At 41.4% G+C, this 72089-nt stretch overlaps 2 protein-coding genes across 4 annotated transcripts in view; one reads left to right on the top strand and one right to left on the bottom strand.

Moving 5' to 3' along the window:
* LOC118928531 (nuclear envelope pore membrane protein POM 121-like) overlaps nt 1–9401 on the bottom strand; it is a 12311-nt gene extending 2910 nt beyond the window's left edge. Inside the window, exons 1-5 of the mRNA XM_057486956.1 lie at nt 9164–9401; nt 7562–7768; nt 7102–7242; nt 5387–5467; nt 900–1226 (exon numbers count right to left, since the gene is read on the bottom strand). Of these exons, the coding sequence (XP_057342939.1) occupies nt 1172–1226; nt 5387–5467; nt 7102–7242; nt 7562–7768; nt 9164–9372 (693 nt within the window). The 5' untranslated portion in view covers nt 9373–9401 and the 3' untranslated portion in view covers nt 900–1171. The remainder of the gene's footprint in view (nt 1–899; nt 1227–5386; nt 5468–7101; nt 7243–7561; nt 7769–9163) is intronic.
* A 3639-nt stretch (nt 9402–13040) lies between these two features.
* On the top strand, nt 13041–47996 carry ERCC4 (ERCC excision repair 4, endonuclease catalytic subunit). Of its 3 annotated transcripts, XM_036917856.2 has the most exons (11): nt 13041–13396; nt 14436–14616; nt 27375–27570; nt 28503–28710; nt 30681–30861; nt 31762–31890; nt 32733–32843; nt 34749–35343; nt 37089–37181; nt 43933–44045; nt 45395–47996. In XM_036917856.2, the coding sequence occupies exons 1-11, from the start codon at nt 13190–13192 to the stop codon at nt 46126–46128; spliced, it is 2748 nt and encodes a 915-aa protein (XP_036773751.2). In that variant the 5' UTR covers nt 13041–13189; the 3' UTR covers nt 46129–47996. The 3 variants fall into 3 exon arrangements, with proteins under 3 accessions (XP_036773751.2, XP_036773752.2, XP_036773753.2); XM_036917857.2 differs by lacking the exon at nt 31762–31890; XM_036917858.2 differs by lacking the exons at nt 13041–13396; nt 14436–14616 and adding an exon at nt 15057–15289.
* Nucleotides 47997–72089: the final 24093 nt, after the last annotated feature.

Below are 72089 nucleotides of genomic sequence, written 5' to 3'. Positions count from 1 at the left end.
ACAATGGAATATAATTCAGCCATAAGAAGAAAAAAAATCCCACCATTTGCAACAACATGGATGGAGCTAGAGGGTATTATGCTCAGTGAAATAAGCCAGGTGGAGAAAGACAAGTACCAAATGATTTCACTCATCTCTGGAGTATAAGAGCAAAGGAAAAAGTGAAGGAATAAAACAGCAGCAGAATCACAGAACCCAAGAATGCACTAACAGTCGCCAAAGGAAAAGGGACTGAGGAGGATGGGTGGGAAGGGACGGATGAGAGCAGGGAAAAACAAAGCGGGCATTATGATTGGCACTTATAATGTGCGGGGACACGGGGAGGGCTAGGCTACACAGAGAAGACAAGTAGTGATTTTACAGCATCTTACTATGCTGATGGACAGTGACTGTAATGGGGTATGTGTGCGGTAGATGGTGAAGGAGATGAAGTAAACATAATGTTCTTCAGGTAATTGGAGATTGATACCAAAAAAAAAAATTTTTTTAAGGCTGTGAATATTATCTCCCTTTCTGCATGTCCCCTAATGTCATTTTATCCCACGTTTCTTTCTAAACCTCTAGGCGCACTTGCTCTTCTCTGCTCATGAAAACATAAGCTCGTCTCTGCCTTTGGGCCTTTGCTCCTGTGCCTACAAAGTTCTTATACTAAGCTGCTGTCCCTGCTCCCAACTCTGGAACTGCGGCCATGGCCTCCGTTTTCTAGTCTCTGAAAGGCTGCCGCTGTCTACATAAATAGCTCTTGCGGTCATGAGTTACACTGCTACCTGATGGTGTTTACGGATAACCTCTGTGAAACACCTAAATCTTCACCACAGTGTACAGCTCCAAAAGCAGAGACTGTGTCAGCACTTAAAACAGTGCCTTGCACTGCAGACCGAGCCCATGCCAAATCTCACCTGCAATCTCAGACGTGTCCTGAGGTGTGCTGGCCACGTGGAAGGTAGAGGGTGTGCTCTGGCCAACTCCACCCAGGGATTTCGGATTCAACCCTCCCCAGAAAGGGTTCTTGAGACCAGTTCTCCCACTACGTCCTGACCCAACGCCGAATGTCCCAGTGGTGGAGCTGCTGTGTGGGGCAGCCATGCTCATCTGAAAGCCACCACTGCCAGTGGGACCTGCTGACACCCTGGATGTGAAGGGCGAAGAGGTGGTGCCGCCAAGGACTGAGCTACTGGTCCTGCTGCTGGTGGTCAGGGTCATACCTCCAAAGGCCAAGGTGATGGCTGCAAGAAAGGAGGAAACATGGATCATTGTCGAACCTCATACACAAAGGTAAATTCGAAATGGATCAAAGATCTGAATGTAAGTCTTGAAACCATAAAACTCTTAGATGAAAACAAGCAAAAATCTCTTGGACATAAACATCAGCGACTTCTTCATGAATGTATCTCCCCAGGCAAGGGAAACAAAAACAAAAATGAAAAGTGGGACTATATCAAGCTTTAAAGCTTCTGTCCAGTAAAGAACACCATCAACAGAACAAAAGGACATCCTACAGTAAGGGAGAATATATTCATAAATGACAGAACTGATAATGGGTTGACAACCAAAATATATAAAGAGTTAACACAGCTCAACAAACAAAACCCAAATAATCCAATTAATAAATGGGTGGTGGAGCTGAACAGACAGGTCTCCAAAGAAAAATTTCATATGGCCAATAGACATATGAGAAGATGCACCACATCGTTTGTCATCAGAGAAATGCAAATTAAAACCAGAATGCTATATCACCTCACACCAGTAAGGATCGCCGACATCCAAAACACAAACAACAACAAATGTTCACGAGGATGTGGACATAGGGGAACCACCTATGGTGTTCATGGGAATGTAAAATAGTTCAACCATTCTGGAAAGCAATATGGAAGTTCCTCAAAAAGCTCAAAATAGAAATACCATTTGACCCAGGAATTCCACTCCTAGGAATTTAATCTAGGAATACAGTAGCACAGTTTGAAAAAGACATATGCACCCCCATGTTTATTGCAGCACTATTTTGTGGGGAGCAGGCTATGCCCTTCCCCCACTTGCTGATGTGGCGGGATTGGAGAACAAAGCACATCCTGTTTACGCATTCCATGAGCAACTGAAGGAGCCCTGCTGTGCCTACATTTGCCTGGCTACCACTGACGTCAATACTGTGCTTAATTGTCTATTGGATAATGCTATTTCCTGGAATAGTGTCTTCTTTGCTGTATAAATACTCTGGACTCGAATAAAGCTTTGCTGGCGATGTGCAGGAGCGTCAGCCCTCCCAGCGCTTTCAGTTTTTCTTTGTTTCCTTCGCCCCCCTTCCGCACTTCAGGATCTGCTTGACTCAGCGAAGCTGGACCCCGTCACTATTTACAACAGCCAAGAAATGGAAACAACCTACATGTCCATCAGTAGATTAATGGATTAAAAAGACGTGATGCAGATGCACAATGGAATATAATTCAGCCATAAGAAGAAAAACAAATCCTACCATTTGCAACAACATGGATGGAGCTAGAGGGTACTATGCTCAGTGAAATAAGCCAAGTGGAGAAACACAAGTACCAAATGATTTCACTCATCTCTAGAGTATAAGAACAAAGAAAAACTGAAGGAACAAAACAGGAGCAGAATCACAGAACCCGAAAATGAACTAACAGTTACCAAAGGGAAAGGGACTGAGGAGGATGGGTTGGAAGGGAGGGATAAGGCTTGGGAAAAAGAAACGGTGCCTTATGATTGGCATGTATAATTTGGTGGGGATGCACAGGAAGGTCTGAGCAACAAAGAGAGGACAAGTAGTGATTCTACAGTACCTCACTGCACTGATGGAGAGGGACTGTAATGGGGTATGGGAGGCATTTGATGAAGGGGGAAGCCTAGTAAACATAATGTTCTGCATGTGATTGTAGACTGATACCAAAAAAAGATACATTTTTTTATTTTTTATTTTTTTTAGCTCTAATGGTATGTTTTATTTATTTATTTATTATTTATTTATTTATTTATTTATTATTTATTATTGATTGATTGATTGATTGATTGATTGATTGATTGATTGAAGGGTAGTTGACAACAGTATTACATTACATTAGTTTAAGGTGCACAACACAGCGATTCAACATCCAAATACATGATAATTCCAGGTACCAGCCACCACCACACCAAGCTGCCACAACATCTTGACCACACTCCCCATGCTACACATTACATCCCGGTCACTTATTTACTTTACAATTGGAAGTGTGTTTATATATACATACATATATATATATATATATATATATATATATTTGTGAGGGCATCTCTCACATTCACCGATCAAATAGTTGTTAACAACAATAAATCTCTGCATAGGGGGGTCAATACTCGATGCACAATCATTAATCCACCCCAAGCCTAATTTTCGTCAGTCTCCAAACTTCTGATGCATAACGAACAAATTCTTACATGGAGTACAAATTCTTACATAGTGAATAAGTTACATGGTGAACAGTGCAAGGGCAGTCATCACAGAAGCTTTCGGTTTTGTTCATGCATTATGAATTATACACAGTCAGTTCAAATATGAATATTCATTTGATTTTTAAACTTGATTTATATGTGGATACCACATTTCTCTATTATTATTATTTTTAATAAAATGCTGAAGTGGTAGGTAGATACGAGATAAAGGTAGAAAACAGAGTTTAGTGTTGTAAGAGAGCAAATGTAGATGATCAGATGTGTGCCTGTAGACTATGTGTTAATCCGAGCTAGACAAGGGCAATAAATATCCATGTATGCAGAAGATTTCTCTCAGAACATGAGGGGGAAGGTTCTAAGCCTCACCTCTGCTGCTCCCCATTTTCTCACCAGATGGCCCCCTGCGACTGTGCCTGTCTTAGGCTGTTCCTCCCTTGAGGAATCTTACCCGTCTCTGGCTAACCAGTCACCTTCCGGGGCCATACAGGGAAATGTTAAGTTGGTAAGTGAGATAGAAGCCTTATTGTTTGAAAAGGTTAGCTTTTTACTTCTTTGCATATTTATGCCTTGTAGCTTCTATGCCCAGCATTTGTCTTGAGGTATCTTTACCACTTGGAAGAATTATGATACTCGGTAAATTTGATATGAGGCATGAATTCAATTTAAGGGTTGTAATTAGGAAGGAAGAAGAAAAGCTATAGAAGTAGCAGGCAGAAGAAAACCTGGGAAGATTGATTATTTCTTTGACATATCTTCTTGTAGAGTAACTTCAGCATGTATAGGTTTTAAACTACTAAATTGCACACGCACATTAACATAAAGGGAGTATAGTTACATAACCAAAGCATACCTGTAATGACCAGCCATCTCCAGTGAAACCAAGAAAACTAGTTAGTCACTTTAGGCATTTGTGAAAACTTATCTATGATATGGTGGATATTGTCCAACTGAACTTGAACAGTCTGAGAGAAATCAGACAAATTAAAACAACCCATTCCTGGGGACTGTTCACATCCCATATGTTCTTTTAACAGTAAATAGTCTGTAGTCGTAAGATTTTGGAGCGCTACAATTTGCACTTCTCCTAATTCTTGGTTGAGTTCCAACAGTATAGATCCAGTCAAATTTGTTGTTTTACTGTATGCACAGGCCAGCTTAGATATCTCCTTCTTCATTCCCATAGCAAGTCCAGGAACTGGTGGGATGAGTGCATCTACACCTGTAGCAGCACGTGGATGTTTGTTGCCTCCCTCACTTCTTTACACCCCTTAGGTTTTTCTCCTCTGGGCTAGTGCTTATGTACCTTTAGAACCCCCTCACCCACTACCACCCCGTGACATCATGAGTTGCTTCACTCTCTCGCAGTGAATTTCGGTTTGTGTCTGCCTCCTCTTGCAGGGCAGCACAGCCAACCAGCAGCACTGCATGGACAGCAGGACTAAGGCATTCAGGACCGCCACCGACCGGCCTCCTCCTAGTCTTTGTTCTGCTATCAGCCCAGAGTAGGAGCATGTTAAGCTTTTTTGGCAGCCATATCATCGTGCTGACTCAATTTAAAAATGTAACTTAGTCCAAGCCTTTTCACACACATTTCCAACCTCTTTCCCTCCCAGCCAATTCTTCCTCAAATATAATTAAGCTAAAAGGCAGAAATCTCACATTTTTCTTAAATTTCGTACTGCTGCATTCTATCCATTGCACAAACCTTGTGATCTTTTTGTTACATACTTGGTTATTCAGTGTATCTACAAACCCTCTTAGCCTTAGCATATTTTATGCATATTAAAGAAAAATAGTAAAAGAGAATTAGATAAAATAGTTATTGTGGCAAGTTACTCAAAATGTTCCTCTCTGACTTCAAAGAGGAAAACTTACAGGTCAATAAGTCTGATAATGACCCTTTCCCAAACAGGAAACCTCACCCAGATGGATTCTCACTTACTCAGGCACAAAAGCAGCAGGGACTCCGTTGGCCACCTCGGGCTTAAAAGCTGAATGGCCACTCCCACTGCTGTCATGGCACCTGTGACAAATCACAAACCCTCAGTTAGATGATACGACCTCTCCTTTAAAGCATACTCTCATATTCCTGGGATCTTATACTCTTTCTACAGAACATAGGTTCATGCTAGACAAGAAAAGGTTGCCTCAGATCTCAAAGATTCAGGAAGGTCAATTTATTCTAGGACTGTCCTAATCTAATAAGAAAAGTATAAAAATGCATCAAGACCTTTTGAACTATTCCGGTGTACTGATTATTTGCTAACTTCTCACCAAAGCACTGCAATCACAAATTTAATATCCTACCATCTGTAAACTAAAGACAAAAAAACACTTTAGCGACCCACCCTCACACATCCCCCAGTGCTCTCACTTAGTTCAGTCTGTAAGAGAAGAACTTCACAGGTCACAGATAAGGGCCTGCGCATGGTGCACATAATCACTGCTTATTCCAATTATGGGAAAGACAACACAGAGCCTTCAGTTATAGGCTCACTGGGGTCTAGACAAATTACCAACCTGGAGAACATGAGAAACCTGTTTTGACCATAAGAATAGTTATTTTCTCTCTGACTCCCAACACACCATCTCCCTCTGCCACTCCTGCTTAGTTGGCTGACATGAGCTCAGACTGCTCACTTGTAAAGCATATCCCTAGTATTCTTTACCTGATCTTCCAACGTTACTTCCAATCAATCTTCCAATGAACACACTTGCATTTATTAGTATTTCCTTACCTAATGTTGCCATCTACAGTATCAAAGATGGCCAGCTGTGAACCTGCAGGTTATGGCTAACCTGGTGTAACTGATGAGGACAATGGTTCTATTTCTCAAATGTAGGGCCCACTGTCTCCTCAGAGCATGTTTCCTTGACCACCTTATATACAGAGCTCCCCCTCTGTCATGACGCTTTTATAGCACTGCTTTTTAAAAATCTTTATATACTTACAATCTATAATTACCCTGTTTCATTGATTACCCAAGTCCCAGGAGGCCTTTGCTTTCCCACTGCTCTATCCACAGTACCTGGAGTAGGCTCTGGCACATGGTGGGTCTTGGAATCTGTTGAATTACAAGACAATTCTTAACTGACTCCTTGGAAAGCCACAAGCAGTTCTGCAGCTTTCTCAGCACCTACAACTTCCTCTCTTTCCATCGAGGAAACAGACTGCTTCCTCTATTTTTGTTACATTTTCAAAAACCAAATGATGAAACTGGTTTTATTCTCATTACTCATAAAGCTACCATACTCCAGTCTTCACTGTTCTTTGCTAAGTATTTCCTTCGGCACAAACATGACACCTAAGCTGATGGTCACCCAAATAACTGGCCACCACAAGGGTAAGACTTTCAGCATTCTCTCAAAATAAAATTTAACACATTTATATCAAAAGTATGAAGCTGATGTGGCCAGTAACTGTTGGCTTTTCTCTAGTACTTATAGAAAAGGTATATTACAAAATGTATGTAACCTGTGCCTAATGAAAGGCATAGCATTAAAGCTCTTGTTACCAAGCTCTTCCATGAAAGCCGAAGAAGGGGACCTGCCATTCACACACAGGAGGTGGCCTCTGATTCTTTTGGGGAGTGATCTCTCAACAAATCCCAGGAGCCCGTGTGGGAGGCACGTTGAGTACTCTGCAGGGCATGTTACCTTCTTTTGTCCTCCTGACCAGCAGCAGATATTTGGTCTTCCTCCTCCTCCACTGTCCTTTTCTTCCTCTTCCAAAGTTCGAGGGCAAGCAGAACAGCCTCCTTTGACCACGGGTCTGGGGCCTTAGGGATCTGCGCTGCTCTGTAACAGAAAACAGGATTCTAGCATTAAGATATTCTGATCATCATGCTACACAGCATGAACTTCAGGCGCTGGAAATCAGAAGCTATCCAACAAGCAAAGGGGTACTTTATACACTCACACAAATGACCCTTAGCTGTTAAGGTACAGTCTTGGGAAAAACTCAGAAAATAAAAAACTGCTCAGTAACTGGAACTTGAGATTTCTCCCTCACATAAGGAGCTTCTTCCTTTCCTTTGAGTTAGTTATTCTCTCAGATGAACAACTGCAGGAGAATAAAGTGGACACACTGGGAGTCTTTTCCTCCAGCAATGCTTACATTGGAAAACGAGCCAGGTTGCTCCCGGGAGGAGCGATCCTCACTGTCGAAGGCCTGCACACCACTCTGGAATTACCACAAGACAGCACACGCTTCCTGTGACCGCCATTCCGGCACAGCGTGGGAAGAACACAGGAATACTGGGCCTGCTGGATTGGGTATCGTCTTGGACGTGTTATGCCAAAGTGGTGTGAAGTCCCACAGACCCTGTGGAGAATGGGAGACACATTATGGAATCAAAGCAGCTTAGAAGAATGACAGAAAGTTTAAATTCCTTAAGAACCATGTGGGTTCAGTTATTTTCCAGAGAGCTTAAGCCTCTAAGCAACACAAAACACAACATTTTTATGGCAACTTTACCCATTCCACCTAAGGGCAGAAAGGGCAGGTACTTGACAGCTGTCCCTGCAATGGATTCAACAACTTTGAGGGGGAAATTGAAAAACTGCCCACACAAGTAAAACTACAGTGGAAGAAAAGTGTGTGTAAGGACGTGCAGGGACAAATTTTACAAGAATCCTTCAAATTCTTATGCTATGTCATCAGAAATATACACCCAAAGTCAAACATTTTAAAAACCTGAATGTTCACCTTTTCAAACAAATGTACTTATCAAGCAAGGATCTAGTGTTGTCACCGAAGTTTTGAATTTTGTTGTTATCACTCAACTGGGACTAAACGAAAACACAAGTATTTTTAATCTAATCATCTTTATCAGCCAAGTTATATCCATCCAGGACGTTTCCTGGGTAAACCTCTTTGAGTTTGGCTGATACAATTTATTGGTCCAAAGATAAAAAAGTAACAAAACCTTTTAGAGTACTATACAGACAGAAGGTAGTCTCACCTGAAGCAGGGGTATTTTAAGTGATTTACCAAGTATTCTGCTAAACCCATACTGTATTAAAGTTCAGAGCTTTAAGAACTGAAAGAAGGATTTGCAACAACGTGGATGGGGCTAGAGGGTATTATGCTCAGTGAAATATGCCAGGCAGAGAAACACAAGTATCAAATGATTTCACTCATCTGTGGAGCATAAGAACAGAGAAAAAACTGAAGGCACAAAGCAGCAGCAGACTCACAGAACCCGAGAATGGACTGACAGATACCAAAGGGAAAGGGACTGGGAAGGGTGGGTGGGAAGGCAGGGATAAGGGGGAATAAGGGGCATTAGGATCAACATACATGGTGTAGAGGGGTGGGCACGGGGAGGGCAGTATAGCCACAGAGAAGACAAGTAGTGACTCTATAGCATCTCCCTACGCTGATGGACAGAGACTGTAATGGAGTATGAGGGGGGGACTTGATAATGGAGGGAGTCTAGTAACCACAACGTTGCTCATGTAACTGTACACTAATGATACCCCAAAAAATTGAAAATTAAATATTAAAGGAATAGAAAAATGACCCAAAAAAAAGAACTGAAAGAAGGGAACAGTTCTGGCAGCACATCTCATAGTAGAGGCTAAAGGAAGACAGGACACGGTGGACGCGCACCAAGGTATTTGAAGAGGTAAAAACGGCACAAAGCCCCCTGAGGACTTAAGAAAAAAAAACTTTCAAAGTCAAGTCCTCCGTCTGGGGAGGGTCAGCGTGTCTTACCGGCGGGAAGGCCTCCGACGGGATCCGAGGAAACGAGTGGGGACTGAGGGCTGAATGGGATCACGGCGGGCTGAGGGGGCCGGCGGGGCGGGGCTTGTGGGGCGCGCGCGTCTTGCGAGGAAAGCCGGGCTCGCGGGTGGGCGCCGGCTCCTGGCTTCCGGATCGGGGGCGGGCTGCGGGGGGTGGAGCTTGCTCAAAACTCCTCCCATTTGAAGCGACGAGGGAGCTCTGACCGGCGGGCGAGCGGCTTCCACGGCTCTCTCCTCCAGACTGCCTGCCTGCCCTAGCGCGCCGGGTCTAGAGGTGGGCGTGCATTGTGCGCTGGCGGCGCGCGCTCCCGTTGCCGGGAGACGGCGGGCGAATGGCAGGCAGCTAGGGACTCCCGGCTCAGCGCCACCCCCACGCTGCGGCGGCCCCTCAGCCACCTCGACCAGCGCGGCCGCCCCGGGCACCAGGTACTCAGCACGAGACCCGCTGGCGAGACGGCGAAAAAGAAACAGGAAAAGGAAAAGAAAAGCATTTAAGTCTTTCATAAAAGTCAATTGGTATAATGTGAACTTTTTTTTTCTTTTTTATTCAGGTATCATTGATATACACTGCTCTGAAAGTTTCACAAGAGAAACAATGTGGTTACTACATTCACCCATATTATCGTGTCCCCCCCCGCCCCGTACCCCATTGCCGCCGCTGGCAATCAGCTTCGCACGATGCCACAGAGTTCCTACTTGTCTTCTCTGAGCTACATTGTTTCCCCGTGACCCCCCACACACCATGTGCACCAATCATAATATCCCTGAATCCTCTTCTCCCTCCCACGCCCCTCCCCTTTGGTAACCTCTAGTCGCTTCTTGGAGTCTGTGAGTCGGCTGCTGTTTTGTTCCTTCAGATTTGCTTTGTTGTTATACTCCACAAAGGAGGGAAATCATTTGGTACTTGTCTTTCTCCACCTGGCTTATTTCACTGCCCATAATACCCTCTAGCTCCATACATGTTGTTGCAAATGGTAGGATATGTTTTCTCCTTATGGCTGAATAGTGTAACATTTTGTATATGTACCACCTCTTCTTTGTCCATTCATCTACTGATGGACACTGGCTGTCGTAAATAGTGCTGCAATAAACATAGGGGTGCATATGTCTTTTTGAACTGGGATCTTGTTTTCTTTTGGTGAATTCCTAGGAGATGAATTCCAGGGTCAAATGGTATTTCTATTTTAAGTTTTTTGAGGAACCTCCATACTGCTTTCCACAATGGTTGAACTAGTTTACATTCCCACTAGCAGTGTAAGAGGGTTCCCCTTTCTCCACAACCTCGCCAACATGTGTTTTTTGTCTTTTGGATGGTGGCGTCCTAACTGGTGTGAGGTGATATCTCATTGTGGTTTTAATTTGCATTTCTCTGATGATTAACCATGTGGAGGATCTTTTCATGGGCCTGTTGGCCATCTGAGTTTCTTCTTTGGAGAAGTGTCTGTTTGGACCCTGTGCCCATCTTTTAATTGGATTATTTGCTTTTTGTTTGTTGAGGTGCATGAGCTCTTTATGTATTTTGGATGTCAACCCCTTGTTGGATATGTCATTTATGAATATATCCTCCCATATTTTAGGATGCCTTTTTGTTCTATTGATGGTGTCCTTTGCTGTACAGAAGATTTTCAGCTTGATATAGTTCCATTTGTTCATTTTTGCTTTTCTTTCCCTTGCCTGGAGAGATACGTTCATGAAGAAGTTGCTCATGTTTATGTCCAAGAGGTTTTTGCCTGTGTTTTTTTCTAAGAATTTTATGGTTTCATCACTTACATTCAGGTCTTTGATCCATTTCGAGTTTACTTTTGTGTGTGGGGTTAGACAGTGATCCAGTTTCCTTCTCTTACATGTAGCCGTTCAGTTTTGCCAACACCACCTGTTGAAGAGGCTGTCATTTCCCCATTGTATGTCCATGGCTCCTTTATCATATATTAATTGACCATATATGTTTGGGTCAATGTCTGGAGACTCTATTCTGTTTCACTGGTCTGTGGCTCTGTTCTTGTGCCAGTACCAAATTGTCTTGATTACTGTGGCTTTGTAGTAGAGCTTGAAGTTGGGGAGGGAGATCCCCCCCCCACTTTATTCTTCCTTCTCAGGATTGCTTTGGCTATTCGGGGTCTTTGTTCCAGTTTGTTGAAGAATGCTATTGGTAATTTGATAGGGATTGCGTTGAATCTGTAGATTGCTTTGGGAAGGATGGTCATTTTGACAATATTAATTCTTCCTAGCCATGAGCATGGGATGAGTTTCCATTTGTTAGTGTCCTCTTTAATTTTTCTTAAGAGTGTCTTGTAGTTTTCAGGGCATAGGTTTTTCACTTCCTTGGTTAAGTTTATTCCTAGGTATTTTATTCTTTTTGATGCAATTGTGAATGGAATTGTTTTCCTGATTTCCTTCACCCATTTTTTTTATTGGGTCATTTGTTTTTTGGGTGTTGAGGCATATGAATTCTTCATATATTTTGGATGTTAACCATTTATCAGATGAGTCATTTACAAATATATTCTCCCCTACTGTAGGATAAGGCCTTTCATTTATTTTTATTATTTTTTTATTTTTATTTTGCTATTAATGTACAATTACATGAGCAATATTATGGTTACTAGACTCTCCCTATTATCAAGTCCCCACCACATACCCTATTACAGTCACTGTCCATCAGTGTAGTAAGATGCTATAGAATCACTACTTGTCTTCTCTGTGTTATACTGCCTTCCCCGTATCCTCCCACCCCACTACATTATGTGTACTAATTGTACTGCCTCTTTTTCCCCCTTATCCCTCCCTTCCCAACCATGTGGCACTGTGAATATAATGAACAGCCTTATAAATGTTTGATCTCTTTATCCCAGTAATTATGCACTTCTAAAGTGTGTCTTAGGGACATGGTTGAATCTATGTACAAAGATATTCAGTGAAGTATCATTTATAATACTTGGAGTGGGGGATGGAAACAAAATAGATGTCTTAGTAAAGGGTTAGGTAAACAAGTACGGTACAAACTCAGTACAGAAATGTCATCAGCCATAGAAAAGGATTTTGTATAATAATATTATATACCCTGTCTAGAGTTTTGTCAAATGTTAGTGACAAACTCAGGACTTAAGTCAAGGTTATTTATTATCTCCTAACATAAAGGCTCTGTGCCGTGAGAGTGTGTGTATATGGGGAAAAAAGACTAAAAGTACAGATTTCATGATGTTACAGTGGTTATTTCTGTGTAATGGAATAACAAGAGATTTTTATTTTAACTTATTTTTATTTCCTACGTTCTAACAATGAAGATTGGGTGTTAGATTGACAAGCGTTTCTAAGTGGTGCGGACCAGGTACTGGGAAATGGCTCTTCAAGGGAAAAGGGAATGCGGCTGCTGCGGCGACACCTGGTGGCGACTTTTTAGAATAGTGTACTGTATTCCAGACCTTGAGAGAAACAAGAGACTGAAAGTACTAAACTACTTTGCTTATTAAAAAAAATTTAAAGGTAAGAATCAAATATCACCCTAGACTACAGGTACTACTAATTCTAGGCTCACCTGGAAGATTGACAACTAGCTTTTCCGTTGTCAAGTTCGTAGGATTAAGCTCCTTGGATTTAATTCTCCTCTCCTTGCATTTTGGCAGCTTTCGTTTTAGGTCTAGGACTAGGCGGCCCGAATCTCAGCCCCAAGCCACCAGGTAAGGTGGGATCTCTAAAGGCTCGAGGGGGCAGCCTGAGGCCGGGAGGGGACACCTGTCTGAGGCGCCAGCACCTCCCAGGGACTCGAAGCATTGGTTCGTCTCGGCCTCTGCTCTTCCGCTGTGCCCGGCTAGCCCCAGTCCTCTCGGGCTCGGCTGACGCTTGTCTCAGGCTCGGCTCTCTTCGGCTGAGCTCGGCCACTTCTCGGCTCTCTTCGGCTTCCTTCGACCGACTCTCGTCTCGGCTTCCTCCTGCCGGCTCTCTTCCTCGGGCTCGGCTCTCTTCGGCTAAACTCGGCCGCGGCACCGGAAGGGCGCCAATGGAGCCGGGCCTACCGGCTCGCCCGACGGCCATGGCACCACTGCTGGAGTATGAGCGGCAGCTAGTGCTGGAGCTGCTCGACACGGACGGCCTGGTCGTGTGCGCCCGCGGGCTCGGCGCGGACCGACTCCTCTACCACTTCCTCCGGCTGCACTGCCACCCGGCATGCCTGGTGCTGGTGCTCAACACGCAGCCGGCCGAGGAGGTGCGGCGGCCGACGCGGCGGTGAGGGGACCCCGGCTGCGTCGGGGCCTCCTGAGCGTACGCGAGGCCTCTGAGGGCGAGGCCGGGCCTGACGCGGGCAGGAGGGCGTTGAATGGGGGTCCCTGAGGCAGATGCGGGTCCCTGACAGGGCGCGAGGACACAGATGGGGTAGGAGGGTCCCGAAGAGGATGCAGGTCCCTGACGCTGAGAGGGGCGGAGGAGGCCTGGGAGGGTCAGGGGAGTCATTTGAGGAGGGGAACCGAGAGACTGGGAGGTCCCAGAAAGGGATGGGGGTGTCTGGAGGTGGGTGTGGGTAGGAATAACGAGGGAATCCCAGAGCCGGATATTCAGGGCTTACTGGGGTCAGAGGGATAGGGTCTGTGAAACGGAACGGTGATGGGGATGGAGGAACCTGTGGGGGGTAATGGGGACGTGTGAAAGGAGCCGCAGAGGCTGGGGCGAGCCCTCCAGGTAAGAGGAGGGACTGAGGGGGTCACCCGGGCTGTGGGAAGAGGGGCACGGGGTCAGAATTGAAGGGAGCTGGAAGCTGAGGATATTGGGGTGGGATACCTGGGGGTAAGGAGGATGGAGCCGCTGAGGACGGAAAGGGGATACACTGGCATTATGAAATCCCCTCTAGGTTGGGTGGAGACAGAGAACTAATAGACTAAACCCTGCCTGGGAAAAGGATTCCTTATTAACTTCTCTCACAGTACTATCTTGCCTGCAAAACCTGGCTTGGGTGGGAAGTGTTTTCTAGGTAGCAGAAGTCCAGGGTTTAAAAAAAGTATTTTTTGTTGTTAAAATGCTAGTAAAATCTCAAGGGCAATGATGTCCTTAGTGCAAACCCAAAAACAAAACACTAGTCAAATGTAGAGTGATTGGTTGATCACCATGAAAGAGGAACTTAACTTGTGAATTTATTATTAAGTTTGTTATCTCTGAGAAAGGGCAGCCTATCATTTTAAATGCAAATAATGCCCCCTAATAAAAGCTGCCCTGTTTTAAACAGCTGACTAATCAAGTTTGATTTGATTTAGGAATATTTTATCAATCAGCTGAAGATAGAAGGAGTTGAACACCTTCCGCGCCGTGTAACAAATGAAATCCCAAGTAACAGTCGCTATGAGGTTTACACACAAGGCGGTGTGATATTTGCAACCAGTCGGATACTTGTGGTTGATTTCTTGACTGATAGAATTCCTTCAGATTTAATTACTGGTAAGAAACCTTATTATTTGTATATAAATCTGCACTTTTGGGGTGTCTGTCCCCTCTGCTACTGTAAACTAGAATCTTCTTGTGGGTAGCACTAGACGTTTTTGCTCAACCGTGTGTGTCCAAGGCATTAATACAATATCAGACACATTTTAGATGCTCAATAAATATTTGTGGCCTGAATAAGTAACTAAATGTGAGATTGACTTTTATTTGTTTTCTCAGCTCATATCCAGTAAACACTTAGTAGTTGGCTGGCCTTTGCTTTTCGAACCTGATCAGACTTGAAGCGTTTATTAAATATTCTTTGTATATTTCCTAAAATATTTGGTTTTCCGCTTTAAAGACTGTTTTTTCCCTTCATTTGAAATTAAACCACATAGCTGCTTAGTTATTTTGAGAAGAATGGTTTAATCTTAGCTAGAATTCAGATAGAACGTGAATTATTTTTCATTATTATTTGTCCTTTCAGAAACCTTTAATGATTTAACTAAAATTAATGTAGGGGCCTTGCTTCTGTGACCTCAAGTTACCTTGTGCTTCTCCCTAGTGATAGCGCTTCAAAACACTACAGTGTATTTGCTGTTTATTTGTTCATCTCACTTATGAGATAATAAGCTTCGTAAGTACAAGGAACAATTTACTCATCCCGGACGAAGTAGCTGGTCCATAGCAGGTACTACACACATATCTGTTGGATGAATGATTCATGGCTATCCTGGGATCTTTGGTGAACCTCTGGAGGGCAGAGAGAAAATGAAATTCTTAATCATACTTTCCACAGTATCTATCTTCTTGCCCGAGACTTAGATGACCCTGAAGAAATAGTTAATAAGCAAATGTATGAATGAATGCTTTATACGGTTCATAGTAAACTGATGAAGGAAAAGTTTCATTATACTTTCATAACATCAATAATTGTTACAAGCTATGGCGCAAGCATGTGGTCAGACTTACCTGGCTCTGACTGGTAATGCTACTGCTGACAGGCAAGTTACCTACTTGTGTGAGCCTCCGTTTTTCTCATTTATTTTTTTATTTTTTTTTATTTTTTATTTTTTTATTTTATTTTATTTTTTAAATAATTATTTTTTATTGAAGGGTAGTTGACGCACAGTATTACATTACATTAGTTTCAAGTGTACAACACAGTGGTAAAACATTTATATACATAACTCTAGGTTCCAGCTATCACCCTACCAAGCTGTTACAATATCTTGACTATATTCCTTATGCTATACATTACATCCCGGTTACTTATTTATTTTACCATTGGAAGTCTGTCCTTTTTTTTTTTTTTTTTTTTTTTTTTGTGAGGGCATCTCTCATATTTATTGATCAAATGGTTGTTAACGACAATAAAATTCTGTATAGGGGAGTCAATGCTCAATGCACAATCATTAATCCACCCCAAGCCTAATTTTCATCAGTCTCCAATCTTCTGAGGCATAACAAACAAGTTCTTACATGTAGAACAAATTCTTACATAATGAATAAGTTACATAGTGAACAGTACGAGGGCAGTCATCACAGAAACTTTCTGTTTTGCTCATGCATTATGAACTATAAACAGTCAGTTCAAATATGAATACTCATTTGGTTTTTATACTTGATTTATATGTGGATATCACATTTCTTTTTTTTTTTTTTTTTTTTTTTTAAATAATTATTTTTTATTGAAGGGTAGTTGACGCACAGTATTACATTACATTAGTTTCAAGTGTACAACACAGTGGTAGAACATTTATATACATAATTCTGGGTTCCAGCTATCACCCTACCAAGCTGTTACAATATCTTGACTATATTCCTTATGCTATACATTACATCCCAGTTACTTATTTATTTTACCATTGGAAGTCTGTCCTATTTTTTTTTTTTTTTTTTTTTTTTTGTGAGGGCATCTCTCATATTTATTGATCAAATGGTTGTTAACGACAATAAAATTCTGTATAGGGGAGTCAATGCTCAATGCACAATCATTAATCCACCCCAAGCCTAATTTTCATCAGTCTCCAATCTTCTGAGGCATAACAAACAAGTTCTTACATGTAGAACAAATTCTTACATAATGAGTAAGTTACATAGTGAACAGTACAAGGGCAGTCATCACAGAAACTTTCAGTTTTGCTCATGCATTATGAACTCTAAACAGTCAGATCAAATATGAATACTCATTTGGTTTTTATACTTGATTTATATGTGGATACCACATTTCTCTCTTTATTATTATTATTTTTAATAAAATGCTGAAGTGGTAGGTAAATACAAGATAAAGGTAGAAAACATAGTTTAGTGTTGTAAGAGAGCAAATGTAGATGATCAGGTGTGTGCCTGTAGACTATGTGTTAATCCAAGCTAGACCAGGGCAATAAAACATCCACGTATGCAGAAGATTTCTCTCAGAACAGGGGGGATGAGGTTCTAAGCCTCACCTCTGTTGATCCCCAATTTCTCACCTGATGGCCCCCCTGTGACTGTGCCTGTCTTAGGTTGTTCCTCCCTTGAGGAATCTTACCCGTCTCTGGCTAACCAGTCATCTTCCGGGGCCATACAGGGAAATGTGAAGTTGGTAAGTGAGAGGGAAGCCTTATTGTTTGAAAAGGTTAGCTTTTTACTTCTTTGCATATTTATGCCCTGTGGCTTCTATGCCCAGCATTTGTCTTGAGGTATCTTTACCACTTGGAAGAATTATGATACTCGGTAAATTTGATATGAGGCACGAATTCTATTTAAGGGTTGTAATTAGGAAGGAAGAAGAAAAGCTATAGAAGTAGCAGGCGAAAGAAAACATGGGAAGATTGATTATTTCTTTGACATATCTTCTTGTAGAGTACTTCAGCATGTATAGGTTTTAAGCTACTACTTAAAAAAACACACATTAACATAATAGGAGTATAGTTACATAACCAAAGCATATCTGTAATTACCAGCCATCTCCAGTGAAACCAAGAAAACCAGTTAGGCACCTTAGGCATTTGTGAAAACTTATCTATGATATGGTGGATATTGTCCAACTGAACTTGAACCGTCTGAGAGAAATCAGACAAATTAAAACAACCCATTCCTGGGGAATGTTCACCTCCCTTATGTTCTTTTAACAGTAAATAGTCTGTAGTTGTAAGATTTTGGAGCACTACAATTTGCACTTCTCCTAATTCTTGGTTGAGTTCCAACAGTATAGATCCAGTCCAATTTGTTGTTTTACTGTATGCACAGGCCAGCTTAGATATCTCCTTCCTCATTCCCATGGCAAGTCCAGGAACTGGTGGGATGAGTGCATCTACAGCTGTAGCAGTGCGTGGATCTTTGTTGGGGTTTTTTGATGATCATCTTCTGGCATGAGTCTTCCAGAGAGTGCAGATGTTGGAAGTTCTTTTTCATATCGTATCTTAGTTCATTTTCGGGGTAGCCCAATTAGGCTTTGATCCTCTGTATAAACACAAACAGACCCTTTGCCTACACTTTTATATGCCCTTTATACCCTTGTGTAGAACTTGTTGGAGGTTATCACACAGGAACTGCCCTTTTTTTTTTTGCTTTGTTTTCGGTATCACTAATCTACACTTACATGACGAATGTTATGTTTACTAGGCTCTTCCCTATACCATGTCTCCCCTATAAACCCCTTTACAGTCACTGTCCATCAGCATAGCAAAATGTTGTAGAATCACTACTTGCCTTCTCTGTGTTGTACAGCCCTCCCTTTTCTCCTACCCCCCCATGCATGTTAATCTTAATACCCCCCTACTTCTCCCCCCCTTATCCCTCCCTACCCACCCATCCTCCCCAGTCCCTTTCCCTTTGGTACCTGTTAGTCCATTCTTGAGTTCTGTGATTCTGCTCCTGTTTTGTTCCTTCAGTTTTTCCTTTGTTCTTATATTCCACAGATAAGTGAAATCATTTGGTATTTCTCTTTCTCCGCTTGGCTTGTTTCACTGAGCATAATACCCTCCAGCTCCATCCATGTTGCTGCAAATGATTGGATTTGCCCTTTTCTTATGGCTGAGTAGTATTCCATTGTGTATATGTACCACATCTTCTTTATCCATTCATCTATTGATGGACATTTAGGTTGCTTCCAATTCTTGGCTATTGTAAATAGTGCTGCAATAAACATAGGGGTGCATCTGTCTTTCTCAAACTTGATTGCTGCGTTCTTAGGGTAAATTCCTAGGAGTGGAATTCCTGGTTCAAATGGTAAGTCTGTTTTGAGCATTTTGATGTACCTCCATACTGCTTTCCACAATGGTTGGACTAACTTACATTCCCACCAGCAGTGTAGGAGGGTACCCCTTTCTCCACAGCCTCGCCAACATTTGTTGTTGTTTGTCTTTTGGATGGCAGCCATCCTTACTGGTGTGAGGTGATACCTCATTGTAGTTTTAATTTGCATTTCTCTGATAATTAGCGATGTGGAGCATCTTTTCATGTTTCTGTTGGCCATCTGTATTTCTTTTTTGGAGAACTGTCTGTTCAGTTCCTCTGCCCATTTTTTAATTGGGTTATTTGTTTTTTGTTTGTTGAGGTGTGTGAGCTCTTTATATATTCTGGACGTCAAGCCTTTATCGGATGTGTCATTTTCAAATATATTCTCCCATGCTGTAGGGATCCTTCTTGTTCTATTGATGGTGTCTTTTGCTGTACAGAAGCTTTTCAGCTTAATATAGTCCCAATTACTCATTTTTGCTGTTGTTTTCCTTGCCCGGGGAGATATGTTCAAGAAGAGGTCACTCATGTTTATGTCTAAGAGGTTTTTGCCTATGTTTTCTTCCAAGAGTTTAATCATTTCATGGCTTACATTCAGGCCTTTGATCCATTTTGAATTTACTTTTGTGTATGGGGTTAGACAGTGATCCAGTTTCATTCTCCTACATGTAGCTGTCCAGTTTTGCCAGCACCACCTGTTGAAGAGACTGTCATTTCGCCATTGTATGTCCATGGCTCCTTTATCAAATATTAATTGGCCATATATGTCTCGGTTAATGTCTGGATTCTCTAGTCTGTTCCATTGGTCTGTGGCTCTGCTCTTGTGCCAGTACCAAATTGTCTTGATTACTATGGCTTTATAGTAGAGCTTGAAGTTGGGGAGTGAGATCCCCCCTACTTTATTTTTCTTTCTCAGGATTGCTTTGGCTATTCGGGGTCTTTGGTGTTTCCGTATGAATTTTTGAATTATTTGTTCCAGTTCATTGAAGAATGTTGCTGGTAGTTTCATAGAGATTGCATCAAATCTGTATATTGCTTTGGGCAGGATGGCCATTTTGATGATATTAATTCTTCCTAGCCACGAGCATGGGATGAGTTTCCATCTGTTAGTGTCCCCTTTAATTTCTCTTAAGAGTGACTTGTAGTTTTCAGAGTATAAGTCTTTCACTTCTTTGGTTAGGTTTATTCCTAGGTATTTTATTTTTTTTGATGCATTTGTGAATGGAGTTGTTTTCCTGATTTCTCTTTCTGTTGGTTCTTTGTTAGTATACAGGAAAGCCACAGATTGCTGTGTGTTGATTTTGTATCCTGCAACTTTGCTGTATTCCGATATCAGTTCTAGTAGTTTTGGGGTGGAGTCTTTAGGGTTTTTTATGTACAGTATCATGTCATCTGCAAATAGTGACAGTTTAACTTCTTCTTTACCAATCTGGATTCCTTGTATTTCTTTATTTTGTCTGATTGCCGTGGCTAGGACCTCCAGTACTATGTTAAATAACAGTGGAGAGAGTGGGCATCCCTGTCTAGTTCCCGATCTCAGAGGAAATGCTTTCAGCTTCTCGCTGTTCAATATAATGTTGGCTGTGGGTTTATCATAGATGGCCTTTATTATGTTGAGGTACTTGCCCTCTATTCCCATTTTGCTGAGAGTTTTTAACATGAATGGATGTTGAACTTTGTCAAATGCTTTTTCAGCATCTATGGAGATGACCATGTGGTTTTTGTCTTTCTTTTTGTTGATGTGGTGGATGATGTTGATGGACTTTCGAATGTTGTACCATCCTTGCATCCCTGGGATGAATCCCACTTGGTCATGGTGTATGATCCTTTTGATGTATTTTTGAATTCGGTTTGCTAATATTTTGTTGAGTATTTTTGCATCTACGTTCATCAGGGATATTGGTCTGTAGTTTTCTTTTTTGGTGGGGTCTTTGCCTGGTTTTGGTATTAGGGTGATGTTAGCTTCATAGAATGAGTTTGGGAGTATCCCCTCCTCTATTTTTTGGAAAACTTTAAGGAGAATGGGTATTATGTCTTCCCTGTATGTCTGATAAAATTCCGAGGTAAATCCATCTGGCCCGGGGGTTTTGTTCTTAGGTAGTTTTTTGATTACCGCTTCAATTTCGTTGCTGGTAATTGGTCTGTTTAGATTTTCTGTTTCTTCCTGGGTCAATCTTGGAAGGTTATATTTTTCTAGGAAGTTGTCCATTTCTCCTAGGTTTCCCAGCTTGTTAGCATATAGGTTTTCATAGTATTCTCCAATAATTCTTTGCATTTCCGTGGGGTCCGTCGTGATTTTTCCTTTCTCATTTCTGATACTGTTGATTTGTGTTGACTCTCTTTTCTTCTTAATAAGTCTGGCTAGAGGCTTATCTATTTTGTTTATTTTCTCGAAGAACCAGCTCTTGGTTTCATTGATTTTTCTATTGTTTTATTCTTCTCAATTTTATTTATTTCTTCTCTGATCTTTATTATGTCCCTCCTTCTGCTGACCTTAGGCCTCATTTGTTCTTCTTTTTCCAATTTCGATAATTGTGACATTAGACCATTCATTTGGGATTGCTCTTCCTTTTTTAAATATGCTTGGATTGCTATATACTTTCCTCTTAAGACTGCTTTTGCTGTGTCCCACAGAAGTTGGGGCTTAGTGTTGTTGTTGTCATTTGTTTCCATATATTGCTGGATCTCCATTTTGATTTGGTCATTGATCCATTGATTATTTAGGAGCGTGTTGTTAAGCCTCCATGTGTTTGTGAGCCTCTTTGCTTTCTTTGTACAGTTTATTTCTAGTTTTATGCCTTTGTGGTCTGAAAAGTTGGTTGCTAGGATTTCAATCTTTTGGAATTTTCTGAGGCTCTTTTTGTGGCCTAGTATGTGGTCTATTCTGGAGAATGTTCCATGTGCACTTGAGAAGAATGTATATCCCGCTGCTTTTGGATGTAGAGTTCTATAGATGTCTATTAGGTCCATCTGCTCTACTGTGTTGTTCAGTGCTTCCGTGTCCTTACTTATTTTCTGCCCAGTGGATCTATCCTTTGGGGTGAGTGGTGTGTTGAAGTCTCCTAGAATGAATGCATTGCAGTCTATATCCCCCTGTAGTTCTGTTAGTATTTGTTTCACATATGCTGGTGCTCCTGTGTTGGGTGCATATATATTTAGAATGGTTATATCCTCTTGTTTGACTGAGCCCTTTATCATTATGTAGTGTCCTTCTTTATCTCTTGTTACTTTCTTTGTTTTGAAGTCTATTTTGTCTAATATTAGTACTGCAACCCCTGCTTTCTTCTCACTGTTGTTTGCCTGAAATATGTTTTTCCATCCCTTGACTTTTAGTCTGTACATGTCTTTGGGTTTGAGGTGAGTTTCTTGTAAGCAGCATATAGATGGGTCTTGCTTTTTTATCCATTCTGTTACTCTGTGTCTTTTGATTGGTGCATTCAACCCATTAACATTTAGGGTGACTATTGAAAGATATGTACTTATTGCCATTGCAGGCTTTAAATTCGTGGTTACCAAAGGTTCAAGGTTAGCCTCTTTAGTATCTTACTGCCTAACTTAGCTCGCTTATTGAGCTGTTATATACACTGTCTGGAGATTCTTTTCTTCTCTCCCTTCTTGTTCCTCCTCCTCGATTCTTCATATGTTGGGTGTTTTGTGCTGTGCTCTTTCTAGGAGTGCTCCCATCTAGAGCAGTCCCTGTAAGATGTTCTGTAGAGGTGGTTTGTGGAAAGCAAATTCCCTCAGCTTTTGTTTGTCTGGGAATTGTTTAATCCCACCGTCATATTTGAATGATAGTCGTGCTGGATACAGTATCCTTGGTTCAAGGCCCTTCTGTTTCATTGTATTAAATATATCATGCCATTCTCTTCTGGCCTGTAGGGTTTCTGTTGAGAAATCTGACGTTAGCCTGATGGGTTTCCCTTTATAGGTGACCTTTTTCTCTCTAGCTGCCTTTAACACTCTTTCCTTGTCCTTGATCTTTTCCATTTTAATTATTATGTGTCTTGGTGTTGCCCTTCTTGGATCCTTTCTGTTGGGGGTTCTGTGTATTTCCGTGGTCTGTTCGATTACTTCCTCCCCCAGTGTGGGGAAGTTTTCAGCAATTATTTCTTCTAAGATACTTTCCATCTCTTTTCCTCTCTCTTCTTCTTCTGGGACCCCTATAATACGGATATTGTTCCTTTTGGATTGGTCACACAGTTCTCTTAATATTGTTTCATTCCTGGGGATCCTTTTGTCTCTCTCTATGTCAGCTTCTATGCGTTCCTGTTCTCTGATTTCAATTCCTTCAATGGCCTCTTGCATTCTATCCATTCTGCTTATAAACCCTTCCAGAGTTTGTTTCATTTCTGCGATCTCCTTTCTGGCATCTGTGATCTCCTTCCGGACTTCATCCCATTTCTCTTGTGTATTTCTCTGCATCTCTGTCAGCATGTTTATGATTCTTATTTTGAATTCTTTTTCAGGAAGACTGGTTAGGTCTGTCTCCTTCTCTGGTGTTGTCTCTGTGATCTTTGCCTGTAGCTTTGCCTTTTCATGGTGATAGGAATAGTCTGCAGAACTGGGACGAGTGATGGCTGGAAGGACTTCCTTTCTTGTTGGTTTGTGGCACTCCTCTCCTGGGAGAACAGCGACCTCTAGTGGCTTGTGCTGGGCAGCTGCGCGCAGACAGGGTTTCTGCTTCCTGCCCGGCTGCTATGGAGTTAATCTCCGCTGTTGCTGTGGGCGTGGCCTGGCTCAGGCAGCTACTCCAAAATGGTGGAGTCGCGTTGGAGCAGGAGCTGCTGGGAGGCTATTTATCTCTCTAAGGGGCCTCCCTGCTCCCTGCAGCCCAGGGGTTAGGGTGCCCAGAGATCCCGGATTCCCTACCTCTGGATTAAGTGACCCGCCCTGCCCCTTTAAGACTTCCAAAAAGCACCCGCCAAAACAAAACAATGACCACCAAAAAAAAAAAAGAAAAAAAAAATTTTTTTAATTAAAAAAAAAAAAAAAAGTTTTTAATTAAAAAAAAAAAAAGGTGGTTGTTCGTTTTTCTTTATTCTCCGGTGCCAGCCTCAGGCCTCTGCTCACCGGTCTTTCTGCCCTGTTTCCCTAGTATTGGGGTCCCTATCCCTTTAAGACTTCCAAAAAGCGCTCGCCAAAACAAAACAGCAAAAAAGCAAAAAAAAAATGGTCACGCGCTTTTCTTATGTCCTCTGGCGCCCAGCCTCCAGTGCCCGCTCACTGTTCTTGCTGCCCTGTTTTCCTAGTATCGAGCGCCCTGCACTCTGGCCCGGATGGCTGGGGCTGGGTGTTCGGCAGTCCTGGGCTCCGTCTCCCTCCCTCTCTGCCTGCTCTTCTCCCGCCGGGAGCTGGGGGGAGGGGCGCTCGGCTCCCGCTGCCGGGGCTTGTATCTTACCCCCTTCGCGAGGCGCTGGGTTCTCTCGGGTGCGGATGTGGTCTGGATATTGTCCTGTGTCCTCTGGTCTTTATTCTAGGAAGGGTTGTCTTTGTTATATTTTCATAGATATATGTGGTTTTGGGAGGAGATTTCCGCTGCTCTACTCACGCTGCCATCTTCCGCCCCCGCTTCCGTTTTTCTCATTTCTTAAATTGAGAGATTGAGTTGCTCCTTAGAGTTATCATGAGGACTAAGAGAGATAAAATAAGTCAATTGCTTAGAATGGTGCCTGATACATAATATACAATTCATAAATAATAGCAAAAAATGTATTGTCTTTTTGTAACTAGAAATCTTAATATGTCGTAAATTCTTTTGCTGTTTGCTGCTTTCTTATAAGCTGTTTTTAAATTGGTATAATGAAAAAAAAGTGTTGAAACTACCACTAGATGTCAGTATTACTCAGATTTACAGGAACAGTTCAACCTAATGAGGCAGAGAGCAGTTTGAATCAAAGCAATGTCCATAGCTTATGGGTAGTTCCTGATTAAAAATGCCAAATTCCATGCCCATTTCTGATTAGTTCCAACCAGTAATGAAGCTGGAGCTGCCACTGCTGCTCAGATGAGTAGAATGCAAATGAATGCCAAAAACGAATTCCTTCAAATTCTCCACCCCCTGGGATCATGTCCCAGGAGCTCATTTGTGCTTTCACCTCAGCTTTTACAGACCAAAGAGCGGTCCCTAAAGCATGCATCATTTGGGAAGTGCTGTATGTCCCCAGCCATAACTTGCCGCTGTTACTACCCATTTATCACCACCCCACCCCACCCTAGGGGCACCTGTCAACCACATCTCCTAAACAGTGTGAGAGAACTGTGTAAGTATTTACCCAGATTGTACTTTGAAAAGAATGGGGACAGGACAATGCTTTCCCTCCTAAAACAGCTCCTTACAGCTCCAAACAGAACTCAGAACACACTTTCCACAGGACACTTTAAAAAAGTAACTCATGTTAGATTTGTGCCCACTGTGCCATAATTCAGCTTTGCATTCATTCAACAAACATTTAGTTCACCATGTGTCCCATGTTTGGCAGGAATGTGGTAGGTGCTGAAGACAAAGATAAATTGCACAGTGTGGTTGAACTCTTTTAGGGCTGTCCCTGAGTTTGAGCTCACCTTCATGGCGAACTAAATGTGTGACCCTGGGCAAGTTTCTTAATTTCCATGTGACTCAGTTTACTCATCTGTCAATTGACAACAGTAATAGTACCTCCCTTCTGAGGTTGTTGTGATGGTGAGATGAGATAATGCATATCAGATTCTTAGCATCATGCATGGCACATAACAAACATTTGTGTGATTTCTGCTTGTTAGATTGCTCTTGTCCCCAAGCAGTTTAGTGGAGCAGATAGATGGAAAGAAGGAATTACAATATGAAATAGGAGCTGTGATCGGTGCATAAAAATTTAAGTATGCTTTTGTGGGACTCTTGACTTGCCTCCAGAAATATAACCTGCTTGTGGTGTCTTCATTTTTATATTTGAAAGGGCAGGTCCTGGCTTGTCAGATGCACATGATTTGGAACCTCTGGTTTCCCATTACTTGCTGAATGACCTTGATCAAGTTGTTTGCTCAAGTTGTCCTTCCGTGGTCACATAATAATACCTACCCTATAGAATCATTGTGAGGGTTAAATAAAATAAAAAACTGTAAAAGTACTCAAACCCAGTGCCTGGGATATAATATTCTCTTCTTCCTCCTTCTGGGTTCTGAAAGAATGACAACCTTTTAGAGCACATTTCCTTAAATTAAGGGTCTCCTTTTCTTTAAAAGTCCATTTTTATTATTTTTAACTTCATGTAATATTTCAATGCAGGCCAGCAAATGTGGCCCAGTACAATACTTGGAAAAGCCCACTTACTGGGTAGAGAATCTTTTCTGAGTAGTAAATTAGCTATATACATGGGTAATTCAAAATCCTTTATCTACAAATTCCTAAGTAACACTCTTAATTTTTACTGTATTTGGAAACCAGTTTGCTTAGATAGAATAAATGTTAACTCCATCCTCTCAATCCAAACTTTAAACACCAAAATGTAGAATCTGCATTGAGTTTATTGAACTACTAGAAGGGATCATAAATTACTATTAGTGTCATTTTCCAAACCCTAGGAATGATGAGAACTAGAACAAAAACACGTGAGCACATTATACACACACGTAAAAGGTAACTGGCTTGATTTAAGTCCAGAAGACAGAATCGTCATAAATAATTGCACTTCTGATCCAGAAATGATTTTTATGCACTTGTATATCATCACATGTCTCTCCCTAATTTACCACTAATCACACTGCACCAAAATGGCACATACATATACATTATGTAGACATTTTATAGATAGATGATAGGTAGATCGATAATCTGGTCCAGGGCTTTCATTTTATAACTAAGGAAACATGCATAACGGTGTTTGTTCTTGTGATTCAAAGGTGTCACTATCATACCATCTCCAAAAAAAACCAGATTAATTAAATATAATATATCATTAAAGGTTTGTATTTTCAGTAGACTAATTTATCTCTCAATCGAATATACTCTGCTTCTGATAACTGAATTATTCTAGTAGGCAACACAGATGTTGCCCGGACTTCTGAAATGCAGCTCTTTTGTGTAGCCCACAGCTGATTCAGATATAAAAGGAAAATCAGTGACCCACTTTGCTTTCAGAAACTATCCTCCACCATGCCAGACACTCACCACCCCAGGGCCTTTGCTCTTTGTTGTTTCCTCAGCCTGGAGCCCTCTTGGCCCGCAGGTCACGTTCTCGACTTCACCTAAGCCTCTACTCAGATGTGAGGCCCCCTGTCTAAAGTTGCAGCCCACCATCATACTCACACATACTCCCTCTTTTCCTCTGGTTAATTTTTCTGCTTAGCACCTATCACCTTGTATACTACCAAATATTGTATATACTTCTTTATATTGCTTATCATAAATGCCATGAGGACAGGGGTTTGCATCTGTTTTGTCCATGGCTGTGTCCCCAGCCTAGAACAGTGCCTGCCCAAGCTTATGCAGGTGCTGAAGAAAAATGGGACGAGTAAGTGAATGAACACGAGCGGGAAAATTCCATCTCTGTGAAATAAATGATAACTTCCTCCCTCAGGCATCTTGGTGTACAGAGCTCACAGAATCATTGAGTCCTGTCAAGAAGCATTCATCTTGCGCCTGTTCCGCCAGAAAAACAAACGTGGCTTCATTAAAGCTTTCACAGACAATGCTGTTGCCTTTGACACTGGTTTTTGTCACGTGGAAAGAGTGATGAGAAATCTCTTCGTAAGGAAGTTGTATCTGTGGCCCAGGTAAACAGCATTACGTGGCAGACATCTTTGAGTGCATCTGCTATAATTCAGTTTTGCACTTCAGTGAACGTAATGTAAAATTGTACTGATTGTGCTTGGCATGTGGTAGTCAGGCTCATAACAAGTGTATGGGTGCCACACTTATCTTTGGTGTACACTCCAAAGATAAGTGTATGGGTGCCCCAGTTGTGATTCTTTTAAAGTAGAGAGAGATTTGATAGTCTTTTTCTGGTATCCCATCAAATATCTCCAAGGGCAGCCACTTTATTCCTTCTTGTACATTTAGTGGAACCCTCAGGGCTTGAGAGACACATACAAAACAGTGGCCAGTGAACTACAGATTTATGGGCTAAGACTTCCACTTCCACTTGGAAAACAATGCAATAAAACAAAGATCTTGAAGAAGTTTTATATAACTTTTATAGGAAAAAAGCCATAGGTTTCAACTTTTGAACATTTTGCCGCCTATGCTAATGTGTGTTTTGGTTACACTGTATCTTATTTAAGGGTGATTGTGATCTTTTTTCTTTCTTGATGATACCTTTTTTCAGGGATCAACGAACTTTTCCCATAAAAAGCCAAATAGTAAATATTTTGGGCTTTGCAGTCTCTGCCGTCTGTCACAATTACTCAAGTCTGCTGTTAGAGCGTGAAAGCAGCCATAGACAATACATAAACAATGAGGGCAGCTGTGTTCTCATAAGATGATAAAAACAGGCACTGGGTTTGACCCAGATCATCGTCTGCAGACCCCTGCCTTATTTGAATAATACTTCCATTCACTGAGATTCAAAGTATTCCTGAAAACACTGCCATTTGGCTTTCCATTTTGTTTCTTAATTGCATTTACAAAGAAACCATTGGAGTTTTAAACCAGAAATATGCAGCTCTTGAAACTCTAGAAAATATTCCAAAAACGTTTGTCTTTTTAGGTTCCATGTAGCAGTAAACTCATTTTTAGAACAGCACAAACCTGAAGTCGTAGAAATTCATGTCTCTATGACACCAGCCATGCTTGCTATACAGACTGCCATACTGGACATCTTAAATGCATGTTTGAAAGAACTGAAGTGCCATAACCCATCACTTGAAGTTGAAGATTTATCTTTAGAAAATGCTATTGGAAAACCCTTTGACAAGGTATTCTGTTTCTTTTCCCTTTTAAGCATAGCTTATCCTGTTAAAACTGTAGAGAATGCAAGTTAATTTAGTACTGCCATATTCTTAATAGGAATTTGCTGTTATTTTAAAATTAAATTGGATGTGATTTAAAATATAGCTTCTTTGGTTTAGTGGAAAGTAATAATTTATAGTGATATACATGGATTGGCATATCAGCACAACTCTAATTTGCAGTTATACAGTGATTATCTCTCATTTTAAGTATAATGAAGAAAAAGATAAATACCTTTTTGCTCGAAACAACATTTGGGTATCTACAGATAGAAGAGTTTTACGTAAGTGTGTTCATAATTTATGATCTCTTGTTTGGAGTAAAAATAATTTGGATGAGTTTTCATTACTGAGGAATGTGACACTTGCTCTGTCTTAAAATTACATTCTGAATTGAGAAAATGGTAAGACTTTAGTTCAAGGAATTTTTATTCTAACTGATTTTTTCATCATAGATTAATATTAATACAGACACATAAATGTCTAAGATTGAATTATATAGATCCTGAAAATGCTGACTTTTTAAAAGTTCCAGGCAACTTACTTTAGATATTTTGGTAGAACAAGTTCCTGCCTTTTAAACTCTGAATCGATCTCTTTGTTGCTGGAAAAGGAAAAATTTAACTCCTCATTTCTCTCATTCCTCCAAAAATTATTTTACTGTGGAATAATAATATAAAAAACTAATTTCATGTGTTTTGTTCCTCTACTCTTAAAGCTTAGGGCATAGTGAAACCAAAAAAAACCCCACATCTTCACATTCTTTTAATAGACTGTATATTCCCAGAAAAAACAAAATGTAGCCTAGTATGTTTTGCACTAAATTTCTGTTTATCATCCCCTGGCTAATAAACATCAAAATTAATTTTAGTAACCAAATCTAAGTACAACTTGGATCTTGTTAGAAAATTTAATTTTTCTAGACGATTTTATAAAACAAGCATGCAAATATTGTATGTTCCAGTATATCTAAGACAGCCTTGGTATCTGCCTATTGTCCTGGAGTAATCATTAATAGTATCATTTCATTTTCACAAGAGTTGTGTTTTGGGCAATAAATCTTCTAAGTATTACTCCTGCTCAGTATTAAATTTGTTAGATAAGATGCCATGTAGTGATACTGCTTCCATATTATGTTGTGTATTATCTTTTTTAATTACAGAATAAGTTTGTGAAGGACAGGAAATGTGTGTGTGTGCGTGTGTGTGTATGTGTGTTTATACCCACATAACCCACATAGTATATACCAAAAGCTGTTCTGTGTTTTAGGCAGCTTTTTAGGATCTTAAAAAATATTTAAACTTAGCCCACTGTTAATTTAACAAATATCTTCCCATCCATGAAGCACAGTGGTAAAAAAATTAACAAATATTTTATGCCACCAAATTAAGATACATTGTTGTTTAATTTGATACATTGTTGTTTAATTTGATACCACATTGTTTCCCTGGTTTATGCCTTCAGCTTCATCATCTGTCTGACTGGATCCCACATCTTTATCTATCCAGGATAAGATCTCAGCCCACCTTGGCAGAAATTGAGTGTTTCTGAGCTACCTGCTTTGACTTTTCATAAAACAAACAATTGATTATCTGATGTTTATCGGGTCTTTTCTCTCCTGACCGATAAAGTAAATGTAGATAATTATGAATTGACTATCTGATCATAAAGATTTTAGTGATAAGATACACTCTGTTTCATTTTTGAAAAATTAAGCATATTATTAGAATCTTAGGAACTGAAATTTTCTGTCCACCTCCTTGGGAGATAATGTTTTGGATTTTTTGTATGTGTGTGACAAAAATATACGTGAACATAAAATGTACTATTTTAACCATTTTTAGGTACACAGGGATAATGTTTATTGAAACTATAGTGTTAATAATAGCTATATAGAACATTATTTTTAGCAATATTAAATTTTACCCTTATTTTAGACAATCCGCCATTATCTGGATCCTTTGTGGCACCAGCTTGGAGCCAAGACTAAATCCTTGGTTCAGGATTTGAAGATACTACGAACTTTGCTGCAGTATCTTTCTCAGTATGATTGTATCACATTTCTTAAACTTCTGGAATCTCTGAGAGCAACAGAAAAGGCTTTTGGTCAGAATTCAGGTGGGAGATAAAAATGCTAATATTATTTAGGAACTGACTTGAATACAGTGCTGGGTTTTGTTGGGGAATTGGGTGTGGGGAGTACTGTATTCAACTGCATGGTATACTAAGATTTCAAATTAAGTTTTATGTTCGTAGCTCAAGGATGTAGGTTTTATTGATAGCTAATGTTTCCACCTACTTAATGTCTGTTCTGTATAATAATAAATATTCATATCTATTCCAGGCAATTTTATTTCTAGAAAAGACTGCATATATTACAAGCAGTCCCCAACTTAGAAATAGGTGTGTTCTGGAAGTTTAGTTGTTAAGAACTTAAAATTCATTTTCTCCAAAGAAACAGCCAGAGAGTGTGGGCCATTAGCTAGAGTGCTAAAGACTGAAGAGGAGAGATTGGAAGAGAAACATACAAATACAACTGGCCACCATCTTGTTTTCCTACCAGGCACATTTACCCGCACTGTTTTCTGTCACTGGTTAGATCATTGATTTTCAAAGTGTGGTCCATGAGCCCCTGGGGCCAAGATTTAATACAATTAATAATTTTTACTGCTTCATCAGGGACATTCGTGAGTAATAAACTGCAAACACTTAGAACTAAAGAATACATTGACTGCTAGCACACTTTGGTTTTAGTGCCATGATTGTATTTAGGCACTAGCAGTGTTACCCACTAACACTTTTTGCACCATCTTTGGAAATGGCAATGCAGTGGGAAAAAGTCAAATAATGAGTTAGTACTATTGTAAGAATGGTTTTGAGGTTACAGACCCCCTGAAAACATCCTGGGGGCCCCCAGGTATCCATAGGCCACACTTTGATATATGTAAGTCATGTGACCATCAGAGATTCTTTAAAATGAATCATAAATTGAAAGCTTTTCAAAACTTTTCATACTAGGTTGGCTATTTCTGGACTCCAGCACCTCGATGTTTCTAAATGCTCGAGCAAGGGTTTATCATGTTCCAGATGCCAAAATGAGCAGGAAAGAAAAAATGTCTGAAAAAATGGAGTTTAAAGAAGGGCAGGGTATGTTGTAGGCTTGTCTTTAAATGTGTCTTTTATTTCAGTGATTGGTTGGAAGTACTTAACAAGTTAATGTGTTATTTTAAGTCTCCTTTAGCCATCAGAAAATGTATGCCTGTATGGTAAATGTATGTTGTATGTAATTATGTTAAAAGTATTAACGTGACAGGTCTTAGAATCTATTGCTGGGGATTCTGGATAACAAAGGCCAAGTATCAATAAGAGCATTCTTACTTCTACTTAAGAACTAGATTGATTTTTTTTTAACTTTAGAGTAATTGCCACTTCTGTCACTTAAAGTCTTAATGGAATGTTTTAACATCCCTCCTGGCTTTTAAAAGACATAAATATACTAGAATGAGACAAATATGGATTTTATTCCAACACTCATCTAGTAGATATAATAAATATTATTTTTTAAGGTATAGGAGAGGGCAAATGCTTACTTTCTGCTTAGTTCAAAGTTCTAGTTCAAAAGTTAAATATTTTAGGGATGTATTTGAGTACTTTACTAACAGAAATAAAAGTTTGTTGTCTACTTCTATTGCATGCTGTATAGCAGCTTATACATAGTGTCACAGTTGACAGTTAACACAGAATAATCTAGTATTAGTGACCATGCATATAACTTGCTATTGAGGCATTATGAAACCTGTATTAATGTTTGTTTAAAGATCATAACTAGACAATTTTCAGGAAAATAGATTGTCTTTCATTATGAAGGCCCCACAAAGGAAAGGGCTAAGAGAATGATGCTTGCGTTATCTGTTGTTTTGAAAGCCTTTGGAATATTTCGGGGATAAATATTATCATATAGAATGAGGCTGTCTCTTATTTCTATATAGAAACAAAAAAGGAACTCGTCCTAGAAAGCAACCCAAAGTGGGAAGCGCTAACTGAAGTACTGAAAGAAATTGAGGCAGAAAACAAGGAGAGTGAAGCCCTTGGTGGTCCAGGTAAGAAAAAAGGAGGTAATGAGGTAACACTTTCAAAATTGAGCAAATGAGTCTCTTTGATTGGTCCTTAAAAATAGCTATTACTTTGTTATAAAATGTAGCAGAATAAATGCCAAATGAACAGTGAAATCCTAGCGGCAACCTCCTTCCTGGTCATTTGATGTGACTTTCTCCAGGTTGAATCACTGGATATTCATGAAAGCAGGGTTTTTTTTTTTACTGGTTGGGTTCTGAGGATTTCTATTTAATGATGCTGCTAATCTCCACTTATATATTCACCAGGCTTTAAACCTGGACTCCCCAAGGAGAGAGCTAATAAGCTTGTTCTATGTTCTCAGCAAGCATCGCTTCAAAAAAGTCTCAACTGTTCCCCAGTTTTAGGGCTTCTCTTTTCAACATGAATATAATAGTAGACTAGCACAGTAGACCAAACGTGAACTAAATTTTAAAAATAAAATCAGATAGAAAATAAAAGTAGATTTAAAAAGTTATCTGGGAGGGATAAGGGTGGGGAAAAAGAAAGGGGGTATTACGATTAGCATGTATAATGTGGGGGGAGCATGGGGAGGGCTGTGCAACACAGAGAAGACAAGTAGTGATTCTACAACATCTTACTATGCTGATGGACAGTGACTGTAATGGGGTTTGTGGGGGGGACTTGGTGAAGGGGGGATCCTAGTAAACATAATGTTCTTCATGTAATTGTAGATTAATGATAACAATAACAACAACAAAAAAGTTATCTTTTAAGACTTTGAACTCCTGCAGAGCAATAAAAGCAAGTACACAATCCTTTATTAGTAAATATGCTGCTGCTATTATCCCAAAAGTTAGGGTGCTATGATATATGACCCAAAGTCATATATGCTCAATGTAGGAAAAGTGAAAAGCATGAAGAAAAAAAGGGGAGAAATTATGTCTGGGAGCCATTTGGGTTCATTCCTTCCAGGTTTTCTTTTATGTATTTTTAAATTTCATATTGTTAAAGTCATAGTGTAGATATAATTTCCAAATGTAGAATTAATAAGTGAAGTGATAAAGTTCTTGAGACATATTGCCACATTGATTTATAGAAAAATTTTGTCAATTTTTATTTCTTCTAGAAGTTTGAGAGCTTATCTATTTTTCATTTAGCTAACAGTGACTGGAAATCTATGTGTATGTGTATATAAATATATATGTATAACAATTTTATTAATTTAGAGAAAAATCTTATCTTTTCTTAAATTTTGATATTTGGTGGTCTTAATATCTTTTCAAATGACTTTCCTCTTTTGTGAATTATCTTTGTTTCCCTTGCCAATTTAAGCTATATCCTGTGTTTGTGTTGGCATTTGCATTATATATATCAAAGATATTACCCTTTATCATAGTTGTTGCAGAAAGTTATTTTTGTCTTTAGCATTTTTCAATGCAGTTTTTATTATAATGGAGTTAATCTTAGACTATAAATATCAATCTTCTTTGAGATTTCTTTTGTTGCTTTTAAGCCTAGAAATTCACCTCCATCCAGAGAGATGGAGAATAGCCACCCTTTTATTTTTTTTAATGATTAATATTTAATGTTTGCCTTTGTAATCCTTTTGGAATTTATTTTGGTGCATAAAGTACTCTGGAAAATTATCAGTTAAGAAGAGCTTCCTTAAAGCCTCCATTATACCATGGCTTCATAAGGCTCTAAATATTTCTGGCTTCAACTTTACTCAGAAGCTTTAACTAATCCTGCCAGAGAGGTGACAGCAGTGGATAGGCATCTGAGACTCCTTCAACAAATTTCAAATGTCCTATTTTGTCAGCACCGAGGGGTAAGATGTGTCTTCCTTGTGGGAGATGGGAAAAGGGGGCACACGGGGAGTAGGGGAACGTATGAGGTAATAGTAACATAGCATCATTTTCTAACTTTAGGTCAAGTACTTATTTGTGCGAGTGATGACCGCACGTGTTCCCAGCTGAGGGAGTATGTCGCTGTTGGAGCCGAGGCCTTCCTGTTGAAACTGTACAGGAAGACCTTTGAGAAGGACAGCAGCGCTGAGGAAGCATGGGTGAAATTTAGAAAGGAGGACAGTTCGAAGAGAGTTGTGAAATCCAACAAACGACTCAAAGACCCCCAAAACAAAAGGGCTCCTGCCAAAGAAAGGCCTCTCAGAAAGAAAAAACGAAGGTTAACTTTAACTCAGATGATGGGAAAACCTGAAGAACTAGAGGAAGAAGAGAATGTCAAGGAAGGATATCCTAGAAACCTAAGCAGCAGCCCAGAAAGCTCCTTGGAAGAAATTAAGCATGAAGAATTTGATTTAAACTTGTCATCTGATGCCGCTTATGGAATCCTGAAAGACCCCCTCACTATAATCCATCCACTTCTGGGCTGTAGTGACCCCTATGCTCTGACAAGGGTTCTCCACGAAGTGGAGCCAAGATATGTGGTTCTGTATGACGCAGAACTAACGTTCGTTCGTCAGCTTGAAATTTACAGGGCAAGCAGGCCTGGGAAACCTCTGAGGCAAGTTATAGCAGATATGGCAAGGTTTCTCAAAGGCTTCAAACTCACAGTTCTTTAGGCTTTAATACGGAAACTATACCTATTGGTATATGGGTTTTCTTATCTTTAGCATTCCATTGTTACCATGTTGGTTGAGTTTGTGAAACTGTTTTGCATTCTCTTCAATCAGGGAAGTTTGCAGAGGAAGGCAGTCAGCTGTTGTAGTGGGACAGCAGATGAGATGAAGGGGACTCTGGTGTTCTCATGACCTGCTGCTCTCCTGTTCTGTACCGTGTTCTTCACATGTTCATGTGGCTCACGGGGTGCTGTATCTGAACAAGTCTAGGAAATTTATAATATGCTAACTTCTTCCAAAAATTAATAGAATTATGACTCAAAGAATTTCAGTCTTCTAAAATGCCTTTCTTGTAAATTTTAAAAGTGACTCTAAGTTATAACCATATAAAACTCAAATCTTTGGGGAAGTACTGTACCAAGTTGTCTTGAGTTTCAAGAAGTATCAGATGAAAAATCTACAGAAATACCAGATCAGAAAACAATGCCTCCCAAAGAATATAGTGTTCTGGCTCTCCAATTATCTGAGGGAAATAAACAGCAAAATTAATATCCTGAACTCAGTCTGAACCAAAAACAAAGCCAAAAGAAAGCTTCTGAGCAATTTAACTAATGCAGCCTTTCCGAGTAAAGGTGACTGGGGGAGGTGGAGCAGAAACCATGCAGGATCGAGAGATTAGATGAGGCTGGTAAAACTTTCATACTTTGCTATTTATTGATCAACTTTGTAGATAGCTTGTGTGCTCCAGAATTCTTTATTGCCTGAGAACAGAATAATGTGATATTTAGAAACAAAATGTCGGAATCAGAAGGGACCTGTGAGTTCAACCCCTCAGTCCATGGGAAATTGAGGCCCAGAAATGGTAAATGACCTGCCCTTGGTCACACAGCACATTTTGCGGGTAACTGAGGTCTCTGGACTCACTGTCCAGTGGTCTTTTCTCTATCCATACTTCAAGACATATAATCCAGGAAAATAAAGTCTAAAATAAAAATCGAGGGCTAAAAAAGGAAAATAACTGATGGAAGGTAAAGAAAAGAGACAGAGAAGCTGTTTAATTCAGCATCTTAGCCACAAACAAGAAAGAAATGCCTTTTGTAAGGGAGAAGAATATTTTAAATTATTCTTGAGGAGCCTGATATCCATACGTTGTCCATGACCATGTGTTTCCATGCAATGTGTGGTGACTTGGTTATGTTAAGGCATGAATAAAAAGAACCGAGAAATTACTTCTGGAAATAAAGGCCATATAGATTTCATTTGTCTATTTTGCACTAACATGAGCTTTCATAAACTGGTCTTTTTATAACTACTATTCAACTTTTTGAATGATTGCCTGGCCGAAGTGTAAAGAAAAAAATTGAAAAAAGAGCAGCCACTAAGATTTTTGTGTTTTCTGGTTTGTTTACAGTTAAGAGGAAAGGATTATTCTATCCCTCTAGTTGTATTTTAGTGTTTACCTAAACTGTGTTCCTCCTTTTGATGAAAGAAAAAAAAATGTGGTAATGAGACCTTTAGTAGGTGGGGTTTAGGCAGCTTAATTTTATTAAGTATGTGATTAATGGAAGCTTTTATTCTTAGTCAAAGATGTATTGTGTGAGCACTCCAGGTTGCTGATTTCAAATACTCTTAACTTTCGGGGATTAAAAATTACATTTCTGCAGCCTAAAAGAGTTCTCTTAACTTGCAGGGTTTACTTTCTCATATACGGAGGGTCCACTGAGGAACAACGCTATCTCACTGCTTTGAGGAAAGAAAAGGAAGCTTTTGAAAAACTCATCAGGTAACACACAGAAGATGAATATGAAAGTATTGGAGCCCTTTCAAGATCCAGAGGCTTCTCTGGGCAAGGAAATAGCTAACAGCCCTCAGGAAAGACGGAGAGGGGAAGAAGTTAGGGAGGATCACATCAAGATGAGCAGGTGGTCTGATTCATCCCAGGTTATGGATCAGAGCACATTGCCTGTTTCTCTGCCCCTCTCTTTTCCACCAGCCTTTCAGTGGTTTAATAGAATATTACAAATATGAAAAACAACTGCTCCTCTGTTTGCACAGGAACATAACACCACAGAAATACAACTCACACCTACTTTTCTAAGATACACATTCTTAAATTGCCCCCTCCCCCAGGCACAAGATTTCTTCTTTCCCTTTGGATTATGATTCTTTTTCTCTTCGTCAAATGTCCATTGCTTTGGGTGGCTTACTGCTTTACCATTTCCTGGGAAATGCTTTTAAGAGCCAGTCAGTTCAGATCCCATCAATAGAATCACTCTGGGAATATATGTTTTAAAAGCTGTAATGTTTGTCTGAACATATGTGTCTGGTTTTTAGAATGGCTGTCCAGTAATGTTCCAAGTCCAAATAGAAAATGCTTTTCAGTTTCACACAAGGGAAATGTTTCTAAGTGAGATATTCACAAACTGGATAGCCACTACTTACATCTGCAGGTGTTTGAGAAATCTGATAGCCTTCCACCAGGGATGTTGTCCGGGTGGTTATAGCTTGGTGAGGAAGATCGATCAGATGGTTTCTAAGGGGTCTCAGAGGCCAGGGCTGGGGCTGGATCAGGGCATCCTTGAGCTGAGCCACAGAAAAGACTAGACCAGAGGAGACCCATGGCCTGGACTGAGTGTGACTGGGCCAGACCAAGCTTCCACGCCTCAGACATTGACAATGTATCGGTGGCAGCCCCAGGGCAGAAATCATTTCTAGTGACAGTTAGCCTGCCAGGGCCCTAGACAGAGTCTCAAAATGAATAGCCATCCTCCGACACTGGCTGCAGGCTCTTGGTTTATGAATGAAGTAAACATATACCCCAGTACCGCAGGGCATGCATTCCAGGAAGTAGGGGTACTTCTTGAATCAGTGCCATTGAGTCCCTGTGCAGGACTCACGGAGCATGGGCCATACTCCTCCTTTCAAGTCCTCAGTGATGGTGACATGCCTTGGCATGGATTCTTCCAGCTACTAGTCATGCAGTTATTGGTCAGTCCTGTCAGCCTATGGAAATATACTTCCTATTAATGTCTCTGTCGGGTGATTTATATGGTATATGTGTATGTATATATGCTTTTTGAAAAAATGTTTCAGAAGGTGTTGTAACAAACCAGTTATTTTTCAGGCTCCCTCTTGTCCAAAGCTTTTGGCACATCTCTGTCTTCTAGATCCCACTCTCCCAAGCCTGAAACAAACCAACAGATCTTTATTGAGCATCTGTTATGTGCCAAGCCCTGAGCTGCTATTAAAGTGCTGAAGTTGTAGTGGTGCAGAAAAAGCCTGTGCCCGCCTAGATTTTGTCCTCTAGTGGGAAAGACCAACACTAAGTGACTTGTGAATATCCTAATGAGCAGGCCCGCTCAGAGTGCTGCTGGCTGCAAACTGAAAGAAAAGGGGCAGAAGAGACTATGTCAAAGAGACCTAACCCTGTGTGCGGGATCAGCATTGCTTCACTAAAGAGGTGATATTTAAGCTGATACATCAAAAATGTGTGCTGGTCATTAAGTAGATGAGGTGGAAAAATGGGTTCTGTTGAACAAGGGTGTGTCTAAAGCCTTAGAGGTGCAAGAGGCCCTGTGAAGGATTTAGAATTTGACTCTAAGGGCAATAAGATAGCATTGAAAGGTTCTAAATAAGAAAGTGGCATAAGTACAGTAGTTCCCCCCGCCCATCCGTGGTTTCACTTTCCAAGCTTTCAGTTGTCCTCAGTCAACCATGGTGCAGAAGCAGATGCTCCTCCTTCTGACATATCATCAGGGTTGATTGTAGTCTAATGCTATGTCACAATGCCTACATGATTCACTTTATCTCTTCATGTAGGCTTTTTATCAGCTCACATCATCCCAGGAAGGGTGAGTACAGTACAGTAAGAGATTTTGAAAGAGAGAAAGCAAGGCTACATTCACGTAACTTTTATTACAGTGTATTGTTGCAACTGTTGTATTTATTACAACATTGCCATTCCTGTTGTTAATCTCTTACTGTGCCTAGTTTACAAATTACCCTTTATTGTGGGTATGTACATATGGGAAAAAGCTCAGTATGTGCATATCAGGTTTGGTACTATCTATTATTTTGCATCCACTAGGGGTCTTAGAACATATGCCCTGCAGATAAGGGGTCACTGCTGTATATTGTGAAGGCTCTCTCTGGATCAAACTGAGGAGTGGATGGAGCAGGGAAGCTAGTCAGGAGGCACTGCAGTTGTCTGATAAGAAAAGGTGGAGCCAAGATTAAGCTGTTGGAGAGAAGGGAACAGATTTTTTTCTTTCTTTTTTACTAAGGTATCATTGATATACGGTCTTATGAGGGTTTCACATGAGCAATATTGTGATTACAACATTCACCCATATTATCAAGTCCCCCCCACACACCCCATTGCAGTCACTGTCCTTCAGTGTAGTAAGATGCTACAGAGTCACTACTTGTCTTCTCTGTGCTGTACTGCCTTCCCCGTGACCCGCCTACATTGTGTGCTAATCATAATGCCCCTTAATCCCCTTCTCCCTCCCCCTCCCTCCCCACCCACCCTTCCCAGCCCCTTCCCTTTGGTAACCACTAGTCCGAGAAGGGAATCAAAGAATTGGTGATACTGGGTGTGGATCAGTACCTCCTAACCATTCCTTCACTGTTTTTAAACACCTGCTGTCTGAGGCAACTCTAATTAAAGTGATTGTCACCAAGTTACAGTGAGCACAGAGATAATACAGTAATTCAGATGAGGTTATTGGTGTTCATTTTGAGGGTCCCCAAGACCACTTTCTGGCTCGATGATTCACTAGAAGAACTCATGGGAGTCAGAAAAACTGGTATATTCCCAGTTATGGTTTATTACAGCCAATGTATACAGATTAAAGTCAGCAAAGGGGAAGCAGGCATGGGGCAAAGTCCAGGAAAGTCCAGACATAAGCTTCCCAGTGTCCCCTCTGTGTGGAGTCCCACAAATGTGCCTCAGTTCTCCTAGCAGCAGTGTGTGACAGACAGCACATACTAAGTGTTGTGAACAGCAAAGCTCACCCAAGCCTTGGGGCCCAGTGTTTTTACTGGTGGTCAGTTACATAGACAGTGCCAGCCTCTGTGGCTGACTCCAGCCCCCAGAACAAAAACAGGTATGCACTGTTAGTGTAAAAGTCTGATCCAGCTGGTGCCGCATGGCCTCAGGCTTCAACCATACAAAACCCTCGTCAGGCAGAATATTCCAAGGGTTCAGAGCTCAACTCCCAGAAGCTGGTCAAGGGCCAGACCTAAGGATACAGACAGACCTTTCTTGGGAAAGTGTAGGGTTTGAGCAGCCCAGGCCTGCTGAGTTAACCCTTCCTTGCATTGTTGAAGGCAAAGGCGCCCAGTTCATTGCAGGGAAGAAGGCACCTGAGTCAGTGAGATTTTATGCTCCAGGCTTTCTTCTCATGGCTGCCTCTTCTCCAGTACATCAGGCAGCCAAATCTAGAAAAGAACACTGTAAGTAAATTGTAGCAAGGTATTGGGGACCCCATGTTATTCCTGGGGTTACACAAGTGACTACATCAGAGAGCTTGGTGACAAGATGTGGATAAACCTGGTGCATACTGGAAACCTCACTCAGCAGGACCTGGCATATAGACAATCTCCCACATTTCAGCGTATACAGTAATTTTCATACCAGATTGTAATGTAATTTTATCAATAGTCTGGCATAACTTTCCTAAACTCTTTCACTGTCTTTTTGTATTATTATGTTAGATCTTCTCGCATTACTAGCTATCAGACAGTTACACCATTTAAAATATTAAGATATTTACTTCCCCAGGAAAATTGGGGAATTTGAGAGGTGCTTATTTTGAAAAGCAGAATATATGTGAGGTGCATCAGCAAAAGAGCATTTGCATTGAGGCTGTGCTGAGAGGAAAGTTTAATCTGAGAATAAAATAATGTGTTTTTGCCAGGACCTCCATGGATGATAGTCTAAGAACAAAAGCAGTGCTACTATTTAAAATAACCAGAAAGGGATGAATCAGGCAAACTGGCAGTGGAAGGATTGTTGGCTGGACTAAATAAAGATCAGTAGATTATAGATGACAAGAGAAAAGATTACACTTTCAAGTATTGGTAATAAAAGTCTCCCTGGGTGGAAAAATTCGTGGTAACATTCTAGTTTTGGAGGACGTCACTGCTTTTCAAAGGAAGGGGAATATTATTTGAAATTTTATAATTAGAAAATACGATGACAAAATGCATTAGTCTGAGGGCTTGAATAAATGCCTGTTTGAAGAGACTTCTAGTTCAGTGCCTCCCCCCTTATTTCATGCACAAGTATTCAAATATCATTGAAGATGTTAAAGCAAAAATAAGATACCTCAGGACTTTAAGTGGAAATAGGAATCTGAATTTTTTAATTATTATTTTGTGCCTATCACACAGACTAACTTGGATAATTATGCTAAAGGTTGAAAGCAAGGAACTGAATATTTATGATTATGGCAAATATCTGAAATTAATTTGAGTTAGTACTTAGGAAGACTTAACTGTTTTCTTCACAGGTTTCATTTCAGGAGTAGATTTTTTTTTTTACTCTGATTCAATTTGCAGTTATGTTACAATATTTCATGGTAAATTAGCTGTTTTTATATAGTAGTATTAATTGAAATAGTTGGGGAATCATTTGAAAGTGAATCTTCAGTTTTATTATCCATAATCATGGATAATTAGGAGGTGGGGTCACCACATTATAAGAAAAGCACAATTACAGTAACAGCTAACATGTATATAATGCCTATTATGTGTCAGGCACTGTTCTGAATTCCTTATACATAGTGTGCATTCCCCAACAGTCTTTTGAGGTAGGTTTTATTATTATTATCCCCATTTTACAGAAGAAATCGAGGCACAGAGCCATTCAACAATTTGCCTACAGCCACATAGCCAGAAATATGGATCGAGTCTGCTCTATAACCCACTGTACTGTCTGCCCACAGATTACAGATCAGTCAGGTAATTGGGGGCCCCTTTGTGTCATATGTAGCTTAGCCAGTAAAGTAAGTGGAAATAAAGAGGGAAAAAAAACTTCCCCAATGTTAATCCCAAATGTTTACCAAAAAAAAGAAAAGAAAGAAAGGAGGGAGGGAAGGGAGAAAGGAAGAAGGAATTGAAGAGCAATAGTTTCTTTTGAACATTTTGCCCTTTGCCCTCAGCTAAAATCTGGTACTTGTAATGGAGCAGTAAGGAGTGGCTGCCAGGGCCATTGCCATTTAAAGAATTTTCCAGGGGGCAGCACTTGACACAGGTACTGAGAACCAAGAGGAAAAGTGGAACTGTGACTATTGTCTGCCCCCTGGTGATCTGTTTCTAAAATGTGGCACTAATAATGTCTTTGCATCTGTGTATTGTTTCAAGTAGCATAGAATTTAGAATCATCATTTCTGTTCTTTCATGGTGTCTTGAGTGGTACCCTGTTCTAAAACATCATTTATCCAGAGTGGTTGGAGAATTGGTCCATCTGGTTTTATTTCCTTTAATCGGAAGATCTTTGTTGTTTTAGCCCTTGTAGAAATTATTAGTTAATATTGAAGATTCCTCTCTGTCTCCCTCTGTGCTTTTTTACTGTAGTTTGTATTCCTTGACTCCATTGCAAGCCAGCCCTGCGAGGGAAGAGATCCGGCTCACACATCTTTTCTCTTACCTGACATACATTGGACACATTGTATTTGCTGTTTCATGAATTGATTATAACATACTTGACTGGTTTTGAAAAATCAGACGGTAGCAAACCTGGCTTATTCTTTCTTTGGTTACTGGCTCTTGTCATGATTGTTGTTCCCTATTACAAATTTTACCTGTGATTGCACAGTCCTGTAGATCTACTGTATATAAGACACTGAGCTACCAGGAATCACTGTGTAACCTTATGTATAGCCAAAATACCTACCACAAAATGTAGGAGCACTCCATTAATGTTTTTAAATAAACGCATGAGTGAATGTGTGAATCAGTACGACTCTACCACATAACCTGAGATGTTGATTTTTTTTTTGTTGTTGTTGTTTAAATCTCTGCTGGAAATTTGCTTTCGTGTACTAACCTTAATTTTCTTTTAAAATTGAGAGTGTTTAGTGGGGCCTCCCACCTGGAGTTTTTTAAATCAAAGTAATAGGTGTTTTAATTTTCTTAATCATTGATTTTTGACCCATCCCTATTTATGATAACTCTGAAAATATTGGAATATAAACTATTAATTTTTGATGCTCAATAACACATACCATGTTTACAAAAATTCCCAATAGTCTCTCTGTGGCATATTTTACATGCTAATTTCATGTCTCAGAGGATTTGAAGGATACATAGAATAGAAAATAAGCAACTTCCTTAATTCTGGAAGGTCAGAAGTAGTACCAAACAAGAAGTCTTCCTGCCTCCTTTACTTATCTGTGCATATGTACTTCTGATGTACTTTTTTAACATTATGGTCATATAGATCATTTCCTGTATAATAATTTACAGAAGATTAAAATCTGAATTTTAAAATTAGCTTTGCAAATGTCTAAAATGTTTTCCTCCCCCAGGGAAAAAGCCAGCATGGTTGTCCCTGAAGGAAGAGAAGGCAGAGATGAAACAAACCTAGACTTAGTGAGGGGCTCCTTGTCTGCAAGTGTTTCCACTGATACTCGGAAAGCAGGTGAGTCCTACCCTTCCAAGCATGCCCATTGCCACTAAAGGTGGTTCCAGAGTTTTCTACAGATGCTTGTTTTTCTTCAGCAACCTCTTAGAAATGGATGTCTGCTCTCAAACCCTAGTCTCAGGTCTGCCATTTACTACCCATGTGTCCTTCCTGGGTCTAAGGCTTCTCATCTGTAAAGGAAGAGGGTTTAGGTTCCAGGCACCCCAACTTAGAAAACAGTTAAGTTCTAGGGTTGGTTTTAAATGTGGTCAGTTGAGACTCAGAATGTGCTTTTGCAAAAGAAACTTTTATAAATGGTGATTAGGTTCTTATCTCATCCTTAACTCATGGATGGGAGTCATTTAGGGGTACATTCCCACCTGTCCTGGACTCGTTTGCTGTTTCTTGGCACCTCTGTGTATCCCACGTGTGGTGCTCCCATCGCTGTGCAGTTTCTGAACCTCGGCATACCACCACGACCTGCCGAATTCCAGCTGTGATACAGGAATAACTGTTTCCCCACTCCCCGGATCTCACTTCCCCATGGCAGCAGCTGATACCAGCTGAGTGGCATGAGAAGAGCAATATAAGTGAGTCGATCTCCCCTGTGGTGGAGTCAAGCTCAGTGAGAGCAGTGGGTGTCAGCACTCAGTACACTTTAGGAGTCAGGATTCAGTATTCAAGTATACCTCAGGTGCTGGCTGAAACTACAGATTCACAGGTTTCAGTCCACAGAAATTCCGATTCAGTGGGTCTGAAATGTGGTCAGTGTCTCGGGGCTTCTGATGGATGTGGTTCTTGAACATCCTCTGGAAGACACTTTGGAAGGAAAATTCTTATTAACTCAGGTAAATTGGTGACATGTCATGCAGAACCACAGAGCATCAGGCAATATGAAGGCTATGGATAGAAGTCTGTCCTTTGAGTTCAGTCCTCCATGCCCTCCGTATTAGTCTCCAGTTGCTGCTTTGACAACTTACCACAACGCAAGCATTTTTCAGCATCTGCTACGTGCCAGACTCTGTCCTGGGAAGTGGGAAAACGATGGCTAGTAAATTGTGGTCAGTGCAGCAGTGAGGGAGCACAGAGAGAAGGTGATAGAAAATGCTGGAATTTGTAAATTGTCCTACGTAAGGCACCACCAACAGTCTAACTTTACTGTTAACTCTATTTACTTTAAGGGAAATTGCCTCTATTAACTCTGTGAATAGGCCTTTGTGAAAATATAGAAAGATACGGAATAGAAACATGTATATGTGACCGTGCATTAGAGGTTCACACAGAAACACAGCTTTTTAAACTTTAACTGTTCTTGCTTCTTTAACTGCCTCATTGACATTACTTAAAATGCTACTTCTTCTTACTAGGTGGCCAGGAGCAGAACAGTACGCAGCAAAGTATAGTTGTGGATATGCGTGAGTTCCGAAGTGAACTCCCATCCCTGATCCATCGTCGGGGAATTGACATCGACCCCGTCACCTTAGAGGTTGGAGATTACATTCTGACTCCAGAAATGTGCGTGGAGCGCAAGAGTATCAGCGATTTGATTGGCTCTTTAAATAACGGCCGCCTGTACAGCCAGTGCATCTCCATGTCCCGCTACTATAAGCGACCAGTGCTGCTGATCGAGTTTGACCCCAGTAAGCCCTTCTCTCTCACTTCCCGGGGTGCCTTACACCAGGAGATCTCCAGCAGCGACCTCAGTTCCAAACTCACCCTTCTCACGCTGCACTTCCCCAGACTGCGGATTCTCTGGTGTGCCTCCCCTCACGCTACTGCGGAGCTGTTCGAGGAGCTGAAGCAAAATAAGCCGCAGCCTGACGCCACGACGGCCATGGCCGTCACAGCGGATTCTGAAACACTCCCCGAGTCAGAAAAGTATAATCCTGGCCCCCAAGACTTCTTGTTAAAAATGCCCGGGATAAATGCCAAGAACTGTCGCTCCCTGATGAGCCACGTGAAGAGCATCGCAGAGTTGGCGAGCCTGCCCCAGAACGAGCTCGCAGGTGTGCTGGGCAATGCTGCGAACGCCAAGCAGCTGTACGATTTCATGCGCACCACTTATGCAGAGGTGGTTTCTAAAGGAAAAGTGAAAACATGAGCAAACGTGGCTATTTTCTTATCCCAGTTTTCAGCACCTCTTTGCCAGCATTAAGAGATCATTAATCAGCTCCATTTTCTTCGAGCGCTTCTTAATAATCGTGTGGTCTGTTTCCTAGGTCAGTGGACCAGAAGCCAGTTCCTCTCTCCACTTTGCATTTTGGCATCATTTTAACTTTCCGGGCCTGCTCCCCTCCCTCCTGCGCTGTCCATGCCAGGTTCAGTAGGTTGGGTTTTTAAATGAGGTGTGTCAGGATCTGGTAAAGCGTCTACAAGTGTTCATAGAAGGCCATTGTTGAAACAAGCAGAAATTTGCATTTCCTATACAAACTGATAACACACCATTGTTTCCTAGCCCACTGTTGACAGAGGGCCTCTGCACACTGGGAAGGAACCTCTCTGCCATTCCTGACCACTTCTCCCCACCACATTGTCTCACCCGCACACCTCTTCCACCTGTCTCCCTCTAAGATTCATGGGGACTTCTGCTAACTTAAGGCAGCCAACCTCTGAAACCAGCTGATGAATTTTCTAATCCCCTGAATATATGTAGCATGAACTTACCTCAATTGTGCAAAACCAGTACCTGTAAAACAAAATGAATTGCCTATTTACAGAATTTGATGGTATAGATGAAGGAGCCCTTAGAGTTCTTAGTTTTGGCAGATATTTAACTTAAATCCCACAGATATCTAGTCCCAACTGACTAGTTACAGTGTCTCTTAAGACTTCCTCTTTTTCAGCCTCTCTTCACGTATCCTAAAACCACCAGCACCATATTCTCTCAAAAGGCAGCATAAGCTCATCCTATGTGATTCTCCACTTTCCTTGTTCCTGGGCAGGGTGCCTATTTCCATCCCTGTGTTTCAACTAAAATACAAGTGAATGAATGGCCCACAAAGTTTTTAAGATTTGGTTTACCTTCCTTGACTTGAGATACGAGAGTTGTAAGTAAATGGAAGATGAATGCACCAAATATATAAGAATTCTTAGAAAATATATATGTTTAAAAATCCATAAAGCACCAATCTCATTGTAAACCTCCTCCTAATTGATTTAGTTTAGCTTTTTACTGACGTGTACAGACAAGACATTCATAGCATCTTTGTGTAGTTTTTAAAATTTTTATATTTAAACATTATTAACTTAAGTATTATTCACATGGTAACAAGTAAATTTTCTACCTGAAAAGGTGATGTAGATGTAGACATCAGTTCTGTGAGCCACATCACATACTTTTAACATGTCACCCATCAATGTCAGCCCTGTGTGTTTTTGTCACACTAAACTCAGAATAGACAGTGGGCCATGTAATATGAAATAGTGTCCACCTTGCACAAAAGCACTTCCAACTGTCCTCTGCTCACTGAACCTCTCATCTTGACTTCTGGTTTCTTGGTATGTTACCATATGTTAATACTCTTAGTATGTGTGGATTTTGAACTCTATACAGGGTACTGAAGAACGCATTGAGCGGTATCAAGGAACCGTATTGTTATCATAGAACTCTGTACAATGACTTGAGGCATAAAGAAGAAGACACGAACACAAATTAAGGTAGAATAAAGATGTGGCTACTAATTTTGTCCCAGGGTCAAAAAGATAGCCTTGAGAATAGAAAACAGAAATGTCCGATACATGTGTTAGTTTTCACTTGAATATGTATTTCTTCGTTAAGGTTCCTTCATAGTTAAAAGTGCATTAAAATAGACATACCACCTCAAATAGAAATGTTGTTATAATTTTTCTTCACCCTGTTCTAGCACTTCTGCTTGTGGTGTGTAATTTCTATGTTTTCTTCTTGTGTAATTGCACCTGATTTTTATTGTTCTTCCGTTACATAAAAATTACATCTTGTCATTTTCATTACATACTCTTCTTTCCTAATATAGCACATTCTTTGATAAGGGTTTCACTTCCAAGTGAAGTTTTCAAAAATAAGCTCTTCTTAAAGCTGCCATTTTAAACAGTCCTTGTTATCTAGCACAACATAGATAATTGTCTTAATTGTGCTTGGAGAGCCCCAGTATCTTCTGGCTCTCAATTCTGTTATTTGCTGTTATACTTACTGGATATCTGAAGACAGGTGCACTGTCTGATGTGTATTTGAATTGTGAACGACTGTTTCTAATGAACTCTAAAAAGTGATCCCTTGATAGATGAAAGGGTCTCACTGCCATTTCCTCTTCCAACTAAATAAATGTATTTTTATGTGTCTCCACATTAAAGGCTCCATTCAATACAACCATTACCTATTTACTTTTACCAAATTCTTTTACAGGTTTTTACAATCTAACAGTCTTTGGCAAAGGAACTAGAAATGCACACAATTAATTAATTAATTAATGCAACATTAACCTTTCCCTATATTTCCTAGCATCATTTTGTTAACTTTGCCTTTTTCTTTCAAAATAGTAAACATCCAGTTTACTTATGAACTCATGCTTTTTTTAAAACCATTTTTAAAAATTTGAGAAAGCATTATTTTATTTTACACATTTTTTTGCCTAAAAATTTAAGCATATGAAATACTATTAAGAAATTGCTTTTAATTTTGTTTGTTTAAATCATAGTGCCTCTCTTGATATTTCCTTAAAATTGCACAAGAAGAAACCATTTTTAGGAGTGTCCATGAAGAATGTCTTTCTGGCAATAAGTTAGTATTTCTTCCTCCTGAGGCTTAATAGACTGTATGTCTACAGGTGCTTGAGTACCTCCAGCATGCAATTTCCCAGACAGACTGAAAATAATTGTCCCATTCATCGACCCACTGGGACACAAAGGGTTAAGTCCAGATTTGGGTGTGTTGAGATAACAGAGTACAGAGTTTTAAAATGGCCTTTAGCAGGAAAATCTACACAAGCAAATCTGAAGAAGAGGGTTGGTGGAGAGAGACAAGCATTATTAATCTTTGCTTTTGTTTTTCCAGGATAATTTGATTTGCTTTGGCTCTGGAAACTTCATTAGGGAAATTCCCTCCTCTTTTGTGTGCAGTTTAGCCTAGAAATGTCCTCTTAAACACCAACATTTTAGGAAAATTCTTTTCTCAGGCTTGAATATGTTAAAATGTGTCCAGACTTACCCATGCATTGTCATTTTTCTTCATTATTTTGCTTTCTATTTTGGTGTATATAGCTATTTCCTGTCCAATCCTGGACCTCAGTACTTACTTTACCATCTTTATCCACAGATTTTTGGTGGCCTATACCACTGTTGGTTTTTGATTTTAGGATATGTAAGCCAAAATACAGATGGGAGGGAGAGGTAATTGATTTATATCAATTTGTAACAGTTTTTTGTGTGTGTTTTTAATAAAATGTCTATTCAGTATTTTCCCCAGCAGTCTGTGAACAAAGTAAAAAAACAATGTGTAGTGAAAGGGCATATATTCCCAAGGCATTATATTTACCAACATGCTGGTAAGCATACCAACATGTTGGTAAATATCATTTAAAATTCAGAGAATATTTAATTTGCTTTCTGTTGTGCAGAATAAATGACTAAAGCTGAACTGCTCTTTAAACCACTGCTTTTGCATTGGACTTGCTTGCTAAACCCACTTTCTAGGGCCTCAGCATTTTTTCTTTTAGTTATTTTCCTTTAATGCTTTTCATTTTTTGTTGTTGTTGTTGTTGTCATTAATCTACAATGACATTGAGAACGTTATGTTTACTAGGGTCCCCCCTTCACCAAGTCCCCCCCACATACCCCATTACAGTCACTGTCCATCAGTGTACTAAGATGCTGTAGAATCACTACTTGTCTTCTCTGTGTTGCACAGCCCTCCCTATACCCCCCCAATTATACATGCTAATCATAATACCCCCTTTCTTTTTACCCACCCTTGTCCCTCCCTCCCCTCCCATTCTCCCCAGTCCCTTTCCCTTTGGTAACTGTTAGTCCATTCTTAGGTTCTGTGATTCTGCTGTTGTTTTGTTCCTTCAGTCTTTCTTTGTTCCTATACTCCACATATGAGTGAAATCATTTGGTGTCTGTCTTTCTCCGTCTGTCTTATTTATACCCTCTAGCTCCATCCACGTTGTTGCAAATGGTAGGATTTGTTTTCTTCTTATGGCTGAATAATATTCCATTGTGTATATGTACCATGTCTTTATCCATTCATCTACTGATGGACACTTAGGTTGCTTCCATTTCTTGGCTATTGTAAATAGTGGCTTTTGTATGTAGAGTTCTATAGATGTCTGTTAGGTCCATCTGTTCTAGTGTGTTGTTCAGTGCCTCTGTGTCCTTACTTATTTTCTATCCGGTGGATCTATCCTTTGGAGTGAGTGGTGTGTTGAAGTCTCCTAAAATGAATGCATTGCATTCTCTTTCCTCCTTTAGTTCAATTAGTATTTGTTTCACATATGTTGGTGCTCCTGTGTTGGGTGCATAAATATTTATAATGGTTATATCCTCTTGTGGGACTGAGCCCTTTATCATTATGTAATGTCCTTTATCTTTTGTTACTTTCTTTGTTTTGAGGTCAATTTTGTCTGATACTACTGCAACACCTGCTTTTTTTCTCCCTGTTGTTTTCATGAAATATCTTTTTCCATCCCTTGACTTTTAGTCTGTGCATGTCTTTGGGTTTGAGGTGAGCCTCTTGTAAGCAGCATATAGATGGGTCTTGCTTTTTTATCCATTCTATTACTCTGTGTCTTTTGATTGGTGCATTCAGTCCATTTACATTTAGGGTGATTATTGAAAGATATATACTTATTGCCATTGCAGGCTTTAGATTTGTGGTTACCGAAGGTTCAAGGCTATCTTCTTTAGTATCTTACTGTCTAACTTAACTCGCTTATTGAGCTATTTTAAACACTGTCTGGTGATTCTTTATTTTTCTCCCTTCTTTTTCCTCCTCCTCCATTGTTTATATGTTGGTTGTTTTATTCTATGCTCTTTTGTGTTTCCTTTAATTGCTTTTGTGGGTAGTTGATTTTATTTTTTGCCTTTAGTTAGTATTTGGTTGGTCTGCTTTCTTTGCTGTGATTTTATTTTCTCTGGTGACATCTATTTAGTCTTAGGAGTGCTCCCATCTAGAGCAGTCCCTCTAAAATACCCTGTAGAGGTGGTTTGTGAGAGGCAAATTCCCTCAACTTTTGCTTGTCTGGGAATTGTTTAATCCCTCCTTCATATTTAAATGATAATCGTGCTGGATACAGTATCCTTGGTTCAAGGCCCTTCTGTTTCATTGCATTAAATATATCATGCCATTCTTTTCTGGCCTGTAATGTTTCTGTTGAGAAGTCTGATGATAGCCTGATGGGTTTTCCTTTGTAGGTGACCTTTTTCCTCTCTCTAGCTGCCTTTAAAACTCTGTCCTTGTCCTTGATCTTTGTCATTTTAATTATTATGTGTCTTGGTGTTGTCCTCCTTGGGTCCCTTCTGTTGGGGGTTCTGTGTACTTCTGTAGTCTGATCGATTATTTCCTTCCCCAGTTTGGGGAAGTTTTCAGCAATTATTTCTTCAAATACACTTTCTATCCCCTTTTCTCTCTCTTCTTCTTCTGGTACCCCTATAATGTGAATATTGTTCCATTGGATTGGTCACACAGTTCTCTTAATATTGTTTCATTCCTAGAGATCCTTTTATCCTTCTCTGCGTCAGCTTCTATGCGTTCCTGTTCTCTGGTTTCTATTCCATCAATGGCCTCTTGCATCTTATCTATTCTGCTTATAAATCCTTCCAGAGATTGTTTCATTTCTGCAATCTCCTTCCTGACATCATCCCTTAGCTCTTGCATATTTCTCTGCAGCTCCATCAGCATGGTTATGAGCTTTATTTTTAATTCTTTTTCAGGGAGATTGGTTAGGTCTATCTCCTTCTCAGGGTTTGCCTCTGTGATCTTGGTCTGTATCAAATTCTTCTGCCTTTTCATGGTGATAGAGGTATTTGTGGGGAGCTGGCACGTGTGTTGGGTAACAGAAAGTCCCTTCTTGCTGGTTTGTGGCCTTCCTCTCTTGGGAGAAGAGCAACCCATAGCGGCTTGTGCTGGGTAGCTGTGTGCAGGTGGGGTTTCTAATTCTTGCCCAGCCAATGTGGAGCTCTGCAGTTGCTGTGGGTGTGGCCTGCCTCAGGCTCCAATATGGTGGAGCCGCGTTGGAGGGGGAACGGGCGGGAGGCTGTTTATCGCCATGGGGGGCCTCCAAGCTGTGCTACCACCCATGGGGTTAGGGCGCCCAGAGTTCCCTGGGATTCCCAGCTGTGGGGCTAAGTGTCCCAAGATGCTTCCGTCCAGCTGTAGGGGTCCCTGTCCCTTTAAGACTTTCAAAAAGCACTCACTTTTCTTTGTCCTGGGTGCGCCGGCTGCGGGGACCTGCTCACAGGTCTTACTGTCCTGTTTCCCTAGTTTCCAGCACCCCACGCATGCACTGTGTGTCTGCGCTCTGGTGTGGGTGGCTAGGGCTGGGTGTTTAGCAGTCCTGGGCTCCCTCTCCCTCCCCGCTCCGACTCCTCTCCTCCCGCCAGGAGCTGGGGTGAGGGGCGCTCTGGTCCCGCCGGGCCGCGGCTTGTATCTTACCCCCTTCACGAGACACTGGGGTCTTGCAGGTGTGGGTGTAGTCTGGCTGTTGTCCTGTGTCTTCTGGTCTCTCATTTAGGAATAGTTGTATTTGTTGTATTTTCAAAAATATATATGGTTTTGAGAAGAGATTTCCACTGCTCTACTCATGCCACCATCTTGGTTCTCCTTGCTTTTCTTTTTTAACATGGCTCCTTAAGAAGGGGGGGAAGTTATTCTCTTTCTGAAAATACTCATTTGTCGACATGTGAACACACTGCCTGGGACACCTTAACTCAACAGAGATTAATTTTCTGCCACCCCTGACTCATATATTTTTGTTCCTTTAACATTAAAGTTGAAGTAAATTATCCTTTTGACCATCTATAATTTATTATAATCTCTTAAACAAGTTTAATTATTAGTTTACTCATTGGCTCATTTCAATGATTTAGTTTTGCTTCTGCTTTAAAATGTAGAGCCAATCCCTTTTTAACAAGGCTTAAGATAGGTTATTTCTCAAAATGTTTCATGTCTGGCATAAAGACTCTGGTAAAATAATTAACCTTTTCCTAGTACTAATAATACAACTCATTTCCTGGGCACTTGTGCATGATCTTATTTAATCCTCGTAGCAAGGCCATAAAGGTACGATCATTTAAAATCCTCTTTTATGATGGTGAAGCGGAAGTACAGAGAGGTTAAATATTTGCCCAAGATCACCCAGTAGTGAATGATAGAACCATGGTTTGAACCCAAGCCATCTGACTGAGAGCCCAAGATGAAACATGGGGGGCGAGTGGTGGAGAGGGGAGGTGTGCCAATGGGAGATTGGTTTGTGTCCACTTTCATATATCTAATTATAAATAGGTCACAGAAAAAGCAAACTGATTTGTTTTCATCCCTCTCTTAGTTAATATGGTCAAGAGCAAGTATGCAAAATGGGAACAGGTCAGAGAAAATCCTGAGTACCCTTTCCGTATGGAGCTAGATGTTATCTAGCAGCCTATGCTGCCTGGGGATTTTCCAATGTTCCAGGTCTGTGTACCTTTGTCTGACCAGGAAGGCTATTTTGCAGGTTTATAAGAATAGAGGTTAACTTGTAGAAAACCCTGACAGCAGTACAAGTGATCTTGTCCAGTTAGCACTGCAAAGGTTATTGCCCAGTGGGATGTTAACCAGGTCTGCATTTGTTAGCAAATCTATTTCTGCAGTCCTTCAGCCAGCTATAACTCTCTGGGTCCTTGAATTTTCTTTTGAATCAGTGTTAACAGCTCTCTGGTTTCTCTATTAATTGCATCCAGCAAAATCTAAGACTTCTGGTTTTCTTCCTATTTGCGTGAGAGTCTTGCTTTTTAACTTTCTGAAAATTATACTTTGCAAATGGTTTTGTCAACATGACTCCCATATTTGCAGTCTCCTTCAACCTAAAACTTGTAAACTAGAAGATGGATAATTTAAAAATGCACATAAATACATATATATTCAAGAATTGTGCTTTGATACTAAGATGTTAATATTAAAAACTAAATTGATCAGATATTAAGAACTATAGTACTCATTTTAAAATGCTGGCTCAGTGGACCCTGTTTCTCATCTGATTACAAACGAGTAAGTATTACATTGTAAACACTCAACCAAATATTTAATCCAAGGTTTTTCTGTGTAGCCATTGACTGTATTAAAGAGACTGATTCATGAATGAAAAAGAAAAGAGTAATTTTAGATATTCTGAAGGGTCTGTTTGCATGACGAAGGTATTTCTTTCTACATCAAAAGAACACCACTCCCTGAAAGCCTGGGAGACAGGTAAACAAAATCAACTTGTGATTTCAATCAAGGGAGTTTCCTGGGATTCACCAAAATAGTGAATAAACCAGGTCTAATGAAACAGTGGTACAGTATATTTAAGATGGTGATATGTGGGGACATTTTTCTTGTAATTACAAGCCCCAGACTTTGGTGTAAATGAGAGAATGCCCTTCATGGAGTAAGAGATTTGCTTCCCTGGGCAACTTTATATCTGGGAAGAGTGACACCCAACAGAAGCTTAGATGAAAGAAGATAGTTTAGTAGGTTAGGGAAGCAAGACTAGGCAGGTCTATTTTTGGCATAAGGCATTTACTGAGTAAGGCAGAGGACTCTCTCTGGGTCTGATGGTGTAACAGTCCAGGCCGTCACGGAGCATTCGTCTTGCAGTGAAGTGAAACACAGAACCCTGAGCAAGTAGAGTAAGGAAAATGCCACAAGAGAGGTGTAAGTGCTCCGGAGGGCAGAGGAAGATACCATCCAGTTGTAGGCATCAGGAATGGCCTCACAGAGAAGGTAGAATTTAAGAGGAGTCTTAATGAATGGCTAGGATTTCATCAGAGATCAGGCAGTGCACTTCAGACCAAGTCCAGAGTGTTAGCAAAGAAATAAGAAACAGAATGGTTGGTGTTTAAATAAAGAGTTGTGAACAGTAGAGTTGGAGCAAAGCACTGGGGCCATTATTTTAGGAGTTTCTTAAGAGGTAAGCTTGAGGAGTTTGTTATTATTTTGGCAGAAAAGTGAATGTTTAAGCAAGGGAAGGGTGTGATCAAGAAGCCTGTTTAAAAATGTCAGTCTAGGGGAAGTGAGTCTGAAATGAAAAGATCTAATGCTAATTGACCAATTACAATGTGCCAGGTATTGTATGTAGGTTACCATGCTAAATCCTCACACCTGATACAGGGATTACACCTGCTTCACAGGCAAGGAGACTAAGACCCTGAGAAATCGAGAAAGTAAAGTCACATTGGAAGTAAATGGCAGAGATGTGCCAACTCCAAAGCCTGCTTTCTTTCCACTATACCTAGAAGGAAGGACTGGAGGTGGAAAGACCATTTTGGAAGCTGTTGTAACAATCTTAAAGTACCAGGTAATGCCACCATAACTAATTATAGCTTTGGAAATGGAAAGGACACAAATTAAAGAAGCATCAAAGGACAGTCTGTGGAATGTGACAAAGAGTATATGCCCAGGAGGAGTCTAAATCAGACCTAGCCTTTGAGCATAGGCTCAGGAAACGATGATGCTACTAAACAAAACAGAGTCTGGAGAAGGACCTGACTGTGTTTGGGAAGAAGATTAAATTCAGTTTCAATGGAGTTGATTTGGAGAGAGCCAATAGGCAGACGGTCTCAATTTAAGATGCTGTAGGCATCTGCACTGAAGTGAGAGTTAAACACATCAGATAAATGGTAGAAGCAAAGAAATAGGAAACAACTTTGGAAAAGCCTAAATTTAGGAGGTGAGAAGATACAGGAGGCAGACTAATGGAAGAAGACTCTGAATCACACAGCCATCAGAATGAAAAGCAGGGGAGAATTTCAAGGGAGTGGCCCACAGGGTTAGGAGTTGAGCAATATGAACGCTGGTGGCCTCAGGATGCAACAGTGCAGAAGCCGGTGCAGAAGCTGCTGCAGAAGGTCATCCTGGATGACATCTGCAGACACACACCAGCCTGAGCGGCTGCGGAAATCATGGGACAGCGTCCATGAAGGAAAAGGAATGGGCAAGTGTCAAAGGTGGTTTTGGTCTGAGGAAGGAGCAGAGTGGAGTGAGAAAAGGAAGATGCTAGGTGAAGGGCCCCCACCCATAAGATGGAGAAATTCCTGCTTCTCTTCCGGGTCTTCGATTCCCACCGGCGCCATCTGAACACCAATCACCCCTTGCCCCCCTAATCCCAGCACCTAGCCAATAGCCACCAGCCCCGTAGAAGTGACAACACAATCACCCCATGCCCCTTCCTATATAACCCAGCACCTTTCCCTAATAAAGCGGAATTCTCTGGTGAATTGCTGCTGTGTGTCGCTCCTTTCCTTTCATTGGTGCCGAAACCCAGGAGACGGGACACCCCAACTGGGCCCCGTCTTCCCCCGACAGCAGCAGCAGCTTGCCCTCGTCCTCTTTTTCCAGCGCTGGCTCCTAACACTCACCACTCCTCTTTGGCCTTTGGGTAAGTTTTCCCCCGGAGTGGGCCACTCTTCCCCGACGAGGAGGGAACTCTCCCCGCCTCAGGCCTTCACGGCTGCGGTGGACCCTCAGGCCCCTCCTCCAGCAGCCATAAACGAGGTGACTCCTTTGCGGATGAGAACGCTCCCTTCCCCCCCCTTCTGTTCCTTCCACCGAAAATTCCTTCCGCCGAAAATTCCTAGTACTAGGTACCTCGGACTCCGGCACTCTGCCTTCTTAGAGAAGCCTCCCGTTCACTCCCTTTCCCCTCCTCTCCTACAACAGCCCCTCCCCCTTCCTCCACCACCATCTCCTACCCCACCTCACCCCCCTTGCAGTTCAAGCCTGAGCCTTTCAGCGCCCCCTCCGGGAAGTAGCAAGATCTGAAAGCATCATGCGCGTTCACGTCCCTTTCTCCTTAGGAGATTTAGCCCAACTTGAGAAACGCCTAAGTTCCTTTTCCACTGATCCCACGACATATATCAGAGAGTTTCAATAGACCCTCCAGTCATACAGCCTCACACATCATGACATTTTCATGCTCCTGGCCAATACCCTCCTTCCTGAAGAGCGCAGACGAGTTTGGGACTTCGCCCAAACGCACGCCACCGAAACCCACAGGACTGACTCCACCTATCCCCCTGGCCCCACCGCTGTCCCCGAACAAGACCCACACTGAGATTATAACACCACCATCGGTCTCTGCTCTCGAGATATCTTCGCCTGCTGCTTAATAGCAGGTCTGAAAAACGCAGCTCGTAAAGTAGTCAATTTTCAAAAGCTCCAAAACATAATTCAAAGGAGGGAGGAGACACCCTCTGAGTTCTTAGACAGACTCACTCAAGCCCTATTACAGTATACCAGCCTGGACCCAGAAACGCCTGACGGGAGACATGTCCTTATGACATACTTCCTAGCTCAAAGCTACCCCGACATTAAAGCTAAACTCAAAAAGTTACAACAGGGCCCCGCTACCCCACAGACTGAGATCCTAACAGTGGCCTTTAAAGTCTTCCATAACTGGGAGGAGGAGAAAGAACGCCGTAAACAAAAGGCTGATCAGGCCAATTTCCAAATGTTGGCCCAGCTGATAAAACCACAACCTGGGCGCCCCTTTACAAACAAGCCCCCCCCAGGAGCTTGTTTCAAGTGTGGAAAAGAGGGACATTGGTCAAGGGCATGCCCCTACCCCAGATCTCCTACCACCCCATGCCCCAGATGCCACAAAAAGGGCCACTGGGGGTCTGATTGTCCAGCCACCCAAAGGGGAGGCTGGACGAACAACCCCCATCCTAAGCCCGCCGTAGTGGGGCTGGCAGAAGAAGATTGACGGGGCCCGGGGGCTTCTCGCCCGACCATTTCCATCACCAAACAGGAGCCCAGGGTTACTCTAATAGTAGACGGTCGCCCCATCTCCTTCCTCCTAGATACAGGAGCCACCTTCTCAGTCTTGCAAGAATACCGGGGCCCTACCACGCCTGCCATTACTCCTATAGTCGGGGTAGGAGGTAAACAGATTTTCCCATTAAACCCCTCCCCCTTTAATGCACAATCCAAGACAGTCCCATACCTTTCTCCCACTCCTTCCTGGTTATGCCCCAGTGTCCCATCCCCTTACTAAGACGGGACATCCTTTCTCTCCTCCATGTTTCCATAACTATATCCACTCCCACAGCCCCCAGTACTCCCTTTCTGATGGCCCTCATAGCCAACGACCCCCCTCTACCCAATGAAAGCTCCAGTTCCGCCCTCATACACCCTGTAAATCCCAAAGTTTGGGACATTACAAGCCCCTCCATGGCTCTATGTCCTCCTGCCTCTATCAAATTACGTGACCCCTCTCAGTATATCTGTCAGGCCCAATACCCCCTAACCACTTCAGCCCTCATAGGCCTCCAACTCATCATTCAAGATCTTTTAAACAAAAATTACCTCAGACCCACTCACTCCCCGTTTAATACCCCCCCATATTGGCTGTTAAAAAAACCAACGGATCTTTCCACCTCGTCCAAGACCTTCACCTCATCAACATGGCCATCGTCCCTATCCATCCCTTAGTCCCAAATCCATACACCCTTTTATCGCAGATCCCCGCCTCGGCCTCCCACTTCTCAGTCCTAGATCTCAAGGATGCATTTTTTCTATCCCTCTGGACCTCTCCTCCCAAGATTTTTTCGCCTTCACCTGGACGGACCCATACACAAGACATTCTGAACAACTCACTTAGACAGTTTTGCCACAAGGCTTCTGAGTCCACCTTATTACAATATGTGGACGATCTTCTACTCTGCAGTCCCTCGTGGGAACAGTCTCAACTTGACACTGCCTCCCTACTTAACCTTCTAGCTTCCAGAGGTTACCGGGTATCCCCTGTCAAAGCTCAAATCTCTTCCCCTTCTGTCACTTACCTCGGATTTCTTCTATCTCAACAAAGAAAGTCCATTACCTTAGACAGAAAACGGCTCCTCTCTGACCTGCCCGTTCCCAAAACCAAGACAGAAATCCTTTCCTTTCTAGGCCTGGCTGGGTATTTTAGAGCGTGGATCCCTAACTTCTCCCTGTTGGCAAGACCCCTATACGACCTTAGCAAGGGCCCCCCTGAAGAACCATTATCCTCCTCACCCCGACACTCCTTCATTAAGCTCCATCGAGCCGTTGTGGAAGCCCCAGCTCTCCATCTTCCTGATTTGTCAAAGCCCTTCTCATTATACATTCATGAGAGGTCCCGTCAAGCTCTAGGAGTCCTAGGCCAATATTATGACCCATCCTTTGCCCCAGTAGCTTATCTTTCCAAGTAATTAGACCCCACAGTTTGGGGATGGGCCCCCTGCCTACAGGCATTAGCCGCTGGACAGCTCTTGCAGAAGGAAGCTCATAAACTGACATTCGGGGTGCCCCTTACCATTCTGTCCCCACATCACCTAAAAGACTTCTTAACCTACAAAAGTTTACAGACTCTCCCTCCCTCCAGACTCCTGACCTTACTGTCCTCTTTCCTCCAAAATCCCATTCACCCCCTTTGCCATCCATACCCGAATCATGACTTTTTCCTCCTTTACTGCTCCCTCGCTCTCTCTCTCACTTTTTTTCCTCATTCCTATTGTCTTCCCCACCACCCCAGCCTCCTTTGTACGGCGATTCAAAGTCAGACAGACTTACACACAGCATCAAACAAAAATTACTGCCCTCATTGCCACATCAGACTGCCCTCTGAAAGGCTGCTCCGAGCCTTTATACCTCCACTTTCCTCCCTCCACCAAAGTGTTCACTAGCAGCTACCTTTATTCTCCCTACCTCTGCTTCCTCTATGACCAAAAACAAGCCTGTTGCAGGCGATGGCCAGACACCTACGGGGATGTCCCTACTGGTCTTGCGCCATTCACTACATGGGTAACTCCCAGTACCCGCAGTATTACTCCTCCAACCCATTCTCTACAATACTAACAAACCCCTTCCTCACCTGGCTGTGGCCATTGCAGGCCCTATAATAATCATTCTCCTCGCCTGTCTCTTCTTACCCTGTATAATAAAGTTCATTAAATCCCAAGTCGGTAAAATCTCTAATCAAACTTTCAACCAGCTTTTACTCAGGAACTACCAGCTTTTAGCCACAGAAGATCCCTCACCCTCACGTAACCTCCTCCCCACACGCTGAGATGGACCCCTCTCTCCGCTGGAAACTGTTCCTGGAAACAATGGCCGCAGACGCCTGGCTTCTGGCACCCGTATCCTCTTGGCACCATTAGAATAAACAAGTCCTCGACGTATAGTTAGAGGGAACCTTCATTGATTTCCAACCTGAAGAAGTCCACATCTACTCGTCCTTACTGTGGGGAGTCCTATCAACCCTTTCTTCCCGGTCCTCAAGCCCTCACTCCCTTCTCCGCCCCCGTTCAGCAGGAAGCAGTCAGAGAGAAAGCAACGTCCACAACCCCATAGAGGAGAAAGGGGGGAATGAAGGGCCCCCACCCATAAGATGGCGAAATTCCTGCTTCTCTTCCGGGTCCTCGGTTCCCACCGGCGCCATCTGAACCCCAATCACCCCTTGCCCCCCTAATCCCAGCACCTAGCCAATAGCCACTAGACCCGTAGAAGTGACTACACATTCACCCCATGCCCCTTCCTATATAACCCAGCACCTTTCCCTAATAAAGCGGAATTCTCCAGTGAATTGCTGTTGTGTGTCGCTCCTTTCCTTTCACTAGGGAGAGAGAGAACAGAATTAAAGAAACTAAAAACTCGTATGGGGAGTCAGGGGAGTGGGGAAAAACAAGAATAGCTTGGCTTTTCTACCTTCATACCTAGAGAAACCTGTTTTTGTGTCGACTGGCCTCTTCTTAAAAACCAGCATCTATAGAACCACATACCCCAACTTGGCAAGCCACAATAAAGAACAATGAGCCCTTTCCTGAAGCTTCTATTTGAACAAAAAAATTCTGCTGTTTGGCGGAGAGGCCTGCTTGTGTCTAAGCTGGCTGGGGCAAGGGCCCAGAGCGCATGTGTTTGTAGCCTGGCTGTATAGTATTATTATTTAAAGCATCCTTTGCAATGATTTATGAGACCAAAATCTTGCTGGCTAATGTCTGGAAACTGAAAGTCGAAGTTGAGGAGTTCTCACTAGCCAATCCTAAAACTTGGTAAGCATTGTTATTTTCGTCCTACTGAGCTTACTGTAACAGGGGCGGCTGAGTTGCTATGGTGATCTGTTCTCAAAACAGAGCACTTTGCTGCAATACATGAAACAGAAGATCAATCTATTCTATGTTGACTTGACCGTGACATTAATTCTACTTGAAACACCCCCATTCTCCTATCAGGACTTGTGTGTAGGAATTTTAAATTGGGGCCAAGAAGGCTTTGGCTAAAAGAAGCTAAGCTTGGACTTTTGAAACTGGGGCCTTCTCAGTTCAGAGGAGTGAGCACTGTTGGCCCCAGGCCTAGAGCTCTGCCATGGGGGCGGGGGCGGGTTGCAGCTGGGGAAGGTTTATCATTGAAGCAATTATGTGGTTAATTACTCCGGCATAGGCCCAGACTGAAAGTTGTGACTCACGCTCCACTGTGTCACTAACAATTGGGAGAGGGTGGACAGGATGCATGCACAGAAAACTCAGCTGCTCCTTTCAATTCCTCTTGCAAATCTGTAACTTGCTAAGATGTGTCCTTGAAGTGTGGGAAGAAAAGGCGGACTTCAGCTCCAAGATGTGGCACTCCTCGTCTCCACCGGTAGGGGTCCCCATTGAGTCACAGGTCCTTACCCAGCCGCGGAGTCACCGGACACTTTAAAGATGACCGCGCTGTGAATGGGGGTGTATCTGCCTCCGATTCTTGCCTAACCATGACACGGGAGAGAAAAAGTAGCTGCCTGATTTCCAGCATGACTCATTATAAACAAAAGGAGGAGAGATTGACTGTCTCTTATCAGAGCCTGAGTCTGCGCCCCAGGACTGAGGGTGAGTCAGACTGAAAGTCTCAAGTCTCTTGTTGGTCTGAGGGATTTTTACCCCACTGCGGAAGAGGTGGATTTTGGGGGGAGTGCTATTGATTTCTTAAACCCTATCAGTGACCCCATAGTGAGCCCTAGGCTTCTAGGAGAGGTCAAATTCCCAAAAAGTCTTCCCAGTGGAAGGTAATAACTGGCCATACCCCCCAAGGAAACTCATTGGAGCTTATAGAAATGTCCAGAATCCTGCATGCTGGTTTTCAAAACATAATATGCCTGTAATCATCAAAGCGTGCACATTAATGTGTGCCATTTATTGTATGTAAATTATACCTCGAAGATGTTTAAGAAGAAATAGTTAATTTAGTGGTGGGGAGGGGAGAACTGGCCAACCCATTTTAATTGTGATTTGGCACAAAGCCTTCTGTGAACCAGAGCACTTCCCCACCCATCACCATCTGTTGCTTTGTGTTTGGGTGCAAACACGGACAGAGGGGACATGCCTGAAGAGATGTTGAGGTCATTGCATCTAATGCTGGTATGTTGATCCCAAATGCTCAGTGCGTGCTTTATTTTTACTGAAGGAAGGAAAGCAGTGGGGATAGGAAAAGCATAGGTTGGTAGCAAAGGGAAAATGAAGCACCTTTAACATGCCTGCCCCCACCCCATCCCGGGCAGCCACCACACTGGAGAAGTCTGTTTATGCCCCAGGTGCCTTCATATTTCAGCGAATACAAGTCAGGCCGGGCCACCAGCATGACTGATCTCAAGAGCTTCGCTGATGGGCTGTGCCGACAGATCCTGTGCACGTGAAATGACTTAACACTTGGAAACCAGCAACCCAGCAAGCAAGTTAATTTAGGGGGAAATGAACACATATGTGCTTAGGTGGGGGAAAAAAAAAAAAGTCATTTGGCAGGTGGGGCTAGTGAGAGAGCAGTGATGAGGGCAGGGGTGGCCCAGAACATTTAAATGTAAACAACCTCAACTGGGAAAATATGAACATGGGTTTGTTTTTTAATGTGTGGACTTATGATCTTCGGAAAAGTTGTGATAGTTTCGTCCTTTCAGATCTTACACCCTTAGTGGACAGGAAGACTGACCTTTCCTTCTTGCTACAGATAATCTCTTGCTAACTGCTTCAGACTGCAAACCTTACAGGAAAGGTCTTTAGTATTTCTTTCATATTTCCTGCTGCTGTCGGTGAACAAATTCAGTGTACGCATCAAAGTGATTTGGAGAATTTGGCTGTCACCTTGACAAAAGGGTCATTAATGTAGGAGGGCTTTGTCTTACTCTAACATCTCAGTAGTCTACTATTGCTAAATGTGAGTGTGTGTGTGTGTGATTTTCTGACTCCCTGGGTTCTGAATATACTTTGAAGGTATGTTCTTGTCACAGCAGCTGATCTCACATATAACAACCTTCTCTGTCCTTAATTTCCAAAGACAGTCCCAAATTCCAACTATTCTTTTGACATACACCCATAAATGCATTCATACTTTTTAGATCATCTTTGCTGAATAAATACAATCTGTAGGAAGGACACTTCACTCAACAAATGTTTTCTCTTGAAATTTGGGGTCTTTAAATTTTTTATTTGGAAAGCAAATGCTCATTTACTCAACAAACATTCGTGAAGTGCCTACCGTGCGCCAGAACAGCCCCTTGATTGGAGCTACGGATTGTTTTTTCCAGGGCTTAAAGAGTCCAGAAAGAACAGCCTGCTTTTGTGCCAGTAATAATGGAATTAGAGGAATATAAGTATCATGCATATATATCAAAAAACAAACACTCATTGCTTGGAAATGGCCACACCTTCAAAGCACAGTAATACGCTTTACAGAGCTGGGCAGTGCTGTGAGCTTAGGTTACAGAAGTTGTAAAAGTATACTTCATGGCAAATTGCCAAGCAAGGCCTTATTTCACATTTAATGCCTTGTGGGAATAAGAGAGCATGAGACGAAGTTTCCTTCAAGCAGATGAGAGAGTTTGGTTGTCTTGAAAAACCAAGGAACCCCTGGCCTCAGTCATTCAGATCTTATCGCTACCCACGGAGGGTGTCAGAAATGGGAGAGAAATTTTCTAAAAGAATAGACATTCTCCAGGTAGGTCGGTTTCCCTCACTCCTTAGAGCAGTTTAGGAGGTATCTTTATAATGTGGCTTTCAGCGGGTGCTCCAAATCTTGGACCTGTCCCTTCACCCTGAATCTTCAGTCTGTTGTCCAGATTCAAGCTGTTTCCTCTAATTAATAATGTTGTTTGCCTTCTCCTATGCAAGCTTTTGTTGGACATAGGTTTTCTTTTTTAAATTGGACTGCTGGTGTGCAGAATTGGACTTCTTGTGACTCTGGGTTGTGAACAGGCTCACCATTGATCCATGCGTGGCCTGCTTTTATTCAGTTAATTTTTGGTAAGGCAGAAAGTACTTATGAAGCTACCACCTCCCCTTGAAAAAAAGCTGGAACCTTGGCAATAAGATCATAGCCTTTGCTAACCGTATGGATCCACCCCCTGCCCTGTATCCATGGTTCTCCCAAGCCAAAGTCAACCTTCATCCTGACTGTGTGCAATATTCTCATGCTTTCTTTTTTATCTAGACTCATTGCTTCTTATATGCATTATAGGTATTCCCAAAAGCATGTGTGTATGTATATGTATATATGTTATTCTTACCTTTATAAAACAAGATGTCATGTCATATGTAATTTTGTCAGACTTGATAGGTGAGGTCCATCCTCTTGGTGCATGTTGCTGTCATTCATTTGTTATGGCTCCTCTACAATATTCAATATATGAACAGTTTATTCAACAACAGTTTATGCCTCTCATCACCAGTCGTTAGGATTGTTCACAGACTCTTGCTATTGTGAACATTACTTTTATGAGCACTCTGTGCCTAATCTTGGACATGTGCAAACATTTCTCTTGGGCACATGCTTAGGAGTGAAATTGTTGAGCTGCACAGTATATGGATATTCAACTTTAGGGTGCAAAGCCAAACAATTTACATTTGCATCATCATTGTGTGTAACTGATGATTCCATACCCTCTCCAACACCTAGTATTGGCAGACTCTTTATTTTTGCTGATCATGCATGAAATAGCCCTTTGATGAGGTCAAGGGGCTGATTTGCATTTTTTTACCAATGATGTGATTGGCCGGACACATCTCCTTTCTTCTGAGAAGTGTCTGTCCATGTATTCTGTCCATTTTTCCACACATTTGTGCAGTTCTCTTTAAGGGAGTACTTGATGTGTTCTTACTGCTAAACCTTTGTTTCCTGTACTTCTTTTTACCTTCCTTAAGGTATCTCTTGATGAATACAAATTCTTAGTATAGTGAAATGGGTGGATCCTTTCTTTTTATAGTGTTTTTTGCTTAAGAAATCTTTGAAGAGATTGCCTAATAAATCTTTTCATACTACAGTGTTAAAAAGATATCTGTACTTTATGCTAAACATGAAAAGGCTCTTCCACAGTAGAACAGTAGAGAAAGTGGAAGTAGAGGTGGGAAGAAGGAAGCAGCAGAGTCCGGCGCTGGAGCCCAGCTGCCTGGGGTTGGGGGGTAGACACTGGAGTGGCAGGGCCAGGTCCTGGTGGGATTTATAGCCATGGTAGCCTTTTATAATATGTATTAGTTGTACTGTGTTTTGTCCCCTGGTTATAGTCATAACATAATCTCATCAAATTTGGATTATAGAGAAAAATATAGAAAAGAAAATGAAAACTGTAACTCCATTACTCAGGTGTTTTTTCTGTACATATTTCCCGTTACACATGAATCTCCTTCTCCGGAAAGGAGGCAACCACTTATCATGCCACCCACACCCTGATACTGGCCATGGACACTTCCCAGACATTACCTTCCTTGACCCAGGAATAGCCTCTACCAGTGTTGACCATCACGTTAAAAAAAAACAACAACAAACTACTGGTAAAGAACAATCTTGTACAACTATTAGAAAATAAGGGTAGAGGGGGAAAAAATCTCATTTTATTAGTCAAGAGACATAGCATTTTGTTCTAGCATTTTGATGTATCCTAGACTTTTTCTGTCTTTACTTACATCCATATTTCATTTCATTTAAAATGGAATCTTCCTATATATGGTAGTCTGTAGGTTTTTGCCTGGCATTTGTAGTTTTTCAATATGATATATGTGCACCATTATTTGAGTGGTACGGAGTATTTCCTGGTGTGAGTGACATCTAAAATATTCATCGAAAGAGCATTACAGACACTAACTAATCTGAACGGATGCGGACTTGCACCTTCATACACTGCATCAGCCCTGCCCTTTATTAAATCAGTTCTGTACTGTTTGACCCTTCCCCTTCCAGTTCCTCCCTATTAGAAGCCATGATAAAATCAGTTATCTTGATCTTAACCCTTTGTGCACATCCATGATAATGTTCTCCAGGACAAATTTTGGTAAGTGGGAATTCCTTGTCAAAAGGAACACATTTTAACTTTTTAATATACACAGCTGCGTGGCTCTCCAAAAAGGTTTTTTATCAGTTTATAGTCACATTAGCGGGCTATAGGAGAACCTATTTCCCCACACCCTCACGGAGAATTGTGCCTTTCTCATCAATACACTGAGTTTGAATGCCATTTCGCTATTGTAATTTGTATTTCTTCAATTACTGTTGAGGTTAAATCTTTTCCTATGTTTTTGGGCCATTTGTTTTTCAGTGTGCATTCTTGTTCTGCATGTGTGCATGTGTGAATTGCCTACTAGTGTCATTTGCCCCTTTATCCACGGTTCTTTCTGTTATATATTTGTAAGAATTCTATCTGGTGAGGTTTTTAATAAACGTCATACATATTACACATATCTTTCTCTAAATGTGTCTTTTGTCTCTTTTCCTGTGCTTTTGCCTTTCAGATTTTTAAAATTATGTATGTTGTCAAATCTTTCAGTTTAAAAATGTCTGTTTTCTTTGAGAGTGTGTAAATCCACCTAAATTTTCTTCTGGTATTCTTTTCTTTTTTTAACATTTAAATCTCTGTTGCATCCAAAACTTATGTCTATGATCTGAAGTATGAGGCTAACTTTAAAAGAAAATGGTTAGTGAGTTGCCTAACACCATTTAAAAATATATATATTGTCTTTGCCTGCTGATTGGAATTAGCACCTTTGTCATACTCTGTTCATAATAGTTTACTCTTGGATGTGTTTCTGCGCTCTCATTTCTGTTGTTATGTTGATTGTTCCTGTAATCACATCTCTTAAGTTCAGTTATCACTTCATAATAAATTTTAGTAATTTGTTGGGCAGATGCCAACCTATGATGATACTGTTTGAACTTTTTATTGGCCAGCCAGCTACCCTCAAGCTTTGATTCTTCCAGATGAACATTTAAGACTCTTCTGGTCAAATTTCCCCCAGAAAGTTATGCTTCAATTTTTGTTGAAATTACATTGCATTTCTGTTCTTTAGGTGATAATTGACATCCTTACAAAATTAGGAAGATGGCATGTTTTACTTGTGTTGAAGTCATTTTTCATGTTCCTAAGTAGCATTTGGTAGCTTGAGTCTATATATGCTGCACATTTCTTGTCCAGTTAATCCAGAGTTAATTGTCCTTACAAATTATGACTAAACAGTCTTCTCTCCTCCAACCCCTCATCATTCTGGGATGAGTTTTATGGATTTTGCAGCCGACCCTCTTACAGAACTCTTATTCATTGTAACAGTTTTTCAGTTGATTCTTCTGGATATTACAGGTGGGCCATCATGTCATTCAAAACTAATAATGATAATTTTGTCCTCTTTTCAATAGCCATACCTCTTTTTCTGTTTCTTGTCTTATTGCATGGGTTAAGGAATTCAGATGCCCTTGGGGCCCAGGCAAGTAACATAAGTGAGCAAATTGGGCCAGATGAGGCCTTCAGCAAATAGGAGGCACAGGTCTTCTCTAAAGGGGGCTGTTCTTCCTCAGCTCCCGTCAATTTCTGCCGTTTGGGAACGAGGCCTAGTGCTGACAAATGGCCAGATTTTTTAAGAAAAGATACCAAAGATCATTTTTTTTTGTGAAGTCTAAAAGTCTTTTAAATGTTGAAAATAAAATATTTCCTCAGGCAAGTCAAATACAGAATAGCTGATGGTCAGATTCAATCCAGGCTCACAGTACGTCCCACTTGGGCTTGAACTTCCAGAATTTAAGCATGTATTGATTTGGAATACCAGGCAGTCTTGCCTTATCCTAGTTTAGCAAAAATGCCTCTCTCATTTGGCCAATTAGCTACTTTGTAGACCCTTGATTTACCATGTTTCATGTTAAGCTTCTGTCTCTCTCCATTTAATGTGAGTACTGGAGAAATGTGAATTCTATTAGCTGATAGGGTTTTCTCCTCTGACCTGTGAATATGATGACTCCCTAAATTTTCTACTATCACACCATCGTCGCTTTTGTTATTTGTGGAATTAAGCTACACTCAGTCATGCTATATTATTCTTTTAAATATACTGTTCTATTTCATTTTCTGTTTTATTTAATTATTCCAAATAGGAAGGGGGGAAGTTTTGTTTTATTTTTAGCAGCAAAATTCACCTATTGTATCTCTATCCCATGTGTCTTCTTAGGTAAATAGTGTGACTTGCTGGTTAGAGGGATGGGAGGGGTTAATTCATCCCACCCACCCACTCATACTTGTGGATTGAGAGATAATTATTTGGCTTTTGTTTTGCTGGCAGAGAGAGATTAAAGCTAGATTGTTCTTGGTAAAGAAATCTTGCTTTTTAAAAGGCTCTTTGAAGCAAGAGAGGAAAAGAACCTAGGGGACAGGACTGGCACCATCTAATGGTGTCTGCTGTGGTTTATACTGTGGTTTCTTTCTCTGATGTCCCACAAGACTATTAATAAAGTATCCATATGTCTTATTGTGCTGGAGACTTGAATCTTTCATTGCAATATGACAAAGTGCTCAGCAGCACGACCCTTAGACCCAAGCAAGGGTGGGCCCTGCCTGTGCCTTGTAGGGCCCCACTCTGTCCTGCTTTTGGCCACACTTCCCCAGCAGGTGAGGAGACCACAGGGCCAGGGAGAGAGGCCCTGAAGGTATACCCAGGCCTGTTTGGGTCGGGAATTCTAAGGTCCTAGCTGCCTGGGTCCAGCATCCCCTGCCTTCTAGACTATGTTCTGAATACCCAGGACCCCAGAATTCTCTACCTAAATGGACCTCGCCTGCACCCAGGACCTGTGTGGGCTTCTTTCCTATGTCCATTCTTGCAGGGGAGGACCTCACAGCAGGAGAGGCCTGAGAGGTGACTAAGGATGACTGACTGTGTGGACTGTGGGCGAAGCCTGGATATGTGCACTGGAGTGTCCACACCATTCTCACAAGGCCCATCAGGATGTAGACAGAGCTGGGAGTCATGCAGAAAGGGTGTTCAACCATCTTTACACCCCCAGATAATATCTCAGAATGGCAAGGAGCCTGGGAGAATTCAAAATCCAAAGTTAGCATCCCAGGTGGTTAGGAAATAAATTTATCCAGTAGAAGCGTAACAGTTTTTAAACGCACTTTGTTAGCTTGACTTAAAGCTTTTAAATACGTTGGCCACATGGCATCGGGCCTCTCTGTACTCTCAGCATAGGCCCCACGGTGCCGGGGATGAACCTGTTGCTGAGGCCGTCCTCCAGGTGGGCTAGAAGCTACCTGGGGAGACGCAATAGGCAGCAGTGCCAGGACTTTTGTATTCATTTGTTTCCCAGATAGTAAATGCATTCTCTTTGCTTACAAAACTCCCGAAATAACCAATGAAATAGAAAAATACTCGAATCCCCATCTGTGTTTATCTGCTGATGAATAGCCATAACAAAGGGCCACAAATTGGATGGTTGAAAACTACAGAACGTTGTTTTCTTCCAATTCAACAGTTTGGAGGCCAGAAATCCAAAATCAAGGTGTCAAACAAGAACCGTGCTCCCTCCAAAAGCTCTAGGGAAGAATCTCCCTCGCCTCTTCCTGCTTCTAGGGACTCCCAGGAATCCATGACGCTCCATGTCGCTGCATCACTCCAGACCTCCAGCTGCATCTGCCTCCACCCTCACGTGGCCTTCATCCTTCCGAATGTGTCTCTGTGTGTCCACTCCTCTGCTTAGGACACCAGTCATTGGATTTAGGGCCCACCCTAATCCCAGTATGATCTCGTCTCAGTAGTGACATCAGCAAAGACCCTATTTCCAAATAAGGCAACATTCCTTGGTTCCGGGTTTGAGGTCTCCATATTCAATGATTCAACCTAGTACACTGTCCCTAAGTAAGTTTGGCCTCTAGTGCTCTTGTTGTCAGCCTCAGTGTTTCTGTTTCTGTCTATCTGCCTCTTCATAGTATTTGGTTATCAGGTGTGGGTTAGATTTGTAAAATTAATAGAGGCACTTTCAAGCTTTTTTACTACTCTGGAACCAACTAAATCATGTAGAAGTTATCTCTGACCTTCAGGTTTGACAGAATCTGCCCCAAATCATCTGAACCTATATGTTTCATCAAAGTGGTGGAGAGTTCTTTACCAGTTTCTTCCCCGACTTTTTGTCTAGTTGGATTTTTCTACCTCTTCTTTAGTGAATTGCCCTGTCTTATTTGGGTTAATATTTTATAAACATGAGTTTAAACACAGTATACTCTCAACACGATTCTTATTGTATTGTCGCTTGTATTCCTTTTCACAGTCTAGTGCTTTTTATTTGTATTTTCTTTTTTTTTTCTTGTGTGACCTTTAAAAGAGCCAGCTCTTTGATTTATCTCATCTATTTTATTGGTTTTCCATTTTCTAATTTGTTTCTGCTCTCATCTTTCATTTTCCCTTTCTGTCATCCTTAGATTTATTTTATTCCTTTTGTTTCTAAGTTTTTGAGTTAATTGGTCTTCTATTTTTCATTTTTATTCAATAACAAAAGCATTTAAGCTTTTTCTTTTCTCTAGTGTTTAGCCAGAGAGATGGATCCCCTGTGAGAACATTGTAGCTAGGAGAGAAGGCCAAGAAATAGGAAAGATCAAAAACGCATTTCTCGGTTGGAGACCTGGCCATGCCTCAAAAAGCTGGGTGTTCAGATAAGGCTCCCATACACGTTGTCTGTTCTCTACTGTTGCTTCCTGCTGAGTGCTCGCTGGAGGGCCCACATGGTTCCTAGTTGCTAGAGCCTGAATGTTTGTGTCCTCTTCAAATTTATAGCTTGAACCCTAACCCCCAAAGTGATGGTATCAGGAGATGGGGCCCTTGGGAGGTGATTAGGCCATGAGGGTGGAGCCCTCACAAATGGGATTAGTGCCCTGCTAAAAAAGACCCCAAGAGAGCCCCTTCCTCCATGTGAGGACACAGCAAGAGGACAGCCATCTACTAACCAAGAAGCAGGCCCTCACCAGCCACCAAATGTCAGACTTGTGGCCTCCAGAGCTGTGAGCAAAAATTTCTGTTGCTCATAAGCCACCCGGGTTATGATATTGTGTGATAGCAGCTCAAACAGATGAATGCAGTAGTGAAGGGCTGGACTCTTATCTTTCCAGCAGTGCTACTATAACTGTGACCCTTTATCCCATAGGATTCAAGGCCTAGGAATCAGTTTTTTCTTATTTGGGAGGCTCTGGGACCTAAGTGGTAATTGTCTGGAGTTGCATCAACCAGCCTGAGAATGCTGTGGCTAGACATGACAGACAACTGCACTGGGCATGAGTCCTAGACCTGGCACAAGAGCCTGCCCCCACGCCTGCCTTGATCTCTGTAGCAAGCACTTCTCTCCTCCTGCCCCTGGAGAGTCTTGTGAAGGACTCTTTCAGGAGCATAAAGATAAAGACAAAGGGAAACTGTGATGAGAGCTGACTAAATAACCTGAACATAAAGCAGTTTAGGTCTGAGTGGTATGGTGAGTTCTTTGTCAAGCCCCACTTGCCAGGTCTCCCTTCTTCCCTGAATGTAGATCTTCACTCCCAGTCAATACACTGCAGAGACTCAGTCCTAGGATTTCATTCCTAACTTGGTACATAATAACAAACATTTACTGAACTTTTGCTTTGTGCCAGATATTGTACTAGT

This window comes from Manis pentadactyla, chromosome 10 (assembly GCF_030020395.1).
Source record: "Manis pentadactyla isolate mManPen7 chromosome 10, mManPen7.hap1, whole genome shotgun sequence".
In the NCBI taxonomy this organism is placed as follows: Eukaryota; Metazoa; Chordata; class Mammalia; order Pholidota; family Manidae; genus Manis; species Manis pentadactyla.
This window is presented reverse-complemented; position numbering and strand designations above follow the sequence as displayed.

Excerpts from the sequence above, each read along its gene's own strand:
- ERCC4 (XM_036917856.2), top strand. The coding sequence starts at position 13,190 with ATGGAGCCGGGCCTACCGGCTCGCCCGACGGCCATGGCACCACTGCTG. Across the intron at positions 37,182-43,932 it reads GCTTTTGAAAAACTCATCAG|GGAAAAAGCCAGCATGGTTG; the intron begins GTAACACACAGA and ends TTCCTCCCCCAG. Across the intron at positions 44,046-45,394 it reads CACTGATACTCGGAAAGCAG|GTGGCCAGGAGCAGAACAGT; the intron begins GTGAGTCCTACC and ends TCTTCTTACTAG.